Source organism: Lissotriton helveticus, chromosome 1_1, assembly GCF_964261635.1.
Source record: "Lissotriton helveticus chromosome 1_1, aLisHel1.1, whole genome shotgun sequence".
Taxonomy (NCBI): Eukaryota; Metazoa; Chordata; class Amphibia; order Caudata; family Salamandridae; genus Lissotriton; species Lissotriton helveticus.
The window spans coordinates 38605880-38675810 of record NC_136057.1 but is presented as its reverse complement, the minus strand read 5'-3'; positions in this window follow the sequence as shown (position 1 = coordinate 38675810).

The following is a 69931-nucleotide window of genomic DNA, read 5'->3' as shown; positions in this document are numbered from 1 at the left end:
AACACATTTGACCGCCCCCGACAGAATCAGTGCCAACAGTCCGATGGCTACAAAGATCACGACTCGGCATAGGACTGCCAGGGGCAAGGGAGGGATCCAGTCGAGCTCTGTGTTGACCAGCAAGGTCCTTATGTCACTGCTAAGGTCCTGGGTACAAAGTCTCCATTTTTGGTAGACACTGGAGCGACACGTAGTGTGTTATCAAAACGACTGATTCCAAGGGCACCCTTGTCTGGCTCACACATTACCTCGATAGGTTTCGATGGGACGCCCTCCACTAATCCCCTGTCTGTACCTATCTCCTTTGACCTAGGAAACAATCCCACTGACACGACGTTTCTGCTCTCCTCCAACTCCCCTGACGCTATTATGGGTATTGATTTACTGAAACATTTCCGAGCCACTATTAGGTGTTCCCCGGATGGAGTCCGAGTCATCCTGTACGACAACCCGAGCATGTCCAGACCCTACCCCGCACGACATATGTACGCCATAACAGATGCTGACCTATCCTTGCTCGATTCGCTACCCCTGCACCTATGGGCCAGAAACGACTCGGATGTAGGACGAATGATGATCGATCCTGTACACATAACTGTTCGACCAGATGCAATACTCCCGAAACTCCCACAGTACCGGATATCGCCCGAAGGCGAGAAGGCATTGGTAGCGATTATTCAGTCCTTGGTAGATGCAGGAGTGGTAGAGGAAGTGGTTAGTAATGTCTGCAATAGTCCTATCCTACCCATTGTTAAGAAGCAAGGTGAGGGGGATGAGAAAGCGTACCGCTTCATCATCGACCTGCGAGAAGTCAACAAAGTGGTGGTGCCACAGTACCCCGTAGTCTCAGACATCGCCACCATTCTGACCCTCATCCCGTCCACTGCCACCACCTTCACCGTTATAGATCTTAAAAATGCATTTTTCTCTATCCCCATCCATCCAGACAGCCGTTATCTCTTCGGCTTCACTTTAAAAAACCGTTCATACCGATTTTGTAGAGCTCCCCAGGGCTACACTGAAAGTCCCAGCATTTACAGCCAGGCCCTAAAAAGGCAGCTGGACGCCGTCCAGCTACCAGATGGAGTGGTGTAGATCCAATATGTCGATGATATCCTTTTGGCGGCCGACACCACTCCACTTGCAATCACAGTCACTATCCAACTCTTGCACTTTCTCGCGGAGAATGGCCACAAAGTCTCCAAAAAGAAACTGCAGTTCTGTCAGTCCCAAGTAACATACCTAGGTCATCTCCTGTCCAAAGAAGGGAGAAAACTTACACCCGACCGAATCCAAACCATCCTAGACACCCCTATTCCAAAAACACAGAAGCAAGTCCGTTCATTAGTAGGCCTTACTTCTTTCTGCCGACAATGGCTACCAAATTTCAGTCTCATTATAAAACCCCTACTTTCCCTGTTGGCCAAAGATGTTCCGTTCCCACTCCCGTGGACCCCCGAATGCCAAGCATCCTTTAAGGAGTTGCGAGATGCCCTTTGCTCGGCACCCGTTCTAGGAACACCAGATTACTCCAAACCCTTCTCCCTCTTCACTCACGAAAGGGAGGGATGCGCATTGTCTGTTCTAACTCAGCCCATCGGCGCCAAACAACACCCTTGTGCCTACTTCTCTGCCACTCTTGATCCAGTCGCCAGAGCTCTACCAGCCTGCCTTCAAGCAGTAGCCGCTGCTGCTGTCTCTATCCGACAGAGTGAGGGAATTGTACTTTAGAACTCTCTCACGGTATTAGTACCCCATGCAGTTGACACCCTTTTGAACCAGACCAAGACTCAACACTTGACTAGTGCACGACTGACAGGATACGAATTGACTTTGCTTGCGCCCCACATCACTCTGAAGAGATGCACGACATTGAATCCTGCTACACTGTTACCCTTGCCCGAAAATGACCCCGATGTGCCCCCTATACACGACTGCGTGACTCTCACAGACGAGCAGACTAGGAGTAGAATTGACCTCCGAGACGTTGCTTTCGCAGATCCTGACGGAGAACTATGGGTAGATGGCTCTTGCATCAAAATCCCAGACGGCACCACTTCTGCTGCCTATGCGGTAACGACTGCTCGAACAGTAGTTGAAACAGCTTGCATCACACAACGATCCGCACAGGCAGCAGAACTAATTGCCCTCACACGAGCATGTATCATAGCAGCAGGAACCACGGCGAACATTTACACGGACAGCCAGTACGCCTTCGGGGTAGTTCATCATTTTGGGATCCTGTGGAGGGAAAGGGGATTCCTGACGTCCCATGGTACACCCATCCTTCACGGAGATTTAGTCTCCGCCCTGATTGAAGCAGTCCTTCTCCCCACACGATTAGCAGTGATCAAATGTCAGGCACACAAGAAGGTGACAGATTTAGTTGGACAGGGAAACGCACTAGCCGACATCACTGCCCGAACCACAGCTGAGAATAGGGCCACGACACGCATGTATGTGACCAGGTCACAAGCAGAAAAATGGACCAACGCTAGGGAAACGATCAGGGATATCCAATCGACCAGCACACCACACGAACTGACTGAGTGGGCACGGGTGGGTCTAAGAGACGATGAAGGCTGCTGGCGGACAAAGGACACAAACAAATGGTTGCTGCCTGATGCATACTTGATCCCCATACTGACAATGGCACATTCCCCTGCTCACATAGGTTCTGCCCCCATGATCGAACTCATTTCCAAAGTCTGGCATAACGGCAAGATCCCCAACTCAGCCAAACGCCTAGTCCAACAGTGCCTTATCTGCTTACAACACAACCCCGGGAAAGGAACTGTGGTACCCCGGGGAGGGTTTGGGATCCCCGACCACCCCTTTGAGGTCCTCCAGATGGATTACATCCAATTAGAGAGGTGCCAAGGCTTGAAGTACGTATTAGTCATTGTATGTGCCTTCAGCAAATGGGTGGAAGCCTATCCGACCCGTGATAACACTGCCATGACTACTGCCAAAGTACTACTGAAGGAGTTTTTCCCTCGCTACGGCCTTTGTCGAATTTTATGGAGCGACAATGGCCCCCACTTCATAGCTGAAGTTATCCAACTTATCCTGAAGGGGTCGGGGTCAAACAAAGGTTCCATGCGGTCTTCCACCCCCAATCCGCTGGCCTGGTTGAACGACACAACGCCACACTGAAACTGAAACTGTCAAAAATAGTGGCCACCACAGGACTTAAGTGGCCAGATGCCCTTCCACTGGCATTACTATCGATGCGCTCCACCCCCACTAAGTACCACTTGACCCCCTACGAAGTTGTGTTTGGACGGCCTATGAACCTCTGGACTGCCCCCAAACCAACCTCCATTCATGACGTCCCCGACGTCCTGCTGTCAGATTATTTGTACAAGTTAACTAAAACGTTGTCTGTCATTCATCAACAGGTGCAGCAGGCCATCCCCGATGCTTCCAGGGGTCCCGGTCACGATATCCAACCGGGTGACTATATCTTGATCCAGAACTTTCAACGAGCGAAGAGTCTGGAACCCCGGTGGACGGGCCCCTGGCAAGTACTGATCACCACTCGGACGGCTCTTCGAGTGGAGGGGAAGAAGCACTGGCTGCACGCCCATCACTGCAAAAAGATTTCCTCGACCCTGGCCACGACAGACAACGTCAGCACCCAGGAAGAGCTCCTGAAGAAAGACCGACCATCATTGAACTGCTATCCTGATACCGAGGCACTTGAACTTGCAAAACACTCTGATCCTACTGTACCATCTCGAGAAGGGTATTTCCTGCGTCGAAAGGAGGGAGCTTCGGCTAAGTAGGCCACTGACTAAGTTAAAAATCTCAGAACGGTGACCCAAAGCAACCAAGGGTTACCTGGAGAGAAGCTAAACTAAGTCTGTGGTTCTGCCCACTACCGAGCACCTTGAAGATGAAGATGATGGAAGCGCCAGATAAGAAGATGATGGAAGCGCCAGATAAGAAGACGTCGAAAGCAACAGGAAATACCAGCTATAGGAATCCAAAAACTGACAATTTGCACAAATCAAAGACAATCGCCTTCTTCATTGTCTTCCTGTTCTGTCTCCTCCTCATGACTTCCTTCTGGATCCTGGAGGAAAGCACGCCCGCTCACCAAATGTTGCCAACCACTGTCCAGCCAACCACCGTGAAAGAGCACCACCTGATAACCCTTTCACCTCAGCTTCGAGAAAGGCGTAGGGAATTCTGGAACAATTCCTTTGTACAACTGTTGCACCAGCACAACCTTGCTGCAAATGCCACAAACTGCTGGATCTGTGGGTTGCTCCCACATGCTACCGGACACTCCATCCCCTTTATTCCTTCACCTTTCTCAGTTCACAGCTCTTGCCTCGCCTGGTTGATCCTCATGCAAGAAAGCCACAAGGACAACGCCGCTTCTGGTCAGACAGTGTCGCACTTTTACTATGGGTTCTGGCCGAACAACACAGGAAAGCCCTTTTGTCCCGCAATTTCAGGTTCAACCTTCCTTACGAACATCCCTGCCAAAGAAAGGGTCGAAATGCAGGTGCTCCACAATCCAGCCAGATCCACCTTCTCCCACCTGCGGAAACAAACGGCTGCCACTCTGACTGCGGCCCTGTCTGTCATCAATGTCACAGGACTCGTATGCCTCGAAGGACAAGGAACGCAGCTGGTGGGTCACAGTTCTTGCCTCATCACCAAAACATTGGCCTCAGCTGACCCCCCCTCCTTTGTTGCTTCCCCGAATATGTACTTTGTTTGTGTCACCAAAGCTTACACGTGGCTCCCAAAAGGCTGGAAGGGTACGTGCTACATCGCCTTCATTCTTCCTCCCACGTACGTGGCTCCAGCCAACCACCACCGGCAAAAGCGCGCTGGAGATGTTGAACAAGCCGACTCCACCGGAGCACAGTTCCTGGATGCAGCAAAGGGACTTGTTCCTCTGTGGGGACCAATGGCAAATAGCTGCGCAATCCGACACCTGACTCAGGCATTAGAAACAACCATTAACATCACCGCTGACATCCTTGCTAACAACACGGCTGAGCTGCAGGCAGTCCGCCTTGTGGCTCTTCAAAACCGTCTTGTTCTAGATGTGGTTCTAGCCGACCGTGGAGGTGCATGCCGTATCATCGGCTCCAGCTGTTGCACCTACGTGCCAGATAACTCACCTTCAGTCTACAAAGCAATCGAACACCTCCACAGACTGTCCTCGGAGGTTCACCAGGAACAGGAAGGATGGTCGCTTGCAGGCTGGTTCTGGGACACTTTAAAGAACTGGGGATGGAGACTGTTCACGTTTTTGCTAATACCAATCATGATACTATGTGGGTGTTGTTTAGGTATTCAATGTTTACCATCTTTATGTGCACTCATTTCCAACTGTATGTGCCCGAAGACTTTGAACTTTAAACATGAGCACATGAGTCCCCTATACGAAATAGAGGTGCGTGGTCTCATGGGGATTGATCCGAACTGACAAGCTGGCGAGACATGTTAAAGGGAGGACTGTGGAATTTTAGTTCGTGTATTGAACATCATCTACGCCATCTTGCAGACCCACGTACAAGCATACACGACAGCCATTTCAGGTACCATGGTCTCCCTGCTCACGATCGCCCCGTCAGCACACTTCCCTGACCTGGCAAGCGCCCCCCATGCACCCTGACTGCCCCTGCTCTCTCATGCACAAGTCATGAGCCCTCCCCTCGCATGACTCTGTCCCAGGGAATCGCACCCCGCGCCTGACCAACACCTCCTTTCCGTCCATGAATACCCCTCCTTTGATGACCCCTTCCTCTGAGCCTGAACGTCAGCACGGACCGCTGGTCATCCTTTAGCCCGAGGATACAGTTTATTGCCCATTACTGTATGCACTCGCCTCTCCTGAAAGGAGCCACTATTGATCACGACCTCCCCATCCCTTGAGATTCGATCAGGCGCACACATTCCAAAGGAATCGGCAGAACACTCAGCTGCGTAATAGCCCCCTCCCAATCATATGAGGGGAAAGGGCCCCTACTGTTGTCATGTGTTGGAAGGGGCCGGAACTGGGGGGTGCCGGTGATGTCGTTCTCATGCTCTACAATGTCCCTGTTGTAATAAAGGACGGTCACATGTCTAAAACCAGTGTATAAAAGACCAGGTCTCAGAGAGGCTGAGAGAGCACCTCGAGACGATACCTTGTTGTCCGATCTGACGTGTTCTACTCCGTCGGAATAAAACTTGTTTCCTGTCTTCCAGTCTCCAGCGCCTGCCTCTTTATTGAATAACTTCGTATGGTATTAGAGGCGTTTTACGCCGGGCAAATCTAACTTAGTAAACAACTACTGAAATCGCCTGACCATTGTAAATTGATCTTTAACACCTGAGTGATGTGGTGGTATCCCTGAGGGATGTGGTGGTATCCCTGAGTGATGAGATGGTGTCCCTGAGTGATGTGTTGGTGTCCCTGAGTGATGTGGTGGTGTCCCTGAGGGATGTGGTGGTGTCCCTGAGGGATGTGGCGGTGTCCCTGAGTGGTGTGGTGGTGTCCCTGAGTGATGTGGTGGTGTCCCTGAGGGATGTGGTGGTGTCCCTGAGTGATGTGGTGATGTCCCTGAGTGATGTAGTGGTGTCCTTGAGTGGTGTGGTGGTGTCCCTGAGCAGTGTGGCGGTGTCCCTGAGTGGTGTGGTGTGTCCCAGAGTCATGTGTGGGGATGTCCCTGAGTCATGTGTGGAGGTGTCCCCGATTGGTTTGGTGGTGTCCCTGAGTCATGTGTGGGGATGTTCCTGAGTCATGTGTGGAGGTGTCCATGAGTGGTTTGGTGGTGTCCCTGAGTGATGTGTTTGTGTCCCTGAGTGTTGTGGTGGTGTCCCTGAGTGATGTGGTGGTGTCCCTGAGGGATGTGGTGGTGTCCCTGAGTGAGGTGGTGGTGTCCCTGAGTGAGGTGGTGGTGTCCCTGAGTGATGTGGTGGTGTCCTTGAGTGGTGTGGTGGTGTCCCTGAACAGTGTGGAGGTGTCCCTGAGTGGTGTGGTGGTGTCCCTGAGTCATGTGTGGGTATGTCCCTGAATCATGTGTGGAGGTGTCCCTGAGTGATGTGTTGGTGTCCCTGAGTGATGTGTTGGTGTCCCTGGGTGTTGTGGCGGTGTCCCTGAGTGAGGTGGTGGTGTCCCCGAGTGATGTGGTGGTGTCCTTGGGTGGAGTGGTGGTGTCCCTGAACAGTGTAGAGGTGTCCCTGAACAGTGTGGAGGTGTCCCTGAACAGTGTGGAGGTGTCCCTGAGTGGTGTGATGGTGTCCCTGAGTCATGTATAGGGATGTTCCTGAGTCGTGTGTGGAGGTGTCCATGAGTGGTTTAGTGGTGTCCCTGAGTGATGTGTTTGTGTCCCTGAGTGTTGTGGTGGTGTCCCTGAGTGATGTGGTGGTGTCCCTGAGGGATGTGGTGGTGTCCCTGAGTGAGGTGGTGGTATCCCTGAGTCATGTGTGGGTATATCCCTGAGTGATGTGGTGGTGTCCCTGAGTGATGTGTTGGTGTCCCTGAATGTTGTGGTGGTGTCCCTGATTCATGTGTGGGGATGTCCTTATCTCAGGAATTACATCAGGGTAAGAATTTCTTGTTTACTTTATAGTACATTCGCATCTATATTAAGGCCAGAATGCACTGCATATTTTACACTATAAATCAAGACCCATGATAGATAGAATCACCATTTCAAATGCACAATAAAGCTGAGTTCCATACGCCTTCTGGTGCCAACTTTCATGATTGCATTGTAAAGAGGTACACATTTATTTTGGACTTTTAGTCACAATGCAGCGCATATTTTATACTATAAATCAAGAACCATGCTAGATAGCAGCACATTTTAAAATGCACTATAAAGCTGCGATACAGCTGTCCACGTGTTTGCATGTCTACCGTATTCCTAAGATGTACAAATTAATATTTGAATTTCAAAGTGTTGGAGTGTCCCTGAGGGATGTGGTGGTGTTCCTGAGTGTTGTGGTGGTGTCCCTGAGGGATGCAGTGTTGTCCCTGAGTAATGTGGTGGTGTCCCTGAGTGATGTGTTGGTATCCCTGAGTGTTGTGGTGGTGTCCCTGAGTGATGTGGTGGTGTGCCTGAGGGATGTGGTGGTGTCCCCGAGTGATGTGATGGTGTCCCCAAATGATGTGGTGGTGTCCCTGAGTGATGTGGTGGTGTCCCTGAGTGATGTGTTGGTGTCCCTGAGTGTTGTGGTGGTGTCCCTGAGTGATGTGGTGGTATCCCTGAGGGATGTGGTGGTATCCCTGAGTGATGAGATGGTGTCCCTGAGTGATGTGATGGTGTCCCTGAGTGATGTGTCGGTGTCCCTGACTGATGTGGTGGTGTCCCTGAGGGATGTGGTGGTGTCCCTGAGGGATGTGGCGGTGTCCCTGAGTGGTGTGGTGGTGTCCCTGAGTGATGTGGTGGTGTCCCTGAGGGATGTGGTGGTGTCCCTGAGTGATGTGGTGATGTCCCTGAGTGATGTAGTGGTGTCCTTGAGTGGTGTGAAGGTGTCCCTGAGCAGTGTGGCGGTGTCCCTGAGTGGTGTGGTGGTGTCCCAGAGTCATGTGTGGGGATGTCCCTGAGTCATGTGTGGAGGTGTCCCTGATTGGTTTGGTGGTGTCCCTGAGTCATGTGTGGGGATGTCCCTGAGTCATGTGTGGAGGTGTCCATGAGTGGTTTGGTGGTGTCCCTAAGTGATGTGTTGGTGTCCCTGAGTGTTGTGGTGGTGTTCCTGAGTGATGTGGTGGTGTCCCTGAGTGATGTGGTGGTGTCCCTGCGTGATGTGGTGGTGTCCTTGAGTGGTGTGGTTGTGTTTCTGGGTGGTGTGCCGGTGTCCCTGAGTGATGTGGTGGTGTCCCTGAGAGGATGTGTTGGTGTTCCTGAGTGATGTGGTGGTGTCCCTGAGTGATGTGGTAGTGTCCCCGACTGATGTGGTGGTGTCCCTGAGTGATGTGGTGGTGTTCCTGAGTGGTGTGGCGGTGTCCCTGAGTGATGTGGTGGTGTTCCTGAGTGATGTGGTGGTGTCCCTGAGGGATGTGGTGGTGTCCCTGAGTGATGTGTGATGGTGTCCCTCAGTGATGTGGTGGAGTCCCTGAGTCATGTGTGGGGATGTCCCTGAGTCATGTGTGGGGATATCCCTCAGTGATCTGTGATGGTGTCCCTGAGTGATGTGTGATGGTGTCCCTGAGTGTTGTGGTGGTGTTCCTGAGTGATGTGGTGGTGTCCCTGAGTGATGTGGTGGTGTCCCTGCGTGATATGGTGGTGTCCTTGAGTGGTGTGGTTGTGTTTCTGGGTGGTGTGCCGGTGTCCCTGAGTGATGTGGTGGTGTCCCTGAGAGGATGTGTTGGTGTTCCTGAGTGATGTGGTGGTGTCCCTGAGTGATGTGGTAGTGTCCCCGACTGATGTGGTGGTGTCCCTGAGTGATGTGGTGGTGTTCCTGAGTGGTGTGGCGGTGTCCCTGAGTGATGTGGTGGTGTTCCTGAGTGATGTGGTGGTGTCCCTGAGGGATGTGGTGGTGTCCCTGAGTGATGTGTGATGGTGTCCCTCAGTGATGTGGTGGAGTCCCTGAGTCATGTGTGGGGATGTCCCTGAGTCATGTGTGGGGATATCCCTCAGTAATCTGTGATGGTGTCCCTGAGTGATGTGTGATGGTGTCCCTGGGTGATGTGGTGGTGTTCCTGGGTGGTGTGCCGGTGTCCCTGAGTGATGTGGTGGTGTCCCTGAGATGATGTGTTGGTGTCCCTGAGTGATGTGGTGGTGTCCCTGAGTCATGTGGTAGTGTCCCCGACTGATGTGGTGGTGTCCCTGAGTGACGTGGTGGTTTTCCTGAGTGGTGTGGCGGTGTCCCCGAGTGATGTGGTGGTGTCCCTGAGTGATGTGTTGGTGTCCCTGAACAGTGTAGAGGTGTCCCTGAGTGATGTGGTGGTGTCCCTGAGTGATGTGGTGGTGTCCCTGAGTGGTGTGGCGGTGTCCCTGAGTGAGGTGGTGGTGTCCCCGAGTGATGTGGTGGTGTCCTTGGGTGGAGTGGTGGTGTCCCTGAACAGTGTGGAGGTGTCCCTGAACAGTGTGGAGGTGTCACTGAGTGATGTGGTGGTGTCCCTGAGTCATGTATGGGGATGTTCCTGAGTCATGTGTGGAGGTGTCCATGAGGGGTTTGGTGGTGTCCCTGAGTGATGTGTTTGTGTCCCTGAGTGTTGTGGTGGTGTCCCTGAGTGATGTGGTGGTGTCCCTGAGGGATGTGGTGGTGTCCCTGAGTGAGGTGGTGGTGTCCCTGAGTGAGGTGGTGGTGTCCCTGAGTGAGGTGGTGGTGTCCCTGAGTGATGTGGTGGTGTCCTTGAGTGGTGTGGTGGTGTCCCTGAACAGTGTGGAGGTGTCCCTGAGTGGTGTGGTGGTGTCCCTGAGTCATGTGTGGGCATGTCCCTGAATCATGTGTGGAGGTGTACCTGAGTGATGTGTTGGTGTCCCTGAGTGATGTGTTGGTGTCCCTGGGTGTTGTGGCGGTGTCCCTGAGTGAGGTGGTGGTGTTCCCGAGTGATGTGGTGGTGTCCTTGGGTGGAGTGGTGGTGTCCCTGAACAGTGTAGAGGTGTCCCTGAACAGTGTGGAGGTGTCCCTGAACAGTGTGGTGTCCCTGAGTGGTGTGGTGGTGTCCCTGAGTCATGTATGGGGATGTTCCTGAGTCATGTGTGGAGGTGTCCATGAGTGGTTCGGTGGTGTCCCTGAGTGATGTGTTTGTGTCCCTGAGTGTTGTGGTGGTGTCCCTGAGTGAAGTGGTGGTGTCCCTGAGGGATGTGGTGGTGTCCCTGAGTGAGGTGGTGGTGTCCCTGAGTGAGGTGGTGGTGTCCCTGAGTGATGTGGTGGTGTCCCTGCGTGATGTGGTGGTGTCCTTGAGTGGTGTGGTTGTGTTTCTGGGTGGTGTGCCGGGGTCCCTGAGTGATGTGGTGGTGTCCCTGAGATGATGTGTTGGTGTTCCTGAGTGATGTGGTGGTGTCCTTGAGTGATGTGGTAGTGTCCCCGACTGATGTGGTGGTGTCCCTGAGTGATGTGGTGGTGTTCCTGAGCGGTGTGGCGGTGTCCCTGAATGATGTGGTGGTATTCCTGAGTGATGTGGTGGTGTCCCTGAGGGATGTGGTGGTGTCCCTGAGTGATGTGTGATGGTGTCCCTCAGTGATGTGGTGGAGTCCCTGAGTCATGTGTGGGGATGTCCCTGAGTCATGTGTGGGGATATCCCTCAGTGATCTGTGATGGTGTCCCTGAGTGATGTGTGGTGGTGTCCCTGAGTGATGTGGTGGTGTTCCTGGGTGGTGTGCCGGTGTCCCTGAGTGATGTGGTGGTGTCCCTGAGATGATGTGTTGGTGTCCCTGAGTGATGTGGTGGTGTCCCTGAGTGATGTGGTAGTGTCCCCGACTGATGTGGTGGTGTCCCTGAGTGATGTGGTGGTTTTCCTGAGTGGTGTGGCGGTGTCCCCGAGTGATGTGGTGGTGTCCCTGAGTGATGTGTTGGTGTCCTTGAACAGTGTAGAGGTGTCCCTGAGTGATGTGGTGGTGTCTCTGAGTGATGTGGTGGTGTCCCTGAGTGGTGTGGCGGTGTCCCTGAGTGAGGTGGTGGTGTCCCCGAGTGATGTGGTGGTGTCCTTGGGTGGAGTGGTGGTGTCCCTGAACAGTGTGGAGGTGTCCCTGAACAGTGTGGAGGTGTCACTGAGTGATGTGGTGGTGTCCCTGAGTCATGTATGGGGATGTTCCTGAGTCATGTGTGGAGGTGTCCATGAGGGGTTTGGTGGTGTCCCTGAGTGATGTGTTTGTGTCCCTGAGTGTTGTGGTGGTGTCCCTGAGTGATGTGGTGGTGTCCCTGAGGGATGTGGTGGTGTCCCTGAGTGAGGTGGTGGTGTCCCTGAGTGAGGTGGTGGTGTCCCTGAGTGATGTGGTAGTGTCCTTGAGTGGTGTGGTGGTGTCCCTGAACAGTGTGGAGGTGTCCCTGAGTGGTGTGGTGGTGTCCCTGAGTCATGTGTGGGCATGTCCCTGAATCATGTGTGGAGGTGTCCCTGAGTGATGTGTTGGTGTCCCTGAGTGATGTGTTGGTGTCCCTGGGTGTTGTGGCGGTGTCCCTGAGTGAGGTGGTGGTGTCCCTGAGTGAGGTGGTGGTGTCCCTGAGTGAGGTGGTGGTGTCCCTGAGTGATGTGGTAGTGTCCTTGAGTGGTGTGGTGGTGTCCCTGAACAGTGTGGAGGTGTCCCTGAGTGGTGTGGTGGTCTCCCTGAGTCATGTGTGGGCATGTCCCTGAATCATGTGTGGAGGTGTCCCTGAGTGATGTGGTGGTGTCCTTGGGTGGAGTGGTGGTGTCCCTGAACAGTGTAGAGGTGTCCCTGAACAGTGTGGAGGTGTCCCTGAACAGTGTGGAGGTGTCCCTGAGTGGTGTGGTGGTGTCCCTGAGTCATGTATGGGGATGTTCCTGAGTCATGTGTGGAGGTGTCCATGAGTGGTTCGGTGGTGTCCCTGAGTGATGTGTTTGTGTCCCTGAGTGTTGTGGTGGTGTCCCTGAGTGAAGTGGTGGTGTCCCTGAGGGATGTGGTGGTGTCCCTGAGTGAGGTGGTGGTGTCCCTGAGTGAGGTGGTGGTGTCCCTGAGTGATGTGGTGGTGTCCTTGAGTGGTGTGGTGGTGTCCCTGAGCGGTGTGGAGGTGTCCCTGAGTGGTGTGGTGGTGTCCCTGAGTCATGTGTGGGTATGTCGCTGAGTCATGTGTGGGGATGTCCCTGAGTCATGTGTGGAGGTGTCCCTGAGTGGTTTGGTGGTGTACCTGAGTCATATGTGGGGATGTCCCGGAGTCTGAGTCATGTGTGTGTATATCCCTGAGTGATGTGGTGGTGTCCCTGAGTGATGTGTTGGTGTCCCTGAATGTTGTGGTCGTGTCCCTGATTCATGTGTGGGGATGTCCTTATCTCAGGAATTACATCAGGGTAAGAATTTCTTGTTTACTTTATAGTACATTCGCATCTATATTTAGGCCAGAATGCACTGCATATTTTACACTATAAATCAAGACCCATGATAGATAGAATCACCATTTCAAATGCACAATAAAGCTGAGTTCCATACGCCTTCTGGTGCCAACTTTCATGATTGCATTGTAAAGAGGTACACATTTATTTTGGACTTTTAGTCACAATGCAGCGCATATTTTATACTATAAATCAAGAACCATGCTAGATAGCAGCACATTTTAAAATGCACTATAAAGCTGCGATACAGCTGTCCACGTGTTTCAAATTGCATGTCTACCGTATTCCTAAGATGTACAAATTAATATTTGAATTTCAAAGTGTTGGAGTGTCCCTGAGGGATGTGGTGGTGTTCCTGAGTGTTGTGGTGGTGTCCCTGAGGGATGCAGTGTTGTCCCTGAGTAATGTGGTGGTGTCCCTGAGTGATGTGTTGGTATCCCTGAGTGTTGTGGTGGTGTCCCTGAGTGTTGTGGTGGTGTCCCTGAGTGATGTGGTGGTGTGCCTGAGGGATGTGGTGGTGTCCCCGAGTGATGTGATGGTGTCCCCAAATGATGTGGTGGTGTCCCTGAGTGATGTGGTGGTGTCCCTGAGTGATGTGGTGTTGTCCTTGAGTGGTGTGGTGGTGTCCCTGAACAGTGTGGAGGTGTCCCTGAGTGCTGTGGTGGTGTCCCTGAGTGATGTGTTGGTGTTCTCGAGTGTTGTGCTGGTGTCCCTGAGTGATGTGATGGTGTCCCTGAGGGATGTGGTGGTGTCCATGAGTGATTTGGTGGTGTCCCTGAGTGATGTGGTGGTGTCCTTGAGTGGTGTGGTGGTGTCCCTGAACAGTGTGGAGGTGTCCCTGAGTGGTGTGGTGGTGTCCCTGAGTGATGTGGTGGTGTCCCTGAGGGATGTGGTGGTGTCCCTGAGTGATGTGGTGGTGTCCCTGAGTGATGTGGTGGTGTCCCTGAGTGATGTGGTGGTGTCCCTGAGTGGTGTTGGTGTCCCTGAGTGTTGTGGTGGAGTCCCTGAGTCATGTGGTGGTGTCCCTGAGGGATGTGGTGGTGTCCCTGAGTGATGTGATGGTGTCCCTGAGTGTTGTGGTGGAGTCCCTGAGTCATGTTGTGTTGTCCCTGAGGGATGTGGTGGTGTCCCTGAGTGTTGTGATGGTGTCCCTGAGTCATGTGGTGGTGTCCCTGAGTGATGTGGGGGTGTCCCTGAGTCATGTGGTGGTGTCCGTGAGTGGTGTGGTGGTGTCTCTGAACAGTGTGGAGGTGTCCCTGAGTGGTGTGGTAGTGTCCCTGAGGCATGTGTGGGGATGTCCCTGAGTCATGTGTGGAGGTGTCTGTTGGAAATGGGATCCCCGGCTGGCCAGGGCTTTCGCAAAAGTCAGTCAGAGACCACCACACCCCAGTCAGGGCAAGGGAGTTACACGCCAAGATAACCCCTACTCACCCTCTAGGTAACGTGGCGCGAGCAGCAAGGCTAAACTTGGAGGCGATGTAGGCTAAGTATTTGCGCATGCACCCCAGCAACAACAACCAAAGGCCCACCACAAAGGAAACTCCACACAAGGTTATATAAAAATAGCCTTTGTATTACACCAAAACACATTAGATAAAACACACACTTTACAATGTGCCAGAGGCACGGGCAGAATTTACAAGGGGATATTTACAAGACAGGGCCACCTGGACCACTGTCAGGGATCAGAAGTAGCACTTTCAGAAATAGCACTTAGAAGGTAAAATATAAATGTACTTTAGCACAAAATAAAAATAGAGCACACAACCAGTCACTACTGGTAACAGGACCTCACTAGCACCACCTGTACTAGGGAGAAAACAACCACCTATGTATTACAATACCTGTAGGGGTGTAAGAGGAAAACACATGATGCAATGCATAACATTCATTCAGAGGTGTAAAGGCACATGACGCATAACAATACATTCAGAGGTGCATAGAAAGTACAATTGCGCCAAACTCACGTAAGTCACCACCTGTGACTGTCCCTAGGCCAACTGGCCTCTCTGGGGCTAGGACGCCCTGTGTCCCAAATGTCAGGGGGCCTAAACGTGGCAGCTGCCCACGAAGTGCTGGGCAGCTGTGCAGACAATACTGGGGCCAACGTGGGAGCCTCGCTAGGCTCTGTGCCCCAGAACAAAGATGTGCCCCCTAGAGCCTCTCTGGGCTCTTAACACAAAGGTGGCGCTGTGGAGCCTCTGGGCTCCTAAATACAAATGCGGGACATGGGCAGGGAGCCTCTCGTGGCTCAAAGGAAATGATGTGCTCCCGGGGACCTTGTGGGCTTCACACAGAATGCGGCCAAACCGTTGGAGTCCCACGGCTTTAAATCAGCACTGGCTGCCACGAGCCTCGCAGGCTCTCAGATCACTGTGGGGCCCGTGGGAGTCCCTCCGGGACTCTAGAAAAGAAGAATGCCCCTGGAGCCCTTCTCAGGCTCGAAATACAAAATGCCTGCTGGGCCTCTCGGGGCTCCTAATGACCAATGCGCCCGTTGCTGGAGCCTCTCTTAGGCTCTAAGGAATGCCTTGGGTTGGGGGAGCCTCGAGAACTGGAGCAGCACTCACCGGGACTTTTGCTGGTGCTGCGTGCCTTTCCTCAGCGGCGGCTCCTCTCCTCAGCTGCGGCTCCTCTCCTCAGCTGCGGGCGGCCTCCGGTGATCCTCTGTTCTGCTCACCAGGTGCCAGGCGGGCCCTCCCGTTCCCCGGGGGTGCCCCACTCGATCCGGCGCTGCTGTCTCGGGCTTCCCTGCAGCTTCCCCCAGCTGGGCCAATCCCAGCGTGGCTCAAGGGCGGGACTTCCGGCCTGCTTGGAAGCCGGCCCACGTCTTCACTCTTCTTGCCTGGCTTCCGGTTCTAAGGGCCGCCAATGGCAGCGCGGCCCTTGGAGGGGAGGCGGGTACCGCGACTCCTGGTAGATCTCCGGGTCGGCGGCGGTGCTTTTCACACGGGGTAAAGGCGGTGTGGGCAGCTGCTCGATTATTCAAAACCAGCGAGGTGGGCACTCGCTTTAAAAGGTCGATAAGGCGCTCCCAAGCGCCAGGGCGGCAATTTACAGCCAAGGTAATGCCGGGTGGCACCGGCTTCAACCAATGGGGCGCTCCAGGCGCCAGGGGGCAATCACAGCGCTCCCAAGCACTACAATCCCAAATAAAGCGCTCTCACAGCGCTAGAGGCCAATAAAGCGCTCCCTCAGCGCTAGGACAAAAAGAAAGCGCTCTCAAGCGCTAGGGCCCCAAGTAAAGCGCTCCCAGGCGCTTAGCAGAAGCAAAGTCCAGCAAAGTTCAGGGAAGTAGGCAGAGGGGCAAGGCTGGGCCCAGAGCCAGCTCACTGTGTCTCCAGGCAGGGAGACACTCCAAGTGGCGGTCCTCTGGCCCAGCAGCAGCAGCAACAGCCCCCTCAGGATCCTGGAAGAGAACAACTTCAGTGGGGACACAGCCCCATTTTTATACAGTGCATTCCTTTGTCTAAGGGTGCAGGGTGGGGGCGGAACCAGTCGCAGCTGGTTCTTGAGTACTCTGTTTACCTCAACCACCCTCTCTATTCACTGGCAGGGCTTGGGTCATTAGACACACCACAGGGGGGCGGAGCCAGCATTGTGTGGGGAAAACCCAGCCCATCCAGGACACAGGTACACTCCTCCCACACATTACTCATGCAGATCTCCCACTCACCACCGGGCAGACCCATCCAGACTTCCGGAGCCTGGCATGCCAGCCAGCTCCAGCCAATCACACGCCAGCACCCTCACAGCACACGTACAGCCATGTCTAGAAATGGCGCTTCTCTACTAGACACATACATGCTGCATACACCGTTGCGCAGCATTCACTCACACGAGTTCACACATACCAGACTCAAGCCTGTACACCCCACGCATCAGGAACTACCAGGGACACATACATTCCCCATGCATTCCTATGGGCGGGCAGGCCTAGCTCAGCACATGCACTCAGAGTGCGCACGCACTTTCCACTGGGACACAGTGAAAGTGCGCAGAATCCAAAAATCACCATCTCCAGGTCACCATTTCACGCAAAAAGTCTAGGGGTGAACCTGCCGTAAGGGCCAAAGTCCAACATAACCCCCTTCCAGCCAAAACGCAGGGGAGACCAATCACCACCGTGATGGACTTCCCTGCTTGGGGCGATAGAACACGGACGCAGGCCCGCAACTGCAGGGACACCCTCCTGTTCTACGCCACGGTGAACCCATGGGATTCCTTCTCAACACACTGTCTGGACCAACTGGGCTACCCCACTGGTACTCCCAAGTTGTCCGCGGCCAGGACCAGGCCCTGGGCCACCCAGGTGCCACTGGTCCTTGCCAATTCGCAGAGCGGGGGGTAGTAACCCCTGGCACATAGCGGCCATTTTCCACTCTTCCTGTCCGCAAGACAGGACTAGACTGCCACTGGTTCTCCAGCCTAGGGTCTACACCCTCAGGCGGACCAGGAGTCTCAGGGAAGGCTCTCCTCCCCCTACCTCTTCTTCTAGGGTTCCTCCTCCCTCTGCGAGGGGTACCCTTGCAACGCCACTCCAACCCAGGGTTTAACCCCTCAGGTTGCACCGGGGTCAGAGGTGGGCTCTCCCACCCTCTGCACCCCCTTCCAGAGGTCTGCCCTCTCCCACCTGGAGAAGTTCCTCTGGAAGAAGAACCGGTCAGGACACTGGTTACAGTCGTCCTACCCTTCAGGTCAGGCTGATCCTGAACCTGGCCTTCCAACCTCTGGTCTACAACCTTCGGTGGAACAATTGCCTGGCACTCCAGGACTTCTGGGGACTTACACTCCATCCCCCTGAGGCTAACAAATGAGACATATGTTGTGTGACTGTCTGTCTGGCGCAGATCTCCCGCCCTCTATCCACCTGACAGTGCGTGACGATCCCCCAGACCAGAAGTGGCGCCACCCGGGTCCCCCCAAGAAGATCTAGCCCAACTGGCTAGTCCCTGGTCCACTGGTGCATCCACTGGGAAACTTATCCCCCAATCACTCCTCACGCTGGACTCCTGTACCCTCCCTACCGGAGCGGTACTGCCAGCCTCTAGAACCACAGGAGCTCTGGTTACAGACGCTCCAGGTCCTCTACTCACGAAGAGATCTTCCTCAAGTGGACTAACAGGACAGCCTAGGTCCCCAACCTGGTGTTCCCTACAGAAACCATCCAAGTCCTGAGGCAGGGCTTCGGGCGTCCGGGGAACCTCGGTCTCCCCCTCACTCCTGCTCCACTGAGCCAGGCAGTGAGCCCCTACACCCTCCTCGCTATCCTGGGACCTAGCTGGGCTACACTGAGCCTCTTTCACCACGCTGGGCTGGAAGATACCTGAACCACTACTTTTGGAGTCACTCCCTAATGACCCTAGAGAACCTTTATCACTCTCCCAGCGCTCTGCTTCCTCAGCAAGCGCCCAAGGACTAAGGGATTCAGACTTCAACAGGTGCTTGCGCAACTCTGGACAAACAACACTGAGCAACTGCTCCTTGAGAAACATATTCAGTACTCCGTCTTTCTCATCATCCGAGCTAGCCGCCAGCCAATCCCACATTGCATCAGAACAGTCATCCACAAAAAAACCCCACTTCTGTTGAGGCGGTTTCCTACTACCCCTGAACTTTAACCTTAACTCCTCCTCTTGGGAACAAGGGACCATACGTTGGGCACGGGGTAGGGGACTGTCTGCACTGAAGTCTAAATAGCTGCCACCACTGGACTCAGCCCTCCCTGGGGAATCCAGAAAATTAAAACTGCGCGCAGGGGATAGTCTATCCTCCAGAGCTACTTTGCCTCTGGTGGAGGCCCTCTCAGCCTCCTCTATCCTTTCCTGCGCTAAGACCATCTCGGTCTCTAGCTGTTGCTTCCTAAGCTCCAGCTGCGCCATAGCCTGGGCATGCTCCAACCTGAGCTTTTCTAAAGCCAGCTGGTGCTCCCTTTCTCTCCTCCTATCTTCCAGCTCCTCTGGGGACAGGGAAAGGGATGAGGCGCTGCCTCCTACGCTGGACCCAGCAAGGGACTCCCTATCTATGGGGTCCTCACTCTCTACTGGCATCCAGGTGCGGTCATCTTCTTCCTCCTCTTCTGAATCTTCAGGGGTCCCCACAGACCCACCACCCTCCTGGTGTGGGGCCCAAACCCTTTCCTCACTGCTCTCACGATCCCATTGACCATCGTGCCATCTGACCAGGCGGTCCCTAAGGTCGTACCAGTTTGACTCACCCCTCCCTAGGTCTCTCTCCTCACAGAACCTTACCAGCTCCCACGTACTGTAGGTATCTAGATCACTGAAATCAAAAACAAGATCCATTCTGGCAGACGTTCTAGAGAAGAGATCACACAGGGAACCTAGGGGTCTGAGCTAACACAGGAGTATACGATTCACAAGGTATCAGCAAGCTCTCTACCCCAGAGAACTCACATACACTGGCCTAGTGCCACACACCATTCATCCACACACAACCCTCCCCTCGGACTGGTAAGGCAGTTTCTACCACCCCTGATTCCTCAACCTGACCACAAGTGACAAAGGTACCGACTCTGGGCGCAGGGTAGGGGACAAATGTACTGACACAATTGCACAATGATACCTTCAGGAGAAGAAAATATGAAACTTCCCAAAAAAAAAACAATCCCCTAAAATGTGGTCATCTAAAATGCAGAGTTTTGTGGTGCAGCCAGCCGCTACTAAGGTACAAGGCAAACACAAATCCTTATCCCACCGCTTGCCGCCAATGTTGGAAATGGGATCCCCGGCTGGCCAGGGCTTTCGCCAAAGTCAGTCAGAGACCACCACACCCAAGTCAGGGCAAGGGAGTTACACGCCAAGATAACCCCTACTCACCCTCTAGGTAACGTGGCGCGAGCAGCAAGGCTAAACTTGGAGGCGATGTAGGCTAAGTATTTGCGCATGCACCCCAGCAACAACAACCAAAGGCCCACCACAAAGGAAACTCCACACAAGGTTATATAAAAATAGCCTTTGTATTACACCAAAACACATTAGATAAAACACACACTTTACAATGTGCCAGAGGCACGGGCAGAATTTACAAGGGGATATTTACAAGACAGGGCCACCTGGACCACTGTCAGGGATCAGAAGTAGCACTTTCAGAAATAGCACTTAGAAGGTAAAATATAAATGTACTTTAGCACAAAATAAAAATAGAGCACACAACCAGTCACTACTGGTAACAGGACCTCACTAGCACCACCTGTACTAGGGAGAAAACAACCACCTATGTATTACAATACCTGTAGGGGTGTAAGAGGAAAACACATGATGCAATGCATAACATTCATTCAGAGGTGTAAAGGCACATGACGCATAACAATACATTCAGAGGTGCATAGAAAGTACAATTGCGCCAAACTCACGTAAGTCACCACCTGTGACTGTCCCTAGGCCAACTGGCCTCTCTGGGGCTAGGACGCCCTGTGTCCCAAATGTCAGGGGGCCTAAACGTGGCAGCTGCCCACGAAGTGCTGGGCAGCTGTGCAGACAATACTGGGGCCAACGTGGGAGCCTCGCTAGGCTCTGTGCCCCAGAACAAAGATGTGCCCCCTAGAGCCTCTCTGGGCTCTTAACACAAAGGTGGCGCTGTGGAGCCTCTGGGCTCCTAAATACAAATGCGGGACATGGGCAGGGAGCCTCTCGTGGCTCAAAGGAAATGATGTGCTCCCGGGGACCTTGTGGGCTTCACACAGAATGCGGCCAAACCGTTGGAGTCCCACGGCTTTAAATCAGCACTGGCTGCCACGAGCCTCGCAGGCTCTCAGATCACTGTGGGGCCCGTGGGAGTCCCTCCGGGACTCTAGAAAAGAAGAATGCCCCTGGAGCCCTTCTCAGGCTCGAAATACAAAATGCCTGCTGGGCCTCTCGGGGCTCCTAATGACCAATGCGCCCGTTGCTGGAGCCTCTCTTAGGCTCTAAGGAATGCCTTGGGTTGGGGGAGCCTCGAGAACTGGAGCAGCACTCACCGGGACTTTTGCTGGTGCTGCGTGCCTTTCCTCAGCGGCGGCTCCTCTCCTCAGCTGCGGCTCCTCTCCTCAGCTGCGGGCGGCCTCCGGTGATCCTCTGTTCTGCTCACCAGGTGCCAGGCGGGCCCTCCCGTTCCCCGGGGGTGCCCCACTCGATCCGGCGCTGGTGTCTCGGGCTTCCCTGCAGCTTCCCCCAGCTGGGCCAATCCCAGCGCGGCTCAAGGGCGGGACTTCCGGCCTGCTTGGAAGCCGGCCCACGTCTTCACTCTTCTTGCCTGGCTTCCGGTTCTAAGGGCCGCCAATGGCAGCGCGGCCCTTGGAGGGGAGGCGGGTACCGCGCCTCCTGGTAGATCTCCGGGTCGGCGGCGGTGCTTTTCACACGGGGTAAAGGCGGTGTGGGCAGCCGCTCGATTATTCAAAACCAGCGAGGTGGGCACTCGCTTTAAAAGGTCGATAAGGCGCTCCCAAGCGCCAGGGCGGCAATTTACAGCCAAGGTAATGCCGGGTGGCACCGGCTTCAACCAATGGGGCGCTCCAGGCGTCAGGGGGCAATCACAGCGCTCCCAAGCGCTACAATCCCAAATAAAGCGCTCTCACAGCGCGAGAGGCCAATAAAGCGCTCCCTCAGCGCTAGGACAAAAAGAAAGCGCTCTCAAGCGCTAGGGCCCCAAGTAAAGCGCTCCCAGGCGCTTAGCAGAAGCAAAGTCCAGCAAAGTTCAGGGAAGTAGGCAGAGGGGCAAGGCTGGGCCCAGAGCCAGCTCACTGGGTCTCCAGGCAGGGAGACACTCCAAGTGGCGGTCCTCTGGCCCAGCAGCAGCAGCAACAGCCCCCTCAGGATCCTGGAAGAGAACAACTTCAGTGGGGACACAGCCCCATTTTTATACAGTGCATTCCTTTGTCTAAGGGTGCAGGGTGGGGGCGGAACCAGTCGCAGCTGGTTCTTGAGTACTCTGTTTACCTCAACCACCCTCTCTATTCTCTGGCAGGGCTTGGGTCATTAGACACACCACAGGGGGGCGGAGCCAGCATTGTGTGGGGAAAACCCAGCCCATCCAGGACACAGGTACACTCCTCCCACACATTACTCATGCAGATCTCCCACTCACCACCGGGCAGACCCATCCAGACTTCCTGGAGCCTGGCATGCCAGCCAGCTCCAGCCAATCACACGCCAGCACCCTCACAGCACACGTACAGCCATGTCTAGAAATGGCGCTTCTCTACTAGACACATACATGCTGCATACACCGTTGCGCAGCATTCACTCACACGAGTTCACACATACCAGACTCAAGCCTGTACACCCCACGCATCAGGAACTACCAGGGACACATACATTCCCCATGCATTCCTATGGGCGGGCAGGCCTAGCTCAGCACATGCACTCAGAGTGCGCACGCACTTTCCACTGGGACACAGTGAAAGTGCGCAGAATCCAAAAATCACCATCTCCAGGTCACCATTTCACGCAAAAAGTCTAGGGGTGAACCTGCCATAAGGGCCAAAGTCCAACATAACCCCCTTCCAGCCAAAACGCAGGGGAGACCAATCACCACCGTGATGGACTTCCCTGCTTGGGGCGATAGAACACGGACGCAGGCCCGCAACTGCAGGGACACCCTCCTGTTCTACGCCACGGTGAACCCATGGGATTCCTTCTCAACACACTGTCTGGACCAACTGGGCTACCCCACTGGTACTCCCAAGTTGTCCGCGGCCAGGACCAGGCCCTGGGCCACCCAGGTGCCACTGGTCCTTGCCAATTCGCAGAGCGGGGGGTAGTAACCCCTGGCACATAGCGGCCATTTTCCACTCTTCCTGTCCGCAAGACAGGACTAGACTGCCACTGGTTCTCCAGCCTAGGGTCTACACCCTCGGGCGGACCAGGAGTCTCAGGGAAGGCTCTCCTCCCCCTACCTCTTCTTCTAGGGTTCCTCCTCCCTCTGCGAGGGGTACCCTTGCAACGCCACTCCAACCCAGGGTTTAACCCCTCAGGTTGCACCGGGGTCAGAGGTGGGCTCTCCCACCCTCTGCACCCCCTTCCAGAGGTCTGCCCTCTCCCACCTGGAGAAGTTCCTCTGGAAGAAGAACCGGTCAGGACACTGGTTACAGTCGTCCTACCCTTCAGGTCAGGCTGATCCTGAACCTGGCCTTCCAACCTCTGGTCTACAACCTTCGGTGGAACAATTGCCTGGCACTCCAGGACTTCTGGGGACTTACACTCCATCCCCCTGAGGCTAACAAATGAGACATATGTTGTGTGACTGTCTGTCTGGCGCAGATCTCCCGCCCTCTGTCCACCTGACAGTGCGTGACGATCCCCCAGACCAGAAGTGGCGCCACCCGGGTCCCCCCAAGAAGATCTAGCCCAACTGGCTAGTCCCTGGTCCACTGGTGCATCCACTGGGAAACTCATCCCCCAATCACTCCTCACGCTGGACTCCTGTACCCTCCCTACCGGAGCGGTACTGCCAGCCTCTAGAACCACAGGAGCTCTGGTTACAGACGCTCCAGGTCCTCTACTCACTAAGAGATCTTCCTCAAGTGGACTAACAGGACAGCCTAGGTCCCCAACCTGGTGTTCCCTACAGAAACCATCCAAGTCCTGAGGCAGGGCTTCGGGCGTCCGGGGAACCTCGGTCTCCCCCTCACTCCTGCTGCACTGAGCCAGGCAGTGAGCCCCTACACCCTCCTCGCTATCCTGGGACCTAGCTGGGCTACACTGAGCCTCTTTCACCACGCTGGGCTGGAAGATACCTGAACCACTACTTTTGGAGTCACTCCCTAATGACCCTAGAGAACCTTTATCACTCTCCCAGCGCTCTGCTTCCTCAGCAAGCGCCCAAGGACTAAGGGATTCAGACTTCAACAGGTGCTGGCGCAACTCTGGACAAACAACACTGAGCAACTGCTCCTTGAGAAACATATTCAGTACTCCGTCTTTCTCATCATCCGAGCTAGCCGCCAGCCAATCCCACATTGCATCAGAACAGTCATCCACAAAAAAAACCCACTTCTGTTGAGGCGGTTTCCTACTACCCCTGAACTTTAACCTTAACTCCTCCTCTTGGGAACAAGGGACCATACGTTGGGCACGGGGTAGGGGACTGTCTGCACTGAAGTCTAAATAGCTGCCACCACTGGACTCAGCCCTCCCTGGGGAATCCAGAAAATTAAAACTGCGCGCAGGGGATAGTCTATCCTCCAGAGCTACTTTGCCTCTGGTGGAGGCCCTCTCAGCCTCCTCTATCCTTTCCTGCGCTAAGACCATCTCGGTCTCTAGCTGTTGCTTCCTAAGCTCCAGCTGCGCCATAGCCTGGGCATGCTCCAACCTGAGCTTTTCTAAAGCCAGCTGGTGCTCCCTTTCTCTCCTCCTATCTTCCAGCTCCTCTGGGGACAGGGAAAGGGATGAGGCGCTGCCTCCTACGCTGGACCCAGCAAGGGACTCCCTATCTATGGGGTCCTCACTCTCTACTGGCATCCAGGTGCGGTCATCTTCTTCCTCCTCTTCTGAATCTTCAGGGGTCCCCACAGACCCACCACCCTCCTGGTGTGGGGCCCAAACCCTTTCCTCACTGCTCTCACGATCCCATTGACCATCGTGCCATCTGACCAGGCGGTCCCTAAGGTCGTACCAGTTTGACTCACCCCTCCCTAGGTCTCTCTCCTCACAGAACCTTACCAGCTCCCATGTACTGTAGGTATCTAGATCACTGAAATCAAAAACAAGATCCATTCTGGCAGACGTTCTAGAGAAGAGATCACACAGGGAACCTAGGGGTCTGAGCTAACACAGGAGTATACGATTCACAAGGTATCAGCAAGCTCTCTACCCCAGAGAACTCACACTCACTGGCCTAGTGCCACACACCATTCATCCACACACAACCCTCCCCTCGGACTGGTAAGGCAGTTTCTACCACCCCTGATTCCTCAACCTGACCACAAGTGACACAGGTACCGACTCTGGGCGCAGGGTAGGGGACAAATGTACTGACACAATTGCACAATGATACCTTCAGGAGAAGAAAATATGAAACTTCCACAAAAAAAAAACAATCCCCTAAAATGTGGTCATCTAAAATGCAGAGTTTTGTGGTGCAGCCAGCCGCTACTAAGGTACAAGGCAAACACAAATCCTTATCCCACCGCTTGCCGCCAATGTTGGAAATGGGATCCCCGGCTGGCCAGGGCTTTCGCCAAAGTCAGTCAGAGACCACCACACCCAAGTCAGGGCAAGGGAGTTACACGCCAAGATAACCCCTACTCACCCTCTAGGTAACGTGGCGCGAGCAGCAAGGCTAAACTTGGAGGCGATGTAGGCTAAGTATTTGCGCATGCACCCCAGCAACAACAACCAAAGGCCCACCACAAAGGAAACTCCACACAAGGTTATATAAAAATAGCCTTTGTATTACACCAAAACACATTAGATAAAACACACACTTTACAATGTGCCAGAGGCACGGGCAGAATTTACAAGGGGATATTTACAAGACAGGGCCACCTGGACCACTGTCAGGGATCAGAAGTAGCACTTTCAGAAATAGCACTTAGAAGGTAAAATATAAATGTACTTTACCACAAAATAAAAATAGAGCACACAACCAGTCACTACTGGTAACAGGACCTCACTAGCACCACCTGTACTAGGGAGAAAACAACCACCTATGTATTACAATACCTGTAGGGGTGTAAGAGGAAAACACATGATGCAATGCATAACATTCATTCAGAGGTGTAAAGGCACATGACGCATAACAATACATTCAGAGGTGCATAGAAAGTACAATTGCGCCAAACTCACGTAAGTCACCACCTGTGACTGTCCCTAGGCCAACTGGCCTCTCTGGGGCTAGGACGCCCTGTGTCCCAAATGTCAGGGGGCCTAAACGTGGCAGCTGCCCACGAAGTGCTGGGCAGCTGTGCAGACAATACTGGGGCCAACGTGGGAGCCTCGCTAGGCTCTGTGCCCCAGAACAAAGATGTGCCCCCTAGAGCCTCTCTGGGCTCTTAACACAAAGGTGGCGCTGTGGAGCCTCTGGGCTCCTAAATACAAATGCGGGACATGGGCAGGGAGCCTCTCGTGGCTCAAAGGAAATGATGTGCTCCCGGGGACCTTGTGGGCTTCACACAGAATGCGGCCAAACCGTTGGAGTCCCACGGCTTTAAATCAGCACTGGCTGCCACGAGCCTCGCAGGCTCTCAGATCACTGTGGGGCCCGTGGGAGTCCCTCCGGGACTCTAGAAAAGAAGAATGCCCCTGGAGCCCTTCTCAGGCTCGAAATACAAAATGCCTGCTGGGCCTCTCGGGGCTCCTAATGACCAATGCGCCCGTCGCTGGAGCCTCTCTTAGGCTCTAAGGAATGCCTTGGGTTGGGGGAGCCTCGAGAACTGGAGCAGCACTCACCCGGACTTTTGCTGGTGCTGCGTGCCTTTCCTCAGCGGCGGCTCCTCTCCTCAGCTGCGGCTCCTCTCCTCAGCTGCGGGCGGCCTCCGGTGATCCTCTGTTCTGCTCACCAGGTGCCAGGCGGGCCCTCCCGTTCCCCGGGGGTGCCCCACTCGATCCGGCGCTGGTGTCTCGGGCTTCCCTGCAGCTTCCCCCAGCTGGGCCAATCCCAGCGCGGCTCAAGGGCGGGACTTCCGGCCTGCTTGGAAGCCGGCCCACGTCTTCACTCTTCTTGCCTGGCTTCCGGTTCTAAGGGCCGCCAATGGCAGCGCGGCCCTTGGAGGGGAGGCATGTACCGCGCCTCCTGGTAGATCTCCGGGTCGGCGGCGGTGCTTTTCACACGGGGTAAAGGCGGTGTGGGCAGCCGCTCGATTATTCAAAACCAGCGAGGTGGGCACTCGCTTTAAAAGGTCGATAAGGCGCTCCCAAGCGCCAGGGCGGCAATTTACAGCCAAGGTAATGCCGGGTGGCACCGGCTTCAACCAATGGGGCGCTCCAGGCGCCAGGGGGCAATCACAGCGCTCCCAAGCGCTACAATCCCAAATAAAGCGCTCTCACAGCGCTAGAGGCCAATAAAGCGCTCCCTCAGCGCTAGGACAAAAAGAAAGCGCTCTCAAGCGCTAGGGCCCCAAGTAAAGCGCTCCCAGGCGCTTAGCAGAAGCAAAGTCCAGCAAAGTTCAGGGAAGTAGGCAGAGGGGCAAGGCTGGGCCCAGAGCCAGCTCACTGGGTCTCCAGGCAGGGAGACACTCCAAGTGGCGGTCCTCTGGCCCAGCAGCAGCAGCAACAGCCCCCTCAGGATCCTGGAAGAGAACAACTTCAGTGGGGACACAGCCCCATTTTTATACAGTGCATTCCTTTGTTTAAGGGTGCAGGGTGGGGGCGGAACCAGTCGCAGCTGGTTCTTGAGTACTCTGTTTACCTCAACCACCCTCTCTATTCACTGGCAGGGCTTGGGTCATTAGACACACCACAGGGGGGCGGAGCCAGCATTGTGTGGGGAAAACCCAGCCCATCCAGGACACAGGTACACTCCTCCCACACATTACTCATGCAGATCTCCCACTCACCACCGGGCAGACCCATCCAGACTTCCTGGAGCCTGGCATGCCAGCCAGCTCCAGCCAATCACACGCCAGCACCCTCACAGCACACGTACAGCCATGTCTAGAAATGGCGCTTCTCTACTAGACACATACATGCTGCATACACCGTTGCGCAGCATTCACTCACACGAGTTCACACATACCAGACTCAAGCCTGTACACCCCACGCATCAGGAACTACCAGGGACACATACATTCCCCATGCATTCCTATGGGCGGGCAGGCCTAGCTCAGCACATGCACTCAGCGTGCGCACGCACTTTCCACTGGGACACAGTGAAAGTGCGCAGAATCCAAAAATCACCATCTCCAGGTCACCATTTCACGCAAAAAGTCTAGGGGTGAACCTGCCATAAGGGCCAAAGTCCAACAGTGTCCATGAGTGGATTGGTGGTGTCCCTGAGTGATGTGTTGGTGTCCCTGAGTGTTGTGGTGGTGTCCCTGAGTGATGTGGTGGTATCCCTGAGGGATGTGGTGGTATCCCTGAGTGATGAGATGGTGTCCCTGAGTGATGTGATGGTGTCCCTGAGTGATGTGTCGGTGTCCCTGAGTGATGTGGTGGTGTCCCTGAGGGATGTGGTGGTGTCCCTGAGGGATGTGGCGGTGTCCCTGAGTGGTGTGGTGGTGTCCCTGAGTGATGTGGTGGTGTCCCTGAGGGATGTGGTGGTGTCCCTGAGTGATGTGGTGATGTCCCTGAGTGATGTAGTGGTGTCCTTGAGTGGTGTGAAGGTGTCCCTGAGCAGTGTGGCGGTGTCCCTGAGTGGTGTGGTGGTGTCCCAGAGTCATGTGTGGGGATGTCCCTGAGTCATGTGTGGAGGTGTCCCTGATTGGTTTGGTGGTGTCCCTGAGTCATGTGTGGGGATGTCCCTGAGTCATGTGTGGAGGTGTCCATGAGTGGTTTGGTGGTGTCCCTAAGTGATGTGTTGGTGTCCCTGAGTGTTGTGGTGGTGTTCCTGAGTGATGTGGTGGTGTCCCTGAGTGATGTGGTGGTGTCCCTGCGTGATGTGGTGGTGTCCTTGAGTGGTGTGGTTGTTTTTCTGGGTGGTGTGCCGGTGTCCCTGAGTGATGTGGTGGTGTCCCTGAGATGATGTGTTGGTGTCCCTGAGTGATGTGGTGGTGTCCCTGAGTGATGTGGTAGTGTCCCCGACTGATGTGGTGGTGTCCCTGAGTGATGTGGTGGTGTTCCTGAGTGGTGTGGCGGTGTCCCTGAGTGATGTGGTGGTGTTCCTGAGTGATGTGGTGGTGTCCCTGAGGGATGTGGTGGTGTCCCTGAGTGATGTGTGATGGTGTCCCTCAGTGATGTGGTGGTGTCCCTGAGTCATGTGTGGGGATGTCCCTGAGTCATGTGTGGGGATATCCCTCAGTGATCTGTGATGGTGTCCCTGAGTGATGTGTGATGGTGTCCCTGAGTGATGTGGTGGTGTTCCTGGGTGGTGTGCCGGTGTCCCTGAGTGATGTGGTGGTGTCCCTGAGATGATGTGTTGGTGTCCCTGAGTGATGTGGTGGTGTCCCTGAGTGATGTGGTAGTGTCCCCGACTGATGTGGTGGTGTCCCTGAGTGATGTGGTGGTTTTCCTGAGTGGTGTGGCGGTGTCCCCGAGTGATGTGGTGGTGTCCCTGAGTGATGTGTTGGTGTCCCTGAACAGTGTAGAGGTGTCCCTGAGTGATGTGGTGGTGTCCCTGAGTGATGTGGTGGTGTCCCTGAGTTGGGTGGCGGTGTCCCTGAGTGAGGTGGTGGTGTCCCCGAGTGATGTGGTGGTGTCCTTGGGTGGAGTGGTGGTGTCCCTGAACAGTGTGGAGGTGTCCCTGAACAGTGTGGAGGTGTCACTGAGTGATGTGGTGGTGTCCCTGAGTCATGTATGGGGATGTTCCTGAGTCATGTGTGGAGGTGTCCATGAGGGGTTTGGTGGTGTCCCTGAGTGATGTGTTTGTGTCCCTGAGTGTTGTGGTGGTGTCCCTGAGTGATGTGGTGGTGTCCCTGAGGGATGTGGTGGTGTCCCTGAGTGAGGTGGTGGTGTCCCTGAGTGAGGTGGTGGTGTCCCTGAGTGAGGTGGTGGTGTCCCTGAGTGATGTGGTGGTGTCCTTGAGTGGTGTGGTGGTGTCCCTGAACAGTGTGGAGGTGTCCCTGAGTGGTGTGGTGGTGTCCCTGAGTCATGTGTGGGCATGTCCCTGGTTAATGTGTGGAGGTGTCCCTGAGTGATGTGTTGGTGTCCCTGAGTGATGTGTTGGTGTCCCTGGGTGTTGTGGCGGTGTCCCTGAGTGAGGTGGTGGTGTCCCCGAGTGATGTGGTGGTGTCCTTGGGTGGAGTGGTGGTGTCCCTGAACAGTGTAGAGGTGTCCCTGAACAGTGTGGAGGTGTCCCTGAACAGTGTGGAGGTGTCCCTGAGTGGTGTGGTGGTGTCCCTGAGTCATGTATGGGGATGTTCCTGAGTCATGTGTGGAGGTGTCCATGAGTGGTTCGGTGGTGTCCCTGAGTGATGTGTTTGTGTCCCTGAGTGTTGTGGTGGTGTCCCTGAGTGAAGTGGTGGTGTCCCTGAGGGATGTGGTGGTGTCCCTGAGTGAGGTGGTGGTGTCCCTGAGTGAGGTGGTGGTGTCCCTGAGTGATGTGGTGGTGTCCTTGAGTGGTGTGGTGGTGTCCCTGAGCGGTGTGGAGGTGTCCCTGAGTGGTGTGGTGGTGTCCCTGAGTCATGTGTGGGTATGTCGCTGAGTCATGTGTGGGGATGTCCCTGAGTCATGTGTGGAGGTGTCCCTGAGTGGTTTGGTGGTGTACCTGAGTCATATGTGGGGATGTCCCGGAGTCTGAGTCATGTGTGGGTATATCCCTGAGTGATGTGGTGGTGTCCCTGAGTGATGTGTTGGTGTCCCTGAATGTTGTGGTGGTGTCCCTGATTCATGTGTGGGGATGTCCTTATCTCAGGAATTACATCAGGGTAAGAATTTCTTGTTTACTTTATAGTACATTCGCATCTATATTGAGGCCAGAATGCACTGCATATTTTACACTATAAATCAAGACCCATAATAGATAGAATCGCCATTTCAAATGCACAATAAAGCTGAGTTCCATACGCCTTCTGGTGCCAACTTTCATGATTGCATTGTAAAGAGGTACACATTTATTTTGGACTTTTAGTCACAATGCAGCGCATATTTTATACTATAAATCAAGAATCATGGTAGATAGCAGCACATTTTAAAATGCACTATAAAGCTGCGATACAGCTGTCCAAGTGTTTCAAATTGCATGTCTACCGTATTCCTAAGATGTACAAATTAATATTTGAATTTCAAAGTGTTGGAGTGTCCCTGAGTGATGTGGTAGTGTCCCCGACTGATGTGGTGGTGTCCCTGAGTGATGTGGTGGTTTTCCTGAGTGGTGTGGCGGTGTCCCCGAGTGATGTGGTGGTGTCCCTGAGTGATGTGTTGGTGTCCCTGAACAGTGTAGAGGTGTCCCTGAGTGATGTGGTGGTGTCCCTGAGTGATGTGGTGGTGTCCCTGAGTTGGGTGGCGGTGTCCCTGAGTGAGGTGGTGGTGTCCCCGAGTGATGTGGTGGTGTCCTTGGGTGGAGTGGTGGTGTCCCTGAACAGTGTGGAGGTGTCCCTGAACAGTGTGGAGGTGTCACTGAGTGATGTGGTGGTGTCCCTGAGTCATGTATGGGGATGTTCCTGAGTCATGTGTGGAGGTGTCCATGAGGGGTTTGGTGGTGTCCCTGAGTGATGTGTTTGTGTCCCTGAGTGTTGTGGTGGTGTCCCTGAGTGATGTGGTGGTGTCCCTGAGGGATGTGGTGGTGTCCCTGAGTGAGGTGGTGGTGTCCCTGAGTGAGGTGGTGGTGTCCCTGAGTGAGGTGGTGGTGTCCCTGAGTGATGTGGTGGTGTCCTTGAGTGGTGTGGTGGTGTCCCTGAACAGTGTGGAGGTGTCCCTGAGTGGTGTGGTGGTGTCCCTGAGTCATGTGTGGGCATGTCCCTGGTTAATGTGTGGAGGTGTCCCTGAGTGATGTGTTGGTGTCCCTGAGTGATGTGTTGGTGTCCCTGGGTGTTGTGGCGGTGTCCCTGAGTGAGGTGGTGGTGTCCCCGAGTGATGTGGTGGTGTCCTTGGGTGGAGTGGTGGTGTCCCTGAACAGTGTAGAGGTGTCCCTGAACAGTGTGGAGGTGTCCCTGAACAGTGTGGAGGTGTCCCTGAGTGGTGTGGTGGTGTCCCTGAGTCATGTATGGGGATGTTCCTGAGTCATGTGTGGAGGTGTCCATGAGTGGTTCGGTGGTGTCCCTGAGTGATGTGTTTGTGTCCCTGAGTGTTGTGGTGGTGTCCCTGAGTGAAGTGGTGGTGTCCCTGAGGGATGTGGTGGTGTCCCTGAGTGAGGTGGTGGTGTCCCTGAGTGAGGTGGTGGTGTCCCTGAGTGATGTGGTGGTGTCCTTGAGTGGTGTGGTGGTGTCCCTGAGCGGTGTGGAGGTGTCCCTGAGTGGTGTGGTGGTGTCCCTGAGTCATGTGTGGGTATGTCGCTGAGTCATGTGTGGGGATGTCCCTGAGTCATGTGTGGAGGTGTCCCTGAGTGGTTTGGTGGTGTACCTGAGTCATATGTGGGGAGGTCCCGGAGTCTGAGTCATGTGTGGGTATATCCCTGAGTGATGTGCCGGTGTCCCTGAGTGATGTGGTGGTTTTCCTGAGTGGTGTGGCGGTGTCCCCGAGTGATGTGGTGGTGTCCCTGAGTGATGTGTTGGTGTCCCTGAACAGTGTAGAGGTGTCCCTGAGTGATGTGGTGGTGTCCCTGAGTGATGTGGTGGTGTCCCTGAGTTGGGTGGCGGTGTCCCTGAGTGAGGTGGTGGTGTCCCCGAGTGATGTGGTGGTGTCCTTGGGTGGAGTGGTGGTGTCCCTGAACAGTGTGGAGGTGTCCCTGAACAGTGTGGAGGTGTCACTGAGTGATGTGGTGGTGTCCCTGAGTCATGTATGGGGATGTTCCTGAGTCATGTGTGGAGGTGTCCATGAGGGGTTTGGTGGTGTCCCTGAGTGATGTGTTTGTGTCCCTGAGTGTTGTGGTGGTGTCCCTGAGTGATGTGGTGGTGTCCCTGAGGGATGTGGTGGTGTCCCTGAGTGAGGTGGTGGTGTCCCTGAGTGAGGTGGTGGTGTCCCTGAGTGAGGTGGTGGTGTCCCTGAGTGATGTGGTGGTGTCCTTGAGTGGTGTGGTGGTGTCCCTGAACAGTGTGGAGGTGTCCCTGAGTGGTGTGGTGGTGTCCCTGAGTCATGTGTGGGCATGTCCCTGGTTAATGTGTGGAGGTGTCCCTGAGTGATGTGTTGGTGTCCCTGAGTGATGTGTTGGTGTCCCTGGGTGTTGTGGCGGTGTCCCTGAGTGAGGTGGTGGTGTCCCCGAGTGATGTGGTGGTGTCCTTGGGTGGAGTGGTGGTGTCCCTGAACAGTGTAGAGGTGTCCCTGAACAGTGTGGAGGTGTCCCTGAACAGTGTGGAGGTGTCCCTGAGTGGTGTGGTGGTGTCCCTGAGTCATGTATGGGGATGTTCCTGAGTCATGTGTGGAGGTGTCCATGAGTGGTTCGGTGGTGTCCCTGAGTGATGTGTTTGTGTCCCTGAGTGTTGTGGTGGTGTCCCTGAGTGAAGTGGTGGTGTCCCTGAGGGATGTGGTGGTGTCCCTGAGTGAGGTGGTGGTGTCCCTGAGTGAGGTGGTGGTGTCCCTGAGTGATGTGGTGGTGTCCTTGAGTGGTGTGGTGGTGTCCCTGAGCGGTGTGGAGGTGTCCCTGAGTGGTGTGGTGGTGTCCCTGAGTCATGTGTGGGTATGTCGCTGAGTCATGTGTGGGGATGTCCCTGAGTCATGTGTGGAGGTGTCCCTGAGTGGTTTGGTGGTGTACCTGAGTCATATGTGGGGATGTCCCGGAGTCTGAGTCATGTGTGGGTATATCCCTGAGTGATGTGGTGGTGTCCCTGAGTGATGTGTTGGTGTCCCTGAATGTTGTGGTGGTGTCCCTGATTCATGTGTGGGGATGTCCTTATCTCAGGAATTACATCAGGGTAAGAATTTCTTGTTTACTTTATAGTACATTCGCATCTATATTGAGGCCAGAATGCACTGCATATTTTACACTATAAATCAAGACCCATAATAGATAGAATCGCCATTTCAAATGCACAATAAAGCTGAGTTCCATACGCCTTCTGGTGCCAACTTTCATGATTGCATTGTAAAGAGGTACACATTTATTTTGGACTTTTAGTCACAATGCAGCGCATATTTTATACTATAAATCAAGAATCATGGTAGATAGCAGCACATTTTAAAATGCACTATAAAGCTGCGATACAGCTGTCCAAGTGTTTCAAATTGCATGTCTACCGTATTCCTAAGATGTACAAATTAATATTTGAATTTCAAAGTGTTGGAGTGTCCCTGAGTGATGTGGTAGTGTCCCCGACTGATGTGGTGGTGTCCCTGAGTGATGTGGTGGTTTTCCTGAGTGGTGTGGCGGTGTCCCCGAGTGATGTGGTGGTGTCCCTGAGTGATGTGTTGGTGTCCCTGAACAGTGTAGAGGTGTCCCTGAGTGATGTGGTGGTGTCCCTGAGTGATGTGGTGGTGTCCCTGAGTTGGGTGGCGGTGTCCCTGAGTGAGGTGGTGGTGTCCCCGAGTGATGTGGTGGTGTCCTTGGGTGGAGTGGTGGTGTCCCTGAACAGTGTGGAGGTGTCCCTGAACAGTGTGGAGGTGTCACTGAGTGATGTGGTGGTGTCCCTGAGTCATGTATGGGGATGTTCCTGAGTCATGTGTGGAGGTGTCCATGAGGGGTTTGGTGGTGTCCCTGAGTGATGTGTTTGTGTCCCTGAGTGTTGTGGTGGTGTCCCTGAGTGATGTGGTGGTGTCCCTGAGGGATGTGGTGGTGTCCCTGAGTGAGGTGGTGGTGTCCCTGAGTGAGGTGGTGGTGTCCCTGAGTGAGGTGGTGGTGTCCCTGAGTGATGTGGTGGTGTCCTTGAGTGGTGTGGTGGTGTCCCTGAACAGTGTGGAGGTGTCCCTGAGTGGTGTGGTGGTGTCCCTGAGTCATGTGTGGGCATGTCCCTGGTTAATGTGTGGAGGTGTCCCTGAGTGATGTGTTGGTGTCCCTGAGTGATGTGTTGGTGTCCCTGGGTGTTGTGGCGGTGTCCCTGAGTGAGGTGGTGGTGTCCCCGAGTGATGTGGTGGTGTCCTTGGGTGGAGTGGTGGTGTCCCTGAACAGTGTAGAGGTGTCCCTGAACAGTGTGGAGGTGTCCCTGAACAGTGTGGAGGTGTCCCTGAGTGGTGTGGTGGTGTCCCTGAGTCATGTATGGGGATGTTCCTGAGTCATGTGTGGAGGTGTCCATGAGTGGTTCGGTGGTGTCCCTGAGTGATGTGTTTGTGTCCCTGAGTGTTGTGGTGGTGTCCCTGAGTGAAGTGGTGGTGTCCCTGAGGGATGTGGTGGTGTCCCTGAGTGAGGTGGTGGTGTCCCTGAGTGAGGTGGTGGTGTCCCTGAGTGATGTGGTGGTGTCCTTGAGTGGTGTGGTGGTGTCCCTGAGCGGTGTGGAGGTGTCCCTGAGTGGTGTGGTGGTGTCCCTGAGTCATGTGTGGGTATGTCGCTGAGTCATGTGTGGGGATGTCCCTGAGTCATGTGTGGAGGTGTCCCTGAGTGGTTTGGTGGTGTACCTGAGTCATATGTGGGGAGGTCCCGGAGTCTGAGTCATGTGTGGGTATATCCCTGAGTGATGTGGTGGTGTCCCTGAGTGATGTGTTGGTGTCCCTGAATGTTGTGGTGGTGTCCCTGATTCATGTGTGGGGATGTCCTTATCTCAGGAATTACATCAGGGTAAGAATTTCTTGTTTACTTTATATTACATTCGCATCTATATTGAGGCCAGAATGCACTGCATATTTTACACTATAAATCAAGACCCATAATAGATAGAATCGCCATTTCAAATGCACAATAAAGCTGAGTTCCATACGCCTTCTGGTGCCAACTTTCATGATTGCATTGTAAAGAGGTACACATTTATTTTGGACTTTTAGTCACAATGCAGCGCATATTTTATACTATAAATCAAGAATCATGGTAGATAGCAGCACATTTTAAAATGCACTATAAAGCTGCGATACAGCTGTCCACAAGTGTTTCAAATTGCATGTCTACCGTATTCCTAAGATGTACAAATTAATATTTGAATTTCAAAGTGTTGGAGTGTCCCTGAGGGATGTGGTGGTGTTCCTGAGTGTTGTGGTGGTGTCCCTGAGGGATGCAGTGTTGTCCCTGAGTAATGTGGTGGTGTCCCTGAGTGATGTGTTGGTATCCCTGAGTGTTGTGGTGGTGTCCCTGAGTGATGTGGTGGTGTGCCTGAGGGATGTGGTGGTGTCCCCGAGTGATGTGATGGTGTCCCCAAATGATGTGGTGGTGTCCCTGAGTGATGTGGTGTTGTCCTTGAGTGGTGTGGTGGTGTCCCTGAACAGTGTGGAGGTGTCCCTGAGTGGTGTGGTGGTGTCCCTGAGTGATGTGTTGGTGTTCCTGAGTGTTGTGCTGGTGTCCCTGAGTTATGTGATGGTGTCCCTGAGGGATGTGGTGGTGTCCCTGCATGATGTGGTGGTGTTCTTGAGTGGTGTGGTGGTGTCCCTGAACAGTGTGGTGGTGTCCCTGAGTGGTGTGGAGGTGTCCATGAGTGGTTTGGTGGTGTCCCTAAGTGATGTGTTGGTGTCCCTGAGTGTTGTGGTGGTGTTCCTGAGTGATGTGGTGGTGTCCCTCAGTGATGTGGTGGTGTCCTTGCGTGATGTGGTGGTGTCCTTGAGTGGTGTGGTGGTGTCCCTGAACAGTGTGGAGGTGTCCCTGAGTGGTGTGGTGGTGTCCCTGAGTGATGTGTTGGTGTTCCTGAGTGTTGTGCTGATGTCCCTGAGTGATGTGATGGTGTCCCTGAGGGATGTGGTGGTGTCCCTGAGTGATTTAGTGGTGTCCCTGAGTGATGTGGTGGTGTCCTTGAGTGGTGTGGTGGTGTCCCTGAACAGTGTGGAGGTGTCACTGAGTGGTGTGGTGTTGTCCCTGAGTCATGTGTCGGGATGTCCGTGAGTCATGTGTGGAGGTGTCCATGAGCTGATTGGTGGTGTCCCTGAGTGATGTGGTGGTGTCCCTGAGTGATGTGGTGGTGTCCCTGAGGGATGTGGTGGTGTCCCTGAGTGATGTGGTGGTGTCCCTGAGTGATGTGGTGCTGTCCCTGAGTGATGTGGTGGTGTCCCTGAGAGATGTGTTGGTGTCCCTGAGTGTTGTGGTGGAGTTCCTGAGTCATGTGGTGGTGTCCCTGAGGGATATTGTGGTGTCCCTGAGATGATGTGTTGGTGTCCCTGAGTGATGTGGTGGTGTCCCTGAGTGATGTGGTAGTGTCCCTGACTGATGTGGTGGTGTCCCTGAGTGATGTGGTGGTGTTCCTCAGTGGTGTGGCGGTGTCCCTGAGTGATGAGGTGGTGTCCCTGAGTGATGTGTTGGTGTCCCTGAGTGTTGTGGTGGTGTCCCTGAGTAATGTGGTGGTGTTCCTGAGTGGTGTGGCGGTGTCCCTGAGTGATGTGGTGGTGTCCCTGAGATGATGTGTTGGTGTCCCTGAGTGTTGTGGTGGTGTTCCTGAGTGATGTGGTGGTGGCCCTCAGTGATGTGGTGGTGTCCCTGAGTCATGTGTGGGGATGTCCCTGAGTCATGTGGGGGGATATCCCTGAGTGATGTGTGATGGTGTCCCTGAGTGATGTGTGATGGTGTCGCTGAGTGATGTGTTGGTCTTCCTGGGTGGTGTGCCTGTGTCCCTGAGTGATGTGGTGGTGTCCCTGAGATCATGTGTTGGTGTCCCTGAGTGATGTGGTGGTGTCCCTGAGTGATGTGGTAGTGTCCCCGACTGATGTGGTGGTGTCCCTGAGTGATGTGGTGGTGTTCCTGAGTGGTGTGGCGGTGTCCCTGAGTGATGTGGTGGTGTCCCTGAGTGATGTGGTAGTGTCCCTGAGTGTTGTGGTGGTGTCCCTGAGTGGTGTGGCGGTGTCCCTGATTGATGTGGTGGTGTCCCTGAGTGATGTGTTGGTGTCCCTGAGTGTAGTGGTGGTGTCCCTGAGTGATGTGGTGGTGTCCCCGAGTGATGTGGTGGTGTCCCTGAACAGTGTGGAGGTGTCACTGAGTGGTGTGGTGTTGTCCCTGAGTCATGTGTGGGGATTTCCCTGAGTCATGTATGGAGGTGTCTATGCGCTGTTTGGTGGTGTCCCTGAGTGATGTGGTGGTGTCCCTGAGTGATGTGGTGGTGTCCCTGAGTGATGTGGTGGCATCCCTGAGTGATGTGGTGGTGTCCCTGAGTGATGTGTTGGTGTCCCTGAGTGTTGTGGTGGAGTCCCTGAGTCATGTGGTGGTGTCCCTGAGGGATGCGGTGGTGTCCCTGAGTGATGTGATGGTGTCCCTGAGTGTTGTGGTGGAGTCCCTGAGTCATGTGGTGGTGTCCCTGAGTGATGTGGTGGTGTCCCTGAGTGATGTGATGGTGTCCCTGAGTGATGTGGTGGTGTCCCTGAGTGATGTGGTGGTGTCCCTGAGTGATGTGGTGGTGTCCGTGAGTGGTGTGGTGGTGTCCCTGAACAGTGTGGAGGTGTCCCTGAGTGGTGTGGTAGTGTCCCTGAGGCATGTGTGGGGATGTCCCCGAGTCATGTGTGGAGATGTCCATGAGTGGTTTGGTGGTGTCCCTGAGTGATGTGTTGGTGTCCCTGAGTGTTGTGGTGGTGTCCCTGAGTGATGTGGTGGTATCCCTGAGGGATGTGGTGGTATCCCTGAGTGATGAGATGGTGTCCCTGAGTGATGTGATGGTGTCCCTGAGTGATGTGTTGGTGTCCCTGAGTGATGTGGTGGTGTCCCTGAGGGATGTGGTGGTGTCCCTGAGGGATGTGGCGGTGTCCCTGAGTGGTGTGGTGGTGTCCCTGAGTGATGTGGTGGTGTCCCTGAGGGATGTGGTGGTGTCCCTGAGTGATGTGGTGATGTCCCTGAGTGATGTAGTGGTGTCCTTGAGTGGTATGGTGGTGTCCCTGAGCAGTGTGGCGGTGTCCCTGAGTGGTGTGGTGGTGTCCCAGAGTCATGTATGGGGATGTCCCTCAGTCATGTGTGGAGGTGTCCCTGATTGGTTTGGTGGTGTCCCTGAGTCATGTGTGGGGATGTCCCTGAGTCATGTGTGGAGGTGTCCATGAGTGGTTTGGTGGTGTCCCTAAGTGATGTGTTGGTGTCCCTGAGTGTTGTGGTGGTGTTCCTGAGTGATGTGGTGGTGTCCCTGAGTGATGTGGTGGTGTCCCTGCGTGATGTGGTGGTGTCCTTGAGTGGTGTGGTTGTGTTTCTGGGTGGTGTGCCGGTGTCCCTGAGTGATGTGGTGGTGTCCCTGAGATGATGTGTTGGTGTCCCTGAGTGATGTGGTGGTGTCCCTGAGTGATGTGGTAGTGTCCCCAACTGATGTGGTTGTGTCCCTGAGTGATGTGGTGGTGTTCCTGAGTGGTGTGGCGGTGTCCCTGAGTGATGTGGTGGTGTTCCTGAGTGATGTGGTGGTGTCCCTGAGGGATGTGGTGATGTCCCTGAGTGATGTGTGATGGTGTCCCTCAGTGATGTGGTGGTGTCCCTGAGTGTAGTGGTGGTGTCCCTGAGTGATGTGGTGGTGTCTCCGAGTGATGTGGTGGTGTCCCTGAACAGTGTGGAGGTGTCACTGAGTGGTGTGGTGTTGTCCCTGAGTCATGTGTGGGGATGTCCCTGAGTCATGTATGGAGGTGTCTATGAGCTGTTTCGTGGTGTCCCTGAGTGATGTGGTGGTGTCCCTGAGGGATGTGGTGGTGTCCCTGAGTGATGTGGTGGTGTCCCTGAGTGATGTGGTGGTGTCCCTGAGTGATGTGGTGGTGTCCCTGAGTGATGTGTTGGTGTCCCTGAGTGTTGTGGTGGAGTCCCTGAGTCATGTGCTGGTGTCCCTGAGGGATGTGGTGGTGTCCCTGAGTGATGTGATGGTGTCCCTGAGTGTTGTGGTGGAGTCCCTGAGTCATGTGGTGGTGTCCCTGAGGGATGTGGTGGTGTCCCTGAGTGATGTGATGGTGTCCCTGAGTGATGTGGTGGTGTCCCTGAGTGATGTGGTGGTGTCCCTGAGTGATGTGGTGGTGTCCGTGAGTGGTGTGGTGGTGTCCCTGAGAGATGTGTTGGTGTCCCTGAGTGTTGTGGTGGAGTTCCTGAGTCATGTGGTGGTGTCCCTGAGGGATATTGTGGTGTCCCTGAGATGATGTGTTGGTGTCCCTGAGTGATGTGGTGGTGTCCCTGAGTGATGTGGTAGTGTCCCTGACTGATGTGGTGGTGTCCCTGAGTGATGTGGTGGTGTTCCTCAGTGGTGTGGCGGTGTCCCTGAGTGATGCGGTGGTGTCCCTGAGTGATGTGTTGGTGTCCCTGAGTGTTGTGGTGGTGTCCCTGAGTAATGTGGTGGTGTTCCTGAGTGGTGTGGCAGTGTCCCTGAGTGATGTGGTGGTGTCCCTGAGATGATGTGTTGGTGTCCCTGAGTGTTGTGGTGGTGTTCCTGAGTGATGTGGTGGTGTCCCTCAGTGATGTGGTGGTGTCCCTGAGTCATGTGTGGGGATGTCCCTGAGTCATGTGGGGGGATATCCCTGAGTGATGTGTGATGGTGTCCCTGAGTGATGTGTGATGGTGTCGCTGAGTGATGTGTTGGTCTTCCTGGGTGGTGTGCCTGTGTCCCTGAGTGATGTGGTGGTGTCCCTGAGATCATGTGTTGGTGTCCCTGAGTGATGTGGTGGTGTCCCTGAGTGATGTGGTAGTGTCCCCGACTGATGTGGTGGTGTCCCTGAGTGATGTGGTGGTGTTCCTGAGTGGTGTGGCGGTGTCCCTGAGTGATGTGGTGGTGTCCCTGAGTGATGTGTTGGTGTCCCTGAGTGTTGTGGTGGTGTCCCTGAGTGGTGTGGCGGTGTCCCTGATTGATGTGGTGGTGTCCCTGAGTGATGTGTTGGTGTCCCTGAGTGTAGTGGTGGTGTCCCTGAGTGATGAGGTGGTGTCCCCGAGTGATGTGGTGGTGTCCCTGAACAGTGTGGAGGTGTCACTGAGTGGTGTGGTGTTGTCCCTGAGTCATGTGTGGGGATGTCCCTGAGTCATGTATGGAGGTGTCTATGCGCTGTTTGGTGGTGTCCCTGAGTGATGTGGTGGTGTCCCTGAGTGATGTGGTGGTGTCCCTGAGTGATGTGGTGGTATCCCTGAGTGATGTGGCGGTGTCCCTGAGTGATGTGTTGGTGTCCCTGAGTGTTGTGGTGGAGTCCCTGAGTCATGTGGTGGTGTCCCTGAGGGATGTGGTGGTGTCCCTGAGTGATGTGATGGTGTCCCTGAGTGTTGTGGTGGAGTCCCTGAGTCATGTGGTGGTGTCCCTGAGTGATGTGGTGGTGTCCCTGAGTGATGTGATGGTGTCCCTGAGTGATGTGGTGGTGTCCCTGAGTGATGTGGTGGTGTCCCTGAGTGTTGTGGTGGTGTCCCTGAGTGATGTGGTGGTATCCCTGAGGGATGTGGTGGTATCCCTGAGTGATGAGATGGTGTCCCTGAGTGATGTGATGGTGTCCCTGAGTGATGTGTTGGTGTCCCTGAGTGATGTGGTGGTGTCCCTGAGGGATGTGGTGGTGTCCCTGAGGGATGTGGCGGTGTCCCTGAGTGGTGTGGTGGTGTCCCTGAGTGATGTGGTGGTGTCCCTGAGGGATGTGGTGGTGTCCCTGAGTGATGTGGTGATGTCCCTGAGTGATGTAGTGGTGTCCTTGAGTGGTATGGTGGTGTCCCTGAGCAGTGTGGCGGTGTCCCTGAGTGGTGTGGTGGTGTCCCAGAGTCATGTGTGGGGATGTCCCTGAGTCATGTGTGGAGGTGTCCCTGATTGGTTTGGTGGTGTCCCTGAGTCATGTGTGGGGATGTCCCTGAGTCATGTGTGGAGGTGTCCATGAGTGGTTTGGTGGTGTCCCTAAGTGATGTGTTGGTGTCCCTGAGTGTTGTGGTGGTGTTCCTGAGTGATGTGGTGGTGTCCCTGAGTGATGTGGTGGTGTCCCTGCGTGATGTGGTGGTGTCCTTGAGTGGTGTGGTTGTGTTTCTGGGTGGTGTGCCGGTGTCCCTGAGTGATGTGGTGGTGTCCCTGAGATGATGTGTTGGTGTCCCTGAGTGATGTGGTGGTGTCCCTGAGTGATGTGGTAGTGTCCCCAACTGATGTGGTTGTGTCCCTGAGTGATGTGGTGGTGTTCCTGAGTGGTGTGGCGGTGTCCCTGAGTGATGTGGTGGTGTTCCTGAGTGATGTGGTGGTGTCCCTGAGGGATGTGGTGATGTCCCTGAGTGATGTGTGATGGTGTCCCTCAGTGATGTGGTGGTGTCCCTGAGTGTAGTGGTGGTGTCCCTGAGTGATGTGGTGGTGTCCCCGAGTGATGTGGTGGTGTCCCTGAACAGTGTGGAGGTGTCACTGAGTGGTGTGGTGTTGTCCCTGAGTCATGTGTGGGGATGTCCCTGAGTCATGTATGGAGGTGTCTATGAGCTGTTTGGTGGTGTCCCTGAGTGATGTGGTGGTGTCCCTGAGGGATGTGGTGGTGTCCCTGAGTGATGTGGTGGTGTCCCTGAGTGATGTGGTGGTGTCCCTGAGTGATGTGGTGGTGTCCCTGTGTGATGTGTTGGTGTCCCTGAGTGTTGTGGTGGAGTCCCTGAGTCATGTGGTGGTGTCCCTGAGGGATGTGGTGGTGTCCCTGAGTGATGTGATGGTGTCCCTGAGTGTTGTGGTGGAGTCCCTGAGTCATGTGGTGGTGTCGCTGAGGGATGTGGTGGTGTCCCTGAGTGATGTGATGGTGTCCCTGAGTGATGTGGTGGTGTCCCTGAGTGATGTGGTGGTGTCCCTGAGTGATGTGGTGGTGTCCCTGAGTGGTGTGGTGGTGTCCCTGAACAGTGTGGAGGTGTCCCTGAGTGGTGTGGTAGTGTCCCTGAGGCATGTGTGGGGATGTCCCTGAGTCATGTGTGGAGGTGTCCATGAGTGGTTTGGTGGTGTCCCTGAGTGATGTGTTGGTGTCCCTGAGTGTTGTGGTGGTGTCCCTGAGTGATGTGGTGGTATCCCTGAGGGATGTGGTGGTATCCCTGAGTGATGAGATGGTGTCCCTGAGTGATGTGATGGTGTCCCTGAGTGATGTGTTGCTGTCCCTGAGTGATGTGGTGGTGTCCCTGAGGGATGTGGTGGTGTCCCTGAGGGATGTGGCGGTGTCCCTGAGTGGTGTGGTGGTGTCCCTGAGTGATGTGGTGCTGTCCCTGAGGGATGTGGTGGTGTCCCTGAGTGATGTGTTGATGTCCCTGAGTGATGTAGTGGTGTCCTTGAGTGGTGTGGTGGTGTCCCTGAGCAGTGTGGCGGTGTCCCTGAGTGGTGTGGTGGTGTCCCTGAGTCATGTATTGGGATGTTCCTGAGTCATGTGTGGAGGTGTCCATGAGTGGTTTGGTGGTGTCCCTGAGTGATGTGTTTGTGTCCCTGAGTGTTGTGGTGGTGTCCCTGAGTGATGTGGTGGTGTCCCTGAGTCATGTGTGGGGATGTCCCTGAGTCATGTGTGGGGATATCCCTGAGTGATGTGTGATGGTGTCCCTGAGTGATGTGTGATGGTGTCCCTGAGTGATGTGGTTGTGTTTCTGGGTGGTGTGCCGGTGTCCCTGGGTGATGTGGTGGTGTCCCTGAGATGATGTGTTGGTGTCCCTGAGTGATGTGGTGGTGTCCCTGAGTGATGTGGTAGTGTCCCCGACTGATGTGGTGGTGTCCCTGAGTGATGTGGTGGTTTTCCTGAGTGGTGTGGCGGTGTCCCCGAGTGATGTGGTGGTGTCCCTGAGTGATGTGTTGGTGTCCCTGAACAGTGTAGAGGTGTCCCTGAACAGTGTGACGGTGTCCCTGAACAGTGTGGAGGTGTCACTGAGTGATGTGGTGGTGTCCCTGAGTCATGTATGGGGATGTTCCTGAGTCATGTGTGGAGGTGTCCATGAGTGGTTTGGTGGTGTCCCTGAGTGATGTGTTTGTGTCCCTGAGTGTTGTGGTGGTGTCCCTGAGTGATGTGGTGGTGTCCCTGAGGGATGTGGTGGTGTCCCTGAGTGAGGTGGTGGTGTCCCTGAGTGAGGTGGTGGTGTCCCTGAGTGAGGTGGTGGTGTCCCTGAGTGAAGTGGTGGTGTCCTTGAGTGGTGTGGTGGTGTCCCTGAACAGTGTGGAGGTGTCCCTGAGTGGTGTGGTGGTGTCCCTGAGTCATGTGTGGGCATGTCCCTGAATCATGTGTGGAGGTGTCCCTGAGTGATGTGTTGGTGTCCCTGAGTGATGTGTTGGTGTCCCTGGGTGTTGTGGCGGTGTCCCTGAGTGAGGTGGTGGTGTCCCCGAGTGATGTGGTGGTGTCCTTGGGTGGAGTGGTGGTGTCCCTGAACAGTGTAGAGGTGTCCCTGAACAGTGTGGAGGTGTCCCTGAACAGTGTAGAGGTGTCCCTGAGTGGTGTGGTGGTGTCCCTGAGTCATGTATGGGGATGTTCCTGAGTCATGTGTGGAGGTGTCCATGAGTGGTTTGGTGGTGTCCCTGAGTGATGTGTTTGTGTCCCTGAGTGTTGTGGTGGTGTTCCTGAGTGATGTGGTGGTGTCCCTGAGGGATTTGGTGGTGTCTCTGAGTGAGATGGTGGTGTCCCTGAGTGAGGTGGTGGTGTCCCTGAGTGATGTGGTGGTGTCCTTGAGTGGTGTGGTGGTGTCCCTGAGCGGTGTGGAGGTGTCCCTGAGTGGTGTGGGGGTGTCCCTGAGTCATGTGTGGGTATGTCGCTGAGTCATGTGTGGGGATGTCCCTGAGTCATGTGTGGAGGTGTGCCTGAGTGGTTTGGTGGTGTACCTGAGTCATATGTGGGGATGTCCCGGAGTCTGAGTCATGTGTGGGTATATCCCTGAGTGATGTGGTGGTGTCCCTGAGTGATGTGTTGGTGTCCCTGAATGTTGTGGTGGTGTCCCTGATTCATGTGTGGGGATGTCCTTATCTCAGGAATTACATCAGGGTAAGAATTTCTTGTTTACTTTATAGTACATGCGCATCTATATTGAGGCCAGAATGCACTGCATATTTTATACTATAAATCAAGACCCATGATAGATAGAATCACCATTTCAAATGCAAAATAAAGCTGAGTTCCATACGCCTTCTGGTGCCAACTTTCATGATTGCATTGTAAAGAGGTACACATTTATTTTGGACTTTTAGTCACAATGCAGCGCATATTTTATACTATAAATCAAGAACCATGCTAGATAGCAGCACATTTTAAAATGCACTATAAAGCTGCGATACAGCTGTCCACGTGTTTCAAATTGCATGTCTACCGTATTCCTAAGATGTACAAATTAATATTTGAATTTCAAAGTGTTGGAGTGTCCCTGAGGGATGTGGTGGTGTTCCTGAGTGTTGTGGTGGTGTCCCTGAGGGATGCAGTGTTGTCCCTGAGTAATGTGGTGGTGTCCCTGAGTGATGTGTTGGTATCCCTGAGTGTTGTGGTGGTGTCCCTGAGTGATGTGGTGGTGTGCCTGAGGGATGTGGCGGTGTCCCCGAGTGATGTGATGGTGTCCCCAAATGATGTGGTGGTGTCCCTGAGTGATGTGGTGGTGTCCCTGAGTGATGTGGTGTTGTCCTTGAGTGGTGTGGTGGTGTCCCTGAACAGTGTGGAGGTGTCCCTGAGTGGTGTCCCTGAGTGATGTGTTGGTGTTCCTGAGTGTTGTGCTGGTGTCCCTGAGTGATGTGATGGTGTCCCTGAGGGATGTGGTGGTGTCCCTGAGTGATTTGGTGGTGTCCCTGAGTGATGTGGTGGTGTCCTTGAGTGGTGTGGTGGTGTCCCTGAACAGTGTGGAGGTGTCCCTGAGTGGTGTGGTGGTGTCCCTGAGTGATGTGGTGGTGTCCCTGAGGGATGTAGTGGTGTCCCTGAGTGATGTGGTGGTGTCCCTGAGTGATGTGGTGGTGTCCCTGAGTGATGTGGTGGTGTCCCTGAGTGATGTGTTGGTGTCCCTGAGTGTTGTGGTGGAGTCCCTGAGTCATATGGTGGTGTCCCTGAGGGATGTGGTGGTGTCCCTGAGTGATGTGATGGTGTCCCTGAGCAGTGTGGCGGTGTCCCTGAGTGGTGTGGTGGTGTCCCAGAGTCATGTGTGGGGATGTCCCTGAGTCATGTGTGGAGGTGTCCCTGATTGGTTTGGTGGTGTCCCTGAGTCATGTGTGGGGATGTCCCTGAGTCATGTGTGGAGGTGTCCATGAGTGGTTTGGTGGTGTCCCTAAGTGATGTGTTGGTGTCCCTGAGTGTTGTGGTGGTGTTCCTGAGTGATGTGGTGGTGTCCCTGAGTGATGTGGTGGTGTCCCTGCGTGATGTGGTGGTGTCCTTGAGTGGTGTGGTGGTGTCCCTGAACAGTGTGGAGGTGTCCCTGAGTGGTTTGGTGGTGTCCCTGAGTGATGTGTTTGTGTCCCTGAGTATTGTGGTGGTGTCCCTGAGTGCTGTGGTGGTTTCCCTGAGTGATGTGGTGGTGCCCCTGAGTGGTGCCCCTGAGTAATGTGGTGGTGTCCCTGAGTGATATGCTGGTGTCCTTGAGTGGTGTGGTGGTGTCCCTGAGCAGTGTGGAGGTGTCCCTGAGTCATGTTAGGGGATGTCCCTGAGTCATGTGTCGAGGTGTCCCTGAGTGGTTTGATGGTGTCCCTGAGTCATGAGTGGGGATGTCCCTGAGTCATGTGTGGGGATGTCCCTGAGTCATGTGTGGAGGTGTCCCTGAGTGGTGTGGTTGTGTCCCTGAGTCATGTGTGGGGATGTCCCTGAGTCATGTGTGGAGGTGTCCCTGAGTGGTTTGGTGGTGTCCCTGAGTCATGTGTGGGGATGTCCCTGAGTCATGTGTGGGGATATCCCTGAGTGATGTGTGATGGTATCCCTGAGTGATGTGGTGGTGTCCCTGAGTGGTGTGGTGGTGTCCCTGAGTCATGTGTGGGGATGTCCCTGAGTCATGTGTGGGGATATCCCTGAGTCATGTGTGGGGATGTCCCTGAGTCATGTGTGGGGATGTCCCTGAGTCATGTGTGGGGATGTCCCTGAGTCATGTGTGAGGATGTTCCTGAGTCATGTGTGGGGATATCCCTGAGTGATGTGTGATGGTGTCCCTGAGTCATGTGTGGGGATGTCCCTGAGTCATGTGTGGGGATATCCCTGAGTGATGTGTGGGGATGTCCCTGAGTCATGTGTGGAGGTGTCCCTGAGTGGTTTGGTGGTGTCCCTGAGTCATGTGTGGGGATGTCCCTGAGTCATTTGTGGGGATATCCCTGAGTGATGTGTGATGGTGTCCCTGAGTCATGTGTGGGGATGTCCCTGAGTCATGTGTGGAGGTGTCCCTGAGTGGTGTGGTCGTGTCCCTGAGTTATGTGTGGGGATGTCCCTGAGTCATGTGTGGAGGTGTCCCTGAGTAGTTTGATGGTGTCCCTTAGTCATATGTGGGGATGTCCCTGAATCATGTGTGGGGATATCCCTAAGTGATGTGTGATGGTATCCCTGAGTGATGTGGTGGTGTCCCTGCGTGATGTGGTGGTGTCGCTGAGTGGTGTGGTGGTGTCCCTGAGTGCTGTGGTGGTTTCCCTGAGTGATGTGGTGGTGTCCCTGAGTGGTGTGGTGGTGTCCCTGAGTGGTGTGGTGGGGTCCCTGAGTGGTGTGGTGGTGTCCCTGAGTGATGTGGTGGTGTCGCTGAGTGGTGTGGTGGTGTCCCTGTGTGAGGTAGTGGTGTCCCTGAGTGATGTGGTGGTGTCCCTGAGAGATGTGGTGGTGTCCCTGAGGTAATCTGGCCGTATCTAACACAAACATACCTGACAGCCCTGCACGAGCCACAGGCACACACGAACCCCCAATGGGCCTGTAGGACACACACAGGCGCACAAGAACTGCACTGAATACAACCTCTTCCTTCAACGATACACCTGTTCTAACCACGAGTGGGGGAGCAGCTGCGGGCGAAAAGCAGGGCACAAAACTTGCACAGGTGAGCGTGCAAGGCTCCCGAATGCCGTCCACCGCGCATACAGGTAATCTGGCCGTATCTAACACACTCATACCGGACAGCCCTGCATGAGCCACAGGCACACACGAGCCCACGATGGGCATGTAGGATATTATATATGTTGGTACTGTTTGCGCATCAATGCAGAGATTGCATGTCTTTTTTCACCGCCTGTGTCAGCGGCAGGCGATGAGCAGGGCAGACATTCCAGGTGCCCCCACGTTCCCGTCCTTACACCGAGTTAAAGCCACTCCAAACCCCCCCCCGCCCCCACCTTTTCAAGGCCCGCACCCTCGCGCCTGCACGCGCGTATCTTGGGGCCAAGCACCGGACAAGAACTTATTCACCACCAGCCCTGTTGGGGCACACACTCCCGTCCACCCTGTGGGCACCGTGCCAAAGTCACAGATGGTACCCACAGGGCCTGCGCTGCTCACAACACTTGCACAGGTGAGCATGCAAGGCTCGCGAATGCCATCCACCACGCATACAGGTAATCTGGCCGTATCTAAGACACACATACCTGACAGCCCTGCATGAGCCACAGGAGCACACGAGCACCCGATGGGCCTGTAGGACACAAACAGGCCCAAAAGAACTGCACTGAATACAACCTCTTCCTTTAAGGATACATTTGGTCACACTTCTGCACTCTCCTCACAGGGTGGATGAGAGTGTAAGCAGTGAGTACAGCCCTGGCGCCACGTGTGGGGGAGCAGCTGCTTAGGGCGCGGTCATCATTAGGTGCGAGCTAACCACGAGTGGGGGAGCAGCTGCGGGCGAAAAGCAGGTCAGAAATCTGAGCGCTCTTTACCAAGGTCATCATTAGGTGCGTACTAACCACGAGTGGGGGAGCAGCTGCGGGCGAAAAGCAGGGCACACAACTTGCACAGGTGAGCGTGCATAGCTCCCGAATGACGTCCACCACGCATACAGGTAATCTGGCCGTATCTAACACACACATACCTGACAGCCCTGCATGAGCCACAGGAGCACACGAGCACCCGATGGGCCTGTAGGACACAAACAGGCCCAAAAGAACTGCACTGAATACAACCTCTTCCTTTAAGGATACATTTGGTCACACTTCTGCACTCTCCTCACAGGGTGGATGAGAGTGTAAGCAGTGAGTACAGCCCTGGCGCCACGTGTGGGGGAGCAGCTGCTTAGGGCGCGGTCATCATTAGGTGCGAGCTAACCACGAGTGGGGGAGCAGCTGCGGGCGAAAAGCAGGTCAGAAATCTGAGCGCTCTTTACCAAGGTCATCATTAGGTGCGTACTAACCACGAGTGGGGGAGCAGCTGCGGGCGAAAAGCAGGGCACACAACTTGCACAGGTGAGCGTGCATAGCTCCCGAATGACGTCCACCACGCATACAGGTAATCTGGCCGTATCTAACACACACATACCTGACAGCCCTGCATGAGCCACAGGCACACACGAGCACCCGATGGGCCTGTAGGACACAAACAGGCGCAAAAGAACTGCACTTAATACAACCTCTCCCTTCAAGGATACATTTGGTCACACTTCTGCACTCTCCACACAGGGTGGATGAGAGTGTGTGCAGTGAGTACACCCCTGGTGCCCTGTATACATGACCATGTGTGTCACAGGCGCAGTCCCTGTGGATTGCGAGAGATCTTTTATGTGTGTATTTGTTTGTAGAAAGTGGAATCACATCTAGGTTCTCTTTCTTTTTTTGTTTCATTGCTTTAGTTTTTGGTTTTATTGGTGTGATGTCTTTTTTATATTGCACACACATTTTCCCTTCCCTTTCTTTTTGGAAAAAAGGTAACCAATGATGAGAAGTGGGGTTTGCTGGCGAGTACCAGTCAGTTGTTCCCCCTTGATGTTGTAACCGGGAGGTGCCCTTTTTCCTTTCCACACTTTTTCAGTTCTCTCTTTCTCCCTCCCTTTCCCTCTATCCCTCTATCTTCCACCCTATGTCTCCCTCTGTCTCTGTCTCCCTCCCACCACGCAGTGATGTGGTTGTTTCCCTGAGTGATGTGGTGGTGTCCGAGTGATGTGGTGGTGTCCCTGAGTGATGTGGTGGCATCCTTGAGTGGTGTGGTGGTGTCCCTGAGTGATGTGGTGGTGTTCCTGAGTGTGTTCCTGAGTGGTGTGGCGGTGTCCCTGAGTAATGTGGTGGTGTCCCTGAGTTGATGTGGTGGTGTCCCTGAGTGATGTGGTGGTGTTCCTGAGTGGTGTGGCGGTGTCCCTCAGTGATGTGGTGGTGTCCCTGGGTGGTGTCCCTGAGTGATGTGTTGGTGTCCCTGAGTGTTGTGGTGTTGTCCCTGAGTGATGTGGTGGTGTTCCTGAGTGTTTTCCTGAGTGGTGTGGCGGTGTCCCTGAGTGATGTGGTGGTGTCCCTGAGTGGTGTAGCGGTGTCCCTGATTCATGTGGTGGTGTCCTTGAGTGGTTTGTTGGTGTCCCTGAGGGATGTGGTGGTGTCCATGAGTGAGGTGGTGGTGTCCCCGAGTGATGTGGTGGTGTCATTGGGTGGAGTGGTGGTGTACCTGAACAGTGTGGAGGTGTCCCTGAGTGGTGTGGTGGTGTCCCTGAGTCATGTATGGGGATGTTCCCGAGTCATGTGGAGGTGTCCACGAGTGGTTTGGTGGTGTCCCTGAGTGATGTGTTTGTGTCCCTGAGTGTTGTGGTGGTGTCCTTGAGTGGTGTGGTGGTCTCCCTGAGCAGTTTGGAGGTGTTCCTGAGTGGTGTGATGGTGTCCCTAAGTCATGTGGTGGTGTCCTTGAGTGGTGTGTTGGAGTCCCTGAGTCATGTGTGGAGGTGTCCCTGAATGGTTTGATGGTGTCACTGAGTCATGTGTGGGGATGTCCCTGAGTCATGTGTGGGAATATCAATGAGTGATGTGTGGGGATATCCCTGAGTGATGTGTGATGGTGTCCCTGAGTGATGTGTGATGGTGTCCCTCAGTGATGTGATGGTGTCCCTGAGTCATGTGTGGGGATGTCCCTGAGTCATGTGTGGGGATATCCCTGAGTGATGTGTGATGGTGTCCCTGAGTGATGTGTGATGGTGTCCCTGAGTGATGTGGTTGTGTTTCTGGGTGGTGTGCCGGTGTCCCTGAGTGATGTGGTGGTGTCCCTGAGATGATGTGTTGGTGTCCCTGAGTGATGTGGTGGTGTCCCTGAGTGATGTGGTAGTGTCCCCGACTGATGTGGTGGTGTCCCTGAGTGATGTGGTGGTGTTCCTGAGTGGTGTGGCGGTGTCCCCGAGTGATGTGGTGGTGTCCCTGAGTGATGTGTTGGTGTCCCTGAGTGTTGTGGTGGTGTCCCTGAGTGATGTGGTGGTGTTCCTGAGTGTGTTCCTGAGTGGTGTGGCGGTGTCCCTGAGTGATGTGGTGCTGTCCCTGAGATGATGTGTTGGTGTCCCTGAGTGTTGTGGTGGTGTTCCTGAGTGATGTGGTGGTGTCCCTGAGGGATGTGGTGGTGTCCCTGAGTGATGTGTGATGGTGTCCCTCAGTGATGTGGTGGTGTCCCTGAGTCATGTGTGGGGATGTCCCTGAGTCATGTGTGGGGATATCCCTCAGTGATCTGTGATGGTGTCCCTGAGTGATGTGTGATGGTGTCCCTGAGTGATGTGGTGGTGTTCCTGGGTGGTGTGCCGCTGTCCCTGAGTGATGTGGTGGTGTCCCTGAGATGATGTGTTGGTGTCCCTGAGTGATGTGGTGGTGTCCCTGACTGATGTGGTGGTGTCCCTGAGTGATGTGGTGGTTTTCCTGAGTGGTGTGGTGGTGTCCCCGAGTGATGTGGTGGTGTCCCTGAGTGATGTGTTGGTGTCCCTGAGTGATGTGGTGGTGTCCCTGAGTGGTGTGGCGGTGTCCCTGAGTGAGGTGGTGGTGTCCCAGAGTGATGTGGTGGTGTCCTTGGGTGGAGTGGTGGTGTCCCTGAACAGTGTGGAGGTGTCCCTGAACAGTGTGGAGGTGTCCCTGAACAGTGTGGAGGTGTCACTGAGGGATGTGGTGGTGTCCCTGAGTCATGTATGGGGATGTTCCTGAGTCATGTGTGGAGGTGTCCATGAGTGGTTTGGTGGTGTCCCTGAGTGACGTGTTTGTGTCCCTGAGTGTTGTGGAGGTGTCCTTGAGTGATGTGGTGGTGTCCCTGAGGGATGTGGTGGTGTCCCTGAGTGAGGTGGTGGTGTCCCTGAGTGAGGTGGTGGTGTCCCTGAGTGAGGTGGTGGTGTCCCTGAGTGATGTGGTGGTGTCCTTGAGTGGTGTGGTGGTGTCCCTGAACAGTGTGGAGGTGTCCCTGAGTGGTGTGGTGGTGTCCCTGAGTCATGTGTGGGCATGTCCCTGAATCATGTGTGGAGGTGTCCCTGAGTGATGTGTTGGTGTCCCTGAGTGATGTGTTGGTGTCCCTGGGTGATGTGGTGGTGTCCCTGAGGGATGTGGTGGTGTCCCTGAGTGAGGTGGTGGTGTTCCTGAGTGAGGTGGTGGTGTCCCTGAGTGATGTGGTGGTGTCCTTGAGTGGTGTGGTGGTGTCCCTGAGCGGTGTGGAGGTGTCCCTGAGTGGTGTGGTGGTGTCCCTGAGTCATGTGTGGGTATGTCGCTGAGTCATGTGTGGGGATGTCCCTGAGTCATGTTTGGAGGTGTCCCTGAGTGGTTTGGTGGTGTACCTGAGTCATATGTGGGGATGTCCCGGAGTCTGAGTCATGTGTGGGTATATCCCTGAGTGATGTGGTGGTGTCCCTGAGTGATGTGTTGGTGTCCCTGAATGTTGTGGTGGTGTCCCTGATTCATGTGTGGGGATGTCCTTATCTCAGGAATTACATCAGGGTAAGAATTTCTTGTTTACTTTATAGTACATTCGCATCTATATTGAGGCCAGAATGCACTGCATATTTTACACTATAAATCAAGACCCATGATAGATAGAATCACCATTTCAAATGCACAATAAAGCTGATTCCCATACGCCTAATGGTGCCAACTTTCATGATTGCATTGTAAAGAGGTACACATTTATTTTGGACTTTTAGTCACAATGCAGCGCATATTTTATACTATAAATCAAGAACCATGCTAGATAGCAGCACATTTTAAAATGCACTATAAAGCTGCGATACAGCTGTCCAAGTGTTTCAAATTGCATGTCTACTGTATTCCTAAGATATACAAATTAATATTTGAATTTCAAAGTGTTGGAGTGTCCCTGAGGGATGTGGTGGTGTTCCTGAGTGTTGTGGTGGTGTCCCTGAGGGATGCAGTGTTGTCCCTGAGTAATGTGGTGGTGTCCCTGAGTGATGTGTTGGTATCCCTGAGTGTTGTGGTGGTGTCCCTGAGTGATGTGGTGGTGTGCCTGAGGGATGTGGTGGTGTCCCTGAGTGATGTGATGGTGTCCCCAAATGATGTGGTGGTGTCCCTGAGTGATGTGGTGTTGTCCTTGAGTGGTGTGGTGGTGTCCCTGAACAGTGTGGAGGTGTCCCTGAGTGGTGTGGTGGTGTCCCTGAGTGATGTGTTGGTGTTCCTGAGTGTTGTGCTGGTGTCCCTGAGTGATGTGATGGTGTCCCTGAGGGATGTGGTGGTGTCCCTGAGTGATTTGGTGGTGTCCCTGAGTGATGTGGTGGTGTCCTTGAGTGGTGTTGTGGTGTCCCTGAACAGTGTGGAGGTGTCCCTGAGTGGTGTGGTGGTGTCCCTGAGTGATGTGTTGGTGCTCCTGAGTGTTGTGCTGGTGTCCCTGAGTGATGTGATGGTGTCCCTGAGGGATGTGGTGTTGTCCCTGAGTGATTTAGTGGTGTCCCTGAGTGATGTGGTGGTGTCCTTGAGTGGTGTGGTGGTGTCCCTGAACAGTGTGGAGGTGTCACTGAGTGGTGTGGTGTTGTCCCGGAGTCATGTGTGGGGATGTCCGTGAGTCATGTGTGGAGGTGTCCATGAGCTGATTGGTGGTGTCCCTGAGTGATGTGGTGGTGTCCCTGAGTGATGTGGTGGTGTCCCTGAGAGATGTGGTGGTGTCCCTGGGGGATGTGGTGGTGTCCCTGAGTGATGTGGTGGTGTCCCTGAGTGATGTGGTGGTGTCCCCGAGTGATGTGGTGGTGTCCCTGAGAGATGTGTTGGTGTCCCTGAGTGTTGTGGTGGAGTTCCTGAGTCATGTGGTGGTGTCCCTGAGGGATGTTGTGGTGTCCCTGAGATGATGTGTTGGTGTCCCTGAGTGATGTGGTGGTGTCCCTGAGTGATGTGGTAGTGTCCCTGACTGATGTGGTGGTGTCCCTGAGTGATGTGGTGGTGTTCCTCAGTGGTGTGGCGGTGTCCCTGAGTGATGAGGTGGTGTCCCTGAGTGATGTGTTGGTGTCCCTGAGTGTTGTGGTGGTGTCCCTGAGTAATGTGGTGGTGTTCCTGAGTGGTGTGGCGGTGTCCCTGAGTGATGTGGTGGTGTCCCTGAGATGATGTGTTGGTGTCCCTGAGTGTTGTGGTGGTGTTCCTGAGTGATGTGGTGGTGTCCCTCAGTGATGTGGTGGTGTCCCTGAGTCATGTGTGGGGATGTCCCTGAGTAATGTGTGGGGATATCCCTGAGTGATGTGTGATGGTGTCCCTGAGTGATGTGTGATGGTGTCGCTGAGTGATGTGGTGGTCTTCCTGGGTGGTGTGCCGGTGTCCCTGAGTGATGTGGTGGTGTCCCTGAGATCATGTGTTGGTGTCCCTGAGTGATGTGGTGGTGTCCCTTAGTGATGTGGTAGTGTCCCCGACTGATGTGGTGGTGTCCCTGAGTGATGTGGTGGTGTTCCTGAGTGGTGTGGCGGTGTCCCTGAGTGATGTGGTGGTGTCCCTGAGTGATGTGTTGGTGTCCCTGAGTGTTGTGGTGGTGTCCCTGAGTGGTGTGGCGGTGTCCCTGATTGATGTGGTGGTGTCCCTGAGTGATGTGTTGGTGTCCCTGAGTGTAGTGGTGGTTTCCCTGAGTGATGTGGTGGTGTCCCTGAGTGATGTGGTGGTGTCCCTGAACAGTGTGGAGGTGTCACCGAGTGGTGTGGTGTTGTCCCTGAGTCATGTGTGGGGATATCCCTGAGTCATGTATGGAGGTGTCTATGAGCTGTTTGGTGGTGTTCCTGAGTGATGTGGTGGTGTCCCTGAGGGATGTGGTGGTGTCCCTGAGTGATGTGGTGGTGTCCCTGACGGTACACAGACATAATATCGACTCCAAAATATCGTTTGGACATAATATCGACTCCAAAATATCGTTTGGACAAAATATCGACAGGACAGAATATCGACAGCCAAAATATCGTTTTTAAGGTAAGTGAAGTAATATCGTTTTTAAGGTAAGTGAAGTAATATCGTTTTTATTTTTAGGGTTCAGGGTCAGTTTTGGGTTTTTGGGTAAAGGGGTATTTTTAGGGTTCAGGGTCAGTTTTGGGTTTTTGGGTAAAGGGGTATTTTAAGGGTTCAGGGTCAGTTTTCAGTTTTTGGGTAAAGGGGTATTTTTAGGGTTTAGGGTCAGTTTTCAGTTTTTGGGTAAAGGGGTAGTTTTAGGGTTCAGGGTCAGTTTTCAGTTTTTGGGTAAAGGGGTATTTTTAGGGTTCAGGGTCAGTTTTCAGTTTTTGGGTAAAGGGGTATTTTTAGGGTTCAGGGTCAGTTTTCAGTTTTTGGGTAAAGGGGTATTTTTAGGGTTCAGGGTCAGTTTTCAGTTATTGGGTATTATTTTATTATATTTTATTACTATATATATATGTTTAATAAATATGAAATAAAAAAATATTTATTTAACTTTCATTAATTATTTAATTATTATAAGTTAATTTAAGTAATTTTAAGTATATTTTAGTAATTAATTATTAATATTAATTTAATTTAACACTGTTTTTAGTAAATACGATATTTTGTACTCGATATTTTTGTACTTACCTGTTTGTACATACAAACTCGATATTTTTGCTGTAGATATTTTTTCCTCGATATTTTGGGTAGTCGATATTTTGGTAGTCGATATTCTTTCAGTGATCCGTCCCTGACTGATGTGGTGGTGTCCCTGAGTGATGTGTTGGTGTCCCTGAGTGTTGTGGTGGAGTCCCTGCGTCATGTGGTGGTGTCCCTGAGAGATGTGGTGGTGTCCCTGAGTGATGTGATGGTGTCCCTGAGTGTTGTGGTGGAGTCCCTGAGTCATGTGGTGGTGTACCTGAGTGATGTGGTGGTGTCCCTGAATGATGTGATGGTGTCCCTGAGTGATGTGGTGGTGTCCCTGAGTGATGTGGTGGTGTCCCTGAGTGATGTGGTGGTGTCCATGAGTGGTGTGGTGGTGTCCCTGAACAGTGTGGAGGTGTCCCTGAGTGGTGTGGTAGTGTCCCCGAGGCATGTGTGGGGATGTCCCTGAGTCATGTGTGGAGGTGTCCATGAGTGGTTTGGTGGTGTCCCTGAGTGATGTGTTGGTGTCCCTGAGTGTTGTGGTGGTGTCCCTGAGTGATGTGGTGGTGTTCCGGAGGGATGTGGTGGTATCCCTGAGTGATGAGATGGTGTCCCTGAGTGATGTGATGGTGTCCCTGAGTGATGTGTTGGTGTCCCTGAGTGATGTGGTGGTGTCCCTGAGGGATGTGGTGGTGTCCCTGAGGGATGTGGCGGTGTCCCTGAGTGGTGTGGTGGTGTCCCTGAGTGATGTGGTGGTGTCCCTGAGGGATGTGGTGGTGCCCCTGAGTGATGTGGTGATGTCCCTGAGTGATGTAGTGGTGTCCTTGAGTGGTGTGGTGGTGTCCCTGAGCAGTGTGGCGGTGTCCCTGAGTGGTGTGGTGGTGTCCCAGAGTCATGTGTGGGGATGTCCCTGAGTCATGTGTGGAGGTGTCCCTGATTGGTTTGGTGGTGTCCCTGAGTCATGTGTGGGGATGTCCCTGAGTCATGTGTGGAGGTGTCCATGAGTGGTTTGGTGGTGTCCCTAAGTGATGTGTTGGTGACCCTGAGTGTTGTGGTGGTGTTCCTGAGTGATGTGGTGGTGTCCCTGAGTGATGTGGTGGTGTCCCTGCGTGATGTGGTGGTGTCCTTGAGTGGTGTGGTTGTGTTTCTGGGTGGTGTGCCGGTGTCCCTGAGTGATGTGGTGGTGTCCCTGAGATGATGTGTTGGTGTCCCGGAGTGATGTGGTGGTGTCCCTGAGTGATGTGGTAGTGTCCCCGACTGATGTGGTGGTGTCCCTGAGTGATGTGGTGGTGTTCCTGAGTGGTGTGGCGGTGTCCCTGAGTGATGTGGTGGTGTTCCTGAGTGATGTGGTGGTGTCCCTGAGGGATGTGGTGGTGTCCCTGAGTGATGTGTGATGGTGTCCCTCAGTGATGTGGTGGTGTCCCTGAGTCATGTGTGGGGATGTCCCGGAGTCGTGTGTGGGGATATCCCTCAGTGATCTGTGATGGTGTCCCTGAGTGATGTGTGATGGTGTCCCTGAGTGATGTGGTGGTGTTCCTGGGTGGTGTGCCGGTGTCCCTGAGTGATGTGGTGGTGTCCCTGAGATGATGTGTTGGTGTCCCTGAGTGATGTGGTGGTGTCCCTGAGTGATGTGGTAGTGTCCCCGACTGATGTGGTGGTGTCCCTGAGTGATGTGGTGGTTTTCCTGAGTGGGTGGCGGTGTCCCCGAGTGATGTGGTGGTGTCCCTGAGTGATGTGTTGGTGTCCCTGAACAGTGTAGAGGTGTCCCTGAGTGATGTGGTGGTGTCCCTGAGTGATGTGGTGGTTTCCCTGAGTGGTGTGGCGGTGTCCCTGAGTGAGGTGGTGGTGTCCCCGAGTGATGTGGTGGTGTCCTTGGGTGGAGTGGTGGTGTCCCTGAACAGTGTGGAGGTGTCCCTGAACAGTGTGGAGGTGTCCCTGAACAGTGTGGAGGTGTCACTGAGTGATGTGGTGGTGTCCCGGAGTCATGTATGGGGATGTTCCTGAGTCATGTGTGGAGGTGTCCATGAGTGGTTTGGTGGTGTCCCTGAGTGATGTGTTTGTGTCCCTGAGTGTTGTGGTGGTGTCCCTGAGTGATGTGGTGGTGTCCCTGAGGGATGTGGTGGTGTCCCTGAGTGAGGTGGTGGTGTCCCTGAGTGAGGTGGTGGTGTCCCTGAGTGAGGTGGTGGTGTCCCTGAGTGATGTGGTGGTGTCCTTGAGTGGTGTGGTGGTGTCCCTGAACAGTGTGGAGGTGTCCCTGAGTGGTGTGGTGGTGTCCCTGAGTCATGTGTGGGCATGTGCCTGAATCATGTGTGGAGGTGTCCCTGAGTGATGTGTTGTTGTCCCTGAGTGATGTGTTGGTGTCCCTGGGTGTTGTGGCGGTGTCCCTGAGTGAGGTGGTGGTGTCCCCGAGTGATGTGGTGGTGTCCTTGGGTGGAGTGGTGGTGTCCCTGAACAGTGTAGAGGTGTCCCTGAACAGTGTGGAGGTGTCCCTGAACAGTGTGGAGGTGTCCCTGAGTGGTGTGGTGGTGTCCCTGAGTCATGTATGGGGATGTTCCTGAGTCATGTGTGGAGGTGTCCATGAGTGGTTCGGTGGTGTCCCTGAGTGATGTGTTTGTGTCCCTGACTGTTGTGGTGGTGTCCCTGAGTGATGTGGTGGTGTCCCTGAGGGATGTGGTGGTGTCCCTGAGTGAGGTGGTGGTGTCCCTGAGTGAGGTGGTGGTGTCCCTGAGTGATGTGGCGGTGTCCTTGAGTGGTGTGGTGGTGTCCCTGAGCGGTGTGGAGGTGTCCCTGAGTGGTGTGGTGGTGTCCCTGAGTCATGTGTGGGTATGTCGCTGAGTCATGTGTGGGGATGTCCCTGAGTCATGTGTGGAGGTGTCCCTGAGTGGTTTGGTGGTGTACCTGAGTCATATGTGGGGATGTCCCGGAGTCTGAGTCATATGTGGGTATATCCCTGAGTGATGTGGTGGTGTCCCTGAGTGATGTGTTGGTGTCCCTGAATGTTGTGGTGGTGTCCCTGATTCATGTGTGGGGATGTCCTTATCTCAGGAATTACATCAGGGTAAGAATTTCTTGTTTACTTTATAGTACATTCGCATCTATATTGAGGCCAGAATGCACTGCATATTTTACACTATAAATCAAGACTAATGATAGATAGAATCACCATTTCAAATGCACAATAAAGCTGAGTTCCATACGCCTTCTGGTGCCAACTTTCATGATTGCATTGTAAAGAGGTACACATTTATTTTGGACTTTTAGTCACAATGCAGCGCATATTTTATACTATAAATCAAGAACCATGCTAGATAGCAGCACATTTTAAAATGCACTATAAAGCTGCGATACAGCTGTCCAAGTGTTTCAAATTGCATGTCTACCGTATTCCTAAGATGTACAAATTAATATTTGAATTTCAAAGTGTTGGAGTGTCCCTGAGGGATGTGGTGGTGTTCCTGAGTGTTGTGGTGGTGTCCCTGAGGGATGCAGTGTTGTCCCTGAGTAATGTGGTGGTGTCCCTGAGTGATGTGTTGGTATCCCTGAGTGTTGTGGTGGTGTCCCTGAGTGATGTGGTGGTGTGCCTGAGGGATGTGGTGGTGTCCCCGAGTGATGTGATGGTGTCCCCAAATGATGTGGTGGTGTCCCTGAGTGATGTGGTGGTGTCCCTGAGTGATGTGGTGTTGTCCTTGAGTGGTGTGGTGGTGTCCCTGAACAGTGTGGAGGTGTCCCTGAGTGCTGTGGTGGTGTCCCTGAGTGATGTGTTGGTGTTCCTGAGTGTTGTGCTGGTGTCCCTGAGTGATGTGATGGTGTCCCTGAGGGATGTGGTGGTGTCCCTGAGTGATTTGGTGGTGTCCCTGAGTGATGTGGTGGTGTCCTTGAGTGGTGTGGTTGTGTCCCTGAACAGTGTGGAGGTGTCCCTGAGTGGTGTGGTGGTGTCCCTGAGTGATGTGTTAGTGTTCCTGAGTGTTGTGCTGGTGTCCCTGAGTGATGTGATGGTGTCCCTGAGGGATGTGGTGGTGTCCCTGCGTGATGTGGTGGTGTGCTTGAGTGGTGTGGTGGTGTCCCTGAACAGTGTGGAGGTGTCCCTGAGTGGTGTGGAGGTGTCCATGAGTGGTTTGGTGGTGTCCCTAAGTGATGTGTTGGTGTCCCTGAGTGTTGTGGTGGTGTTCCTGAGTGATGTGCTGGTGTCCCTGAGTGATGTGGTGGTGTCCCTGCGTGATGTGGTGGTGTCCTTGAGTGGTGTGGTGGTGTCCCTGAACAGTGTGGAGGTGTCCCTGAGAGGTGTGGTGGTGTCCCCGAGTTACTGTGTTGGTGTTCCTGAGTGTTGTGCTGGTGTCCCTGAGTGATGTGATGGTGTCCCTGAGGGATGTGGTGGTGTCCCGGAGTGATTTAGTGGTGTCCCTGAGTGATGTGGTGGTGTCCTTGAGTGGTGTGGTGGTGTCCCTGAACAGTGTGGAGGTGTCACTGAGTGGTGTGGTGTTGTCCCTGAGTCATGTGTGGGGATGTCCATGAGTCATGTGTGGAGGTGTCCGTGAGCTGATTGGTGGTGTCCCTGAGTGATGTGGTGGTGTCCCTGAGTGATGTGGTGGTGTCCCTGAGTGATGTGGTGGTGTCCCTGAGGGATGTGGTGGTGTCCCTGAGTGATGTGGTGGTGTCCCTGAGTGATGTGGTGGTGTCCCTGAGTGAAGTGGTGGTGTCCCTGAGTGATGTGTTGGTGTCCCTGAGTGTTGTGGTGGAGTTCCTGAGTCATGTGGTGGTGTCCCTGAGGGATGTTGTGGTGTCCCTGAGATGATGTGTTGGTGTCCCTGAGTGATGTGGTGGTGTCCCTGAGTGATGTGGTAGTGTCCCTGACTGATGTGGTGGTGTCCCTGAGTGATGAGGTGGTGTCCCTGAGCGATGTGTTGGTGTCCCTGAGTGTTGTGGTGGTGTCCCTGAGTAATGTGGTGGTGTTCCCGAGTGGTGTGGCGGTGTCCCTGAGTGATGTGGTGGTGTCCCTGAGATGATGTGTTGGTGTCCCTGAGTGTTGTGGTGGTGTTCCTGAGTGATGTGGTGGTGTCCCTGAGGGATGTGGTGGTGTCCCTGAGTGATGTGTGATGGTGTCCCTCAGTGATGTGGTGGTGTCCCTGAGTCATGTGTGGGGATGTCCCTGAGTCATGTGTGGGGATATCCCTGAGTGATGTGTGATGGTGTCCCTGAGTGATGTGTGATGGTGTAACTGAGTGATGTGGTGGTCTTCCTGGGTGGTGTGCCGGTGTCCCTGAGTGATGTGGTGGTGTCCCTGAGTGATGTGGTAGTGTCCCCGACTGATGTGGTGGTGTCCCTGAGTGATGTGGTGGTGTTCCTGAGTGGTGTGGTGGTGTCCCTGAGTGATGTGGTGGTGTCCCTGAGTGATGTGTTGGTGTCCCTGAGTGTTGTGGTGGTGTCCCTGAGTGGTGTGGCGGTGTCCCTGATTGATGTGGTGGTGTCCCTGAGTGATGTGTTGGTGTCCCTGAGTGTAGTGGTGGTGTCCCTGAGTGATGTGGTGGTGTCCCCGAGTGATGTGGTGGTGTCCCTGAACAGTGTGGAGGTGTCACTGAGTGGTGTGGTGTTGTCCCTCAGTCATGTGTGGGGATATCCCTGAGTCATGTATGGAGGTGTCTATGAGCTGTTTGGTGGTGTCCCTGAGTGATGTGGTGGTGTCCCTGAGGGATGTGGTGGTGTCCCTGAGTGATGTGGTGGTGTCCCTGAGTGATGTGGTGGTGTCCCTGAGTGATGTGGTGGTGTCCCTGAGTGATGTGTTGGTGTCCCTGAGTGTTGTGGTGGAGTCCCTGAGTCATGTGGTGGTGTCCCTGAGGGATGTGGTGGTGTCCCTGAGTGATGTGATGGTGTCCCTGAGTGTTGTGGTGGAGTCCCTGAGTCATGTGGTGGTGTCCCTGAGGGATGTGGTGGTGTCCCTGAGTGATGTGATGGTGTCCCTGAGTGATGTGGTGGTGTCCCTGAGTGATGTGGTGGTGTCCCTGAGTGATGTGGTGGTGTCCGTGAGTGGTGTGGTGGTGTCCCTGAACAGTGTGGAGGTGTCCCTGAGTGGTGTGGTAGTGTCCCTGAGGCATGTGTGGGGATGTCCCTGAGTCATGTGTGGAGGTGTCCATGAGTGGTTTGGTGGTGTCCCTGAGTGATGTGTTGGTGTCCCTGAGTGTTGTGGATGTGTCCCTGAGTGATGTGGTGGTATCCCTGAGGGATGTGGTGGTATCCCTGAGTGATGAGATGGTGTCCCTGAGTGATGTGATGGTGTCCCTGAGTGATGTGTTGCTGTCCCTGAGTGATGTGGTGGTGTCCCTGAGGGATGTGGTGGTGTCCCTGAGGGATGTGGCGGTGTCCCTGAGTGGTGTGGTGGTGTCCCTGAGTGATGTGGTGCTGTCCCTGAGGGATGTGGTGGTGTCCCTGAGTGATGTGGTGATGTCCCTGAGTGATGTAGTGGTGTCCTTGAGTGGTGTGGTGGTGTCCCTGAGCAGTGTGGTGGTGTCCCTGAGTGGTGTGGTGGTGTCCCTGAGTCATGTATGGGAATGTTCCTGAGTCATGTGTGGAGGTGTCCATGAGTGGTTTGGTGGTGTCCCTGAGTGATGCGTTTGTGTCCCTGAGTATTGTGGTGGTGTCCCTGAGTGATGTGGTGGTGTCCCTGAGGGATGTGGTGGTGTCCCTGAGTGAGGTGGTGGTGTCCCTGAGTGAGGTGGTGGTGTCCCTGAGTGATGTGGTGGTGTCCTTGAGTGGTATGGTGGTGTCCCTGAGCGGTGTGGAGGTGTCCCTGAGTGGTGTGGTGGTGTCCCTGAGTCATGTGTGGGTATGTCGCTGAGTCATGTGTGGGGATGTCCCTGAGTCATGTGTGGAGGTGTCCCTGAGTGGTTTGGTGGTGTACCTGAGTGTTGTGGTGGTGTCCCTGAGGGATGCAGTGTTGTCCCTGAGTAATGTGGTGGTGTCCCTGAGTGATGTGTTGGTATCCCTGAGTGTTGTGGTGGTGTCCCTGAGTGATGTGGTGGTGTGCCTGAGGGATGTGGTGGTGTCCCCGAGTGATGTGATGGTGTCCCCAAATGATGTGGTGGTGTCCCTGAGTGATGTGGTGTTGTCCTTGAGTGGTGTGGTGGTGTCCCTGAACAGTGTGGAGGTGTCCCTGAGTGGTGTGGTGGTGTCCCTGAGTGATGTGTTGGTGTTCCTGAGTGTTGTGCTGGTGTCCCTGAGTGATGTGATGGTGTCCCTGAGGGACGTGGTGGTGTCCCTGAGTGATTTGGTGGTGTCCCTGAGTGATGTGGTGGTGTCCTTGAGTGGTGTGGTGTTGTCCCTGAAGAGTGTGGAGGTGTCCCTGAGTGGTGTGGTGGTGTCCCTGAGTGATGTGTTGGTGTTCCTGAGTGTTGTGCCGGTGTCCCTGAGTGATGTGATGGTGTCCCTGAGGGATGTGGTGGTGTCCCTGCGTGATGTGGTGGTGTCTTTGAGTGGTGTGGTGGTGTCCCTGAACAGTGTGGAGGTGTCCCTGAGTGGTGTGGTGGTGACCCTGAGTGATGTGTTGGTGTTCCTGAGTGTTGTGCTGGTGTCCCTGAGTGATGTCATGGTGTCCCTGAGGGATGTGGTGTTGTCCCTGAGTGATTTAGTGGTGTCCCTGAGTGATGTGGTGGTGTCCTTGACTGGTGTGGTGGTGTCCCTGAACAGTCTGGAGGTGTCACTTAGTGGTGTGGTGTTGTCCCTGAGTCATGTGTGGGGATGTCCGTGAGTCATGTGTGGAGGTGTCCATGTGCTAATTGGTGGTGTCCCTGAGCGATGTGGTGGTGTCCCTGAGTGATGTGGTGGTGTCCCTGAGTGATGTGGTGGTGTCCCTGAGGGATGTGGTGGTGTCCCTGAGTGATGTGGTGGTGTCCCTGCGTGATGTGGTGGTGTCCCTGAGTGATGTGGTGGTGTCCCTGAGAGATGTGTTGGTGTCCCTGAGTGTTGTGGTGGAGTTCCTGAGTCATGTGGTGGTGTCCCTGAGGGATGTTGTGGTGTCCCTGAGATGATGTGTTGGTGTCCCTGAGTGATGTGGTGTTGTCCCTGAGTGATGTGGTAGTGTCCCTGACTGATGTGGTGGTGTCCCTGAGTGATGTGGTGGTGTTCCTCAGTGGTGTGGCGGTGTCCCTGAGTGATGAGGTGGTGTCCCTGAGTGATGTGTTGGTGTCCCTGAGTGTTGTGGTGGTGTCCCTGAGTAATGTGGTGGTGTTCCTGAGTGGTGTGGCGGTGTCCCTGAGTGACGTGGTGGTGTCCCTGAGATGACGTGTTGGTGTCCCTGAGTGTTGTGGTGGTGTTCCTGAGTGATGTGGTGGTGTCCCTCAGTGATGTGGTGGTGTCCCTGAGTCATGTGTGGGGATGTCCCTGAGTCATGTGTGGGGATATCCCTGAGTGATGTGTGATGGTGTCCCTGAGTGATGTGTGATGGTGTCGCTGAGTGATGTGGTGGTCTTCCTGGGTGGTGTGCCGATGTCCCTGAGTGATGTGGTGGTGTCCCTGAGATCATGTGTTGGTGTCCCTGAGTGATGTAGTGGTGTCCCTGAGTGATGTGGTAGTGTCCCCGACTGATGTGGTGGTGTCCCTGAGTGATGTGGTGGTGTTCCAACGGCCCCTCGCGGCGGGATGCCTGGCTTTCACCTTGCGATACCCTGCCGGGGTTATCTCACAGGGGAATACCAGGACGGGTTCCCTAAGCAAGCGCTTAGAAACCGCTCGGTGATTTGCGCTATATAAATTCCTGTACATTTACATTTACATTCCTGAGTGGTGTGGCGGTGTCCCTGAGTGATGTGGTGGTGTCCCTGAGTGATGTGTTGGTGTCCCTGAGTGTTGTGGTGGTGTCCCTGAGTGGTGTGGCGGTGTCCCTGATTGATGTGGTGGTGTCCCTGAGTGATGTGTTGGGGTCCCTGAGTGTAGTGGTGGTGTCCCTGAGTGATGTGGTGGTGTCCCCGAGTGATGTGGTGGTGTCCCTGAACAGTGTGGAGGTGTCACTGAGTGGTGTGGTGTTGTCCCTGAGTCATGTGTGAGGATGTCCCTGAGTCATGTATGGAGGTGTCTATGAGCTGTTTGGTGGTGTCCCTGAGTGATGTGGTGGTGTCCCTGAGGGATGTGGTGGTGTCCCTGAGTGATGTGGTGGTGTCCCTGAGTGATGTGGTGGTGTCCCTGAGTGATGTGGTGGAGTCCCTGAGTGATGTGTTGGTGTCCCTGAGTGTTGTGGTGGAGTCCCTGAGTCATGTGGTGGTGTCCCTGAGGGATGTTATGGTGTCCCTGAGTGATGTGATGGTGTCCCTGAGTGTTGTGGTGGAGTCCCTGAGTCATGTGGTGGTGTCCCTGAGTGATGTGGTGGTGTCCCTGAGTGATGTGATGGTGTCCCTGATTGATGTGGTGGTGTCCCTGAGTGATGTGGTGGTGTCCCTGAGTGATGTGGTGGTGTCCGTGAGTGGTGTGGTGGTGTCCCTGAACAGTGTGGAGGTGTCCCTGAGTGGTGTGGTAGTGTCCCTGAGGCATGTGTGGGGATGTCCCTGAGTCATGTGTGAAGGTGTCCATGAGTGGTTTGGTGGTGTCCCTGAGTGATGTGTTGGTGTCCCTGAGTGTTGTGGTGGTGTCCCTGAGTGATGTGGTGGTATCCCTGAGGGATGTGGTGGTATCCCTGAGTGATGAGATGGTGTCCCTGAGTGATGTGATGGAGTCCCTGAGTGATGTGTTGGTGTCCCTGAGTGATGTGGTGGTGTCCCTGAGGGATGTGGTGGTGTCCCTGAGGGATGTGGCGGTGTCCCTGAGTGGTGTGGTGGTGTCCCTGAGTGATGTGGTGGTGTCCCTGAGGGATGTGGTGGTGTCCCTGAGTGATGTGGTGATGTCCCTGAGTGATTTAGTGGTGTCCTTGAGTGGTGTTGTGGTGTCCCTGAGCAGTGTGGCGGTGTCCCTGAGTGGTGTGGTGGTGTCCCAGAGTCATGTGTGGGGATGTCCCTGAGTCATGTGTGGAGGTGTCCCTGATTGGTTTGGTGGTGTCCCTGAGTCATGTGTGGGGATGTCCCTGAGTCATGTGTGGAGGTGTCCATGAGTGGTTTGCTGGTGTCCCTAAGTGATGTGTTGGTGTCCCTGAGTGTTGTGGTGGTGTTCCTGAGTGATGTGGTGGTGTCCCTGAGTGATGTGGTGGTGTCCCTGCGTGATGTGGTGGTGTCCTTGAGTGGTGGTTGTGTTTCTGGGTGGTGTGCCGGTGTCCCTGAGTGATGTGGTGGTGTCCCAGAGATGATGTGTTGGTGTCCCGGAGTGATGTGGTGGTGTCCCTGAGTGATGTGGTAGTGTCCCCGACTGATGTGGTGGTGTCCCTAAGTGATGTGGTGGTGTTACTGAGTGGTGTGGCGCTGTCCCTGAGTGATGTGGTGGTGTTCCTGAGTGATGTGGTGGTGTCCCTGAGGGATGTGGTGGTGTCCCTGAGTGATGTGTGATGGTGTCCCTCAGTGATGTGGTGGTGTCCCTGAGTCATGTGTGGGGATGTCCCTGAGTCGTGTGTGGGGATATCCCTCAGTGATCTGTGATGGTGTCCCTGAGTGATGTGTGATGGTGTCCCTGAGTGATGTGGTGGTGTTCCTGGGTGGTGTGCCGGTGTCCCTGAGTGATGTGGTGGTGTCCCTGAGATGATGTGTTGGTGTCCCTGAGTGATGTGGTGGTGTCCCTGAGTGATGCGGTAGTGTCCCCGACTGATGTGGTGGTGTCCCTGAGTGATGTGGTGGTTTTCCTGAGTGGTGTGGCGGTGTCTCCGAGTGATGTGGTGGTGTCCCTGAGTGATTTGTTGGTGTCCCTGAACAGTGTAGAGGTGTCCCTGAGTGATGTGGTGGTGTCCCTGAGTGATGTGGTGGTTTCCCTGAGTGGTGTGGCGGTGTCCCTGAGTGAGGTGGTGGTGTCCCCGAGTGATGTGGTGGTGTCCTTGGGTGGAGTGGTGGTGTCCCTGAACAGTGTGGAGGTGTCCCTGAACAGTGTGGAGGTGTCCCTGAACAGTGTGGAGGTGTCACTGAGTGATGTGGTGGTGTCCCTGAGTCATGTATGGGGATGTTCCTGAGTCATGTGTGTAGGTGTCCATGAGTGGTTTGATGGTGTCCCTGAGTGACGTGTTTGTGTCCCTGAATGTTGTGGTGGTGTCCCTGAGTGATGTGGTGGTGTCCCTGAGGGATGTGGTGGTGTCCCTGAGTGAGGTGGTGGTGTCCCTGAGTGAGGTGGTGGTGTCCCTGAGTGAGGTGGTGGTGTCCCTGAGTGATGTGGTGGTGTCCTTGAGTGGTGTGGTGGTGTCCCTGAACAGTGTGGAGGTGTCCCTGAGTGGTGTGGTGGTGTCCTTGAGTCATGTGTGGGTATGTCGCTGAGTCATGTGTGGGGATGTCCCTGAGTCATGTGTGGAGGTGTCCCTGAGTGGTTTGGTGGTGTACCTGAGTCATATGTAGGGATGTCCCACAGTCTGAGTCATGTGTGGGTATATCCCTGAGTGATGTGGTGGTGTCCCTGAGTGATGTGTTGGTGTCCCTGAATGTTGTGGTGGTGTCCCTGATTCATGTGTGGGGATGTCCTTATCTCAGGAATTACATCAGGGTAAAAATTTCTTGTTTACTTTATAGTACATTCGCATCTATATTGAGGCCAGAATGCACTGCATATTTTACACTATAAATCAAGACCCATGATAGATAGAATCACCATTTCAAATGCACAATAAAGCTGAGTTCCATACGCCTTCTGGTGCCAACTTTCATGATTGCATTGTAAAGAGGTACACATTTATTTTGGACTTTTAGTCACAATGCAGCGCATATTTTATACTATAAATCAAGAACCATGCTAGATAGCAGCACATTTTAAAATGCACTATAAAGCTGCGATACAGATGTCCAAGTGTTTCAAATTGCATGTCTACCGTATTCCTAAGATGTACAAATTAATATTTGAATTTCAAAGTATTGGAGTGTCCCTGAGGGATGTGGTGGTGTTCCTGAGTGTTGTGGTGGTGTCCCTGAGGGATGCAGTGTTGTCCCTGAGTAATGTGGTGGTGTCCCTGAGTGATGTGTTGGTATCCCTGAGTGTTGTGGTGGTGTCCCTGAGTGATGTGGTGGTGTGCCTGAGGGATGTGGTGGTGTCCCCGAGTGATGTGATGGTGTCCCTAAATGATGTGGTGGTGTCCCTGAGTGATGTGGTGGTGTCCCTGAGTGATGTAGTGTTGTCCTTGAGTGGTGTGGTGGTGTCCCTGAACAGTGTGGAGGTGTCCATGGGTGCTGTGGTGGTGTCCCTGAGTGATGTGTTGGTGTTCCTGAGTGTTGTGCTGGTGTCCCTGAGTGATGTGATGGTGTCCCTGAGGGATGTGGTGGTGTCCATGAGTGATTTGGTGGTGTCCCTGAGTGATGTGGTGGTGTCCTTGAGTGGTGTGGTGGTGTCCCTGAACAGTGTGGAGGTGTCCCTGAGTGGTGTGGTGGTGTCCCTGAGTGATGTGTTGGTGTTCCTGAGTGTTGTGCTGGTGTCCCTGAGTGATGTGATGGTGTCCCTGAGGGATGTTGTGGTGTCCCTGCGTGATGTGGTGGTGTCCTTGAGTGGTGTGGTGGTGTCCCTGAACAGTGTGGAGGTGTCCCTGAGTGGTGTGGAGGTGTCCATGAGTGGTTTGGTGGGGTCCCTAAGTGATGTGTTGGTGTCCCTGAGTGTTGTGGTGGTGTTCCTGAGTGATGTGCTCGTGTCCCTGAGTGATGTGGTGGTGTCCCTGCGTGATGTGGTGGTGTCCTTGAGTGGTGTGGTGGTGTCCCTGAACAGTGTGGAGGTGTCCCTGAGAGGTGTGGTGGTGTCCCTGAGTGATGTGTTGGTGTTCCTGAGTGTTGTGCTGGTGTCCCTGAGTGATGTGATGGTGTCCCTGAGGGATGTGGTGGTGTCCCTCAGTGATTTAGTGGTGTCCCTGAGTGATGTGGTGGTGTCCTTGAGTGGTGTGGTGGTGTCCCTGAACAGTGTGGAGGTGTCACTGAGTGGTGTGGTGTTGTCCCTGAGTCATGTGTGGGGATGTCCGTGAGTCATGGGTGGAGGTGTCCATGAGCTGATTGGTGGTGTCCCTGAGTGATGTGGTGGTGTCCCTGAGTGATGTGGTGGTGTCCCTGAGTGATGTGGTGGTATCCCTGAGTGAAGTGACGGTGTCCCTGAGTGATGTGTTGGTGTCCCTGAGTGTTGTGGTGGAGTTCCTGAGTCATGTGGTGGTGTCCCTGAGGGATGTTGTGGTGTCCCTGAGATGATGTGTTGGTGTCCCTGAGTGATGTGGTGGTGTCCCTGAGTGATGTGGTAGTGTCCCTGACTGATGTGGTGGTGTCCCTGAGTGATGTGGTGGTGTTCCTCAGTGGTGTGGCGGTGTCCCTGAGTGATGAGGTGGTGTCCCTGAGTGATGTGTTGGTGTCCCTGAGTGTTGTGGTGGTGTCCCTGAGTAATGTGGTGGTGTTCCTGAGTGGTGTGGCGGTGTCCCTGAGTGATGTGGTGGTGTCCCTGAGATGATGTGTTGGTGTCCCTGAGTGTTGTGGTGGTGTTCCTGAGTGATGTGGTGGTGTCCCTGAGGGATGTGGTGGTGTCCCTGAGTGATGTGTGATGGTGTCCCTCAGTGATGTGGTGGTGTCCCTGAGTCATGTGTGGGGATGTCCCTGAGTCATGTGTGGGGATATCCCTGAGTGATGTGTGATGGTGTCCCTGAGTGATGTGTGATGGTGTCCCTGAGTGATGTGGTGGTCTTCCTGGGTGGTGTGCCGGTGTCCCTGAGTGATGTGGTGGTGTCCCTGAGATCATGTGTTGGTGTCCCTGAGTGATGTGGTGGTGTCCCTGAGTGATGTGGTAGTGTCCCCGACTGATGTGTTGGTGTCCCTGAGTGTAGTGGTGGTGTCCCTGAGTGATGTGGTGGTGTCCCCGAGTGATGTGGTGGTGTCCCTGAACAGTGTGGAGGTGTCACTGAGTGGTGTGGTGTTGTCCCTGAGTCATGTGTGGGGATGTCCCTGAGTCATGTATGGAGGTGTCTATGAGCTGTTTGGTGGTGTCCCTGAGTGATGTGGTGGTGTCCCTGAGGGATGTGGTGGTGTCCCTGAGTGATGTGGTGGTGTCCCTGAGTGATGTGGTGGTGTCCCTGAGTGATGTGGTGGTGTCCCTGAGTGATGTGTTGGTGTCCCTGAGTGTTGTGGTGGAGTCCCTGAGTCATGTGGTGGTGTCCCTGAGGGATGTGGTGGTGTCCCTGAGTGATGTGATGGTGTCCCTGAGTGTTGTGGTGGAGTCCCTGAGTCATGTGGTGGTGTCCCTGAGGGATGTGGTGGTGTCCCAGAGTGATGTGATGGTGTCCCTGAGTGATGTGGTGGTGTCCCTGAGTGATGTGGTGGTGTCCCTGAGTGATGTGGTGGTGTCCCTGAGTGATGTGGTAGTGTCCCCGACTGATGTGTTGGTGTCCCTGAGTGTAGTGGTGGTGTCCCTGAGTGATGTGGTGGTGTCCCCGGGTGATGTGGTGGTGTCCCTGAACAGTGTGGAGGTGTCACTGAGTGGTGTGGTGTTGTCCCTGAGTCATG